At 39.8% G+C, this 72,089-nt stretch overlaps 1 protein-coding gene across 1 annotated transcript; it reads right to left on the bottom strand.

Annotated features, from left to right (window-relative positions):
• Positions 1-1,269: 1,269 nt before the first annotated feature.
• On the bottom strand, positions 1,270-50,185 carry LOC126365985 (uncharacterized; the record flags this gene model as incomplete). The annotated part of the gene is made up of 8 exons (XM_050008798.1): positions 1,270-1,616; positions 1,713-1,949; positions 4,937-5,186; positions 27,432-28,782; positions 37,628-37,754; positions 42,162-42,298; positions 49,615-49,761; positions 50,034-50,185. Coding segments are annotated over 8 exons (2,466 nt in total), but the record flags the coding sequence as incomplete, so codon positions are not given.
• Between the last annotated feature and the right edge of the window lie 21,904 nt (positions 50,186-72,089).

Consider the following 72,089-nt stretch of genomic DNA (forward strand, 5'->3'; position numbering starts at 1 on the left):
TTTTTACTCTAATCATAACAAGACAATAGCAATTAACCTTGTCATATCTCAGATCATTACATTAACAATGATAATTCCCTTTTTTTTTGCCTTGGTGTATGGAGAAGAGCAACTTATGTCAGTCATTATGAACATCAAGATGTCTCATATTAAAATATCATGTTATACAACAATTACCTAGTTGACACTTGATGTTAATTTATCAAACCCATGTGTAAATGGGTGAGAAACACGTTTTAGTACTTACCTTAGGGAATTACATTTTAAGAATCACCAATGGACAAATGCATATGCAAAATTATCCCAGCTTATGAACAAATTAGTTCCTTCCTCAGGAAGGAAAGAGGGATCGGTTGGGAAGGTTCAAAACAAAGATCAGGTCACTCGGACTCCAGAATGAGGAGGACTCACCTGTTGTGAGGAAACTGTCAGCACTTGGGGAAAGGTAGGGCACTACATCTGCAACATTCTGATAGTTAACAAGTGACTGGCATTTATCTGGTGATTGCAGTAATACAGGCAAAGGGAGAATTAAATGGTTGGATTGTAAACTGAATTCTGTTCCCTTGATTATGGAACATGTATTTTTGTCATTATGAATTACTTATACATACAGGAGCTTTATCGGCCATACATTTACTTAACAGTCAGCGGTTCACCAGTTTTGTGGGTAGGAAAAACTTGAGCTGATTGCTGTTTCAAACTTTGTTTTATGCCAATACATCTGAACTGAAATATCATTGTCATCAATATACAATGTAGTGTATGAGAACAATATAATTAATTGGCAACATTGAAGAAATGTCTGCCAATATCTTCCTATATTTTACATCTTAAAACTCTGGTCCCTGGTTATTTTTTTCTGAACATTCCGCACTGAACAGTGGACAACTAACCAGGTGTTGCTTGCATTTTCAGCATTATTACCATGTTGTGTGAATTCAGCTTTTCACAAAACATATGAGCAATCAGATGATGATATAAAAGACAAGGCATATTAATGTGATTCATTCTAGTAGTGTGTCCTCCCTTCACCCATATGGGGTCATTTTAGGAATTTAAACCTGCAGTACAAAAGACCACAGTAAGGACAATAGCTGCATCAGATTCCATCCCTTAAGCTTCAACAACTCTGCAGTATATATCCAATTCTATATTTATTTTAAATATTTGAAGCTTGTTTATACTGGAATCATGTAACATTTGTTCCAAACAAAAATGTATCAAAATTGTTTTCTGTCAGGTGTAACAATCAGAAGATGATGCTACTCAAGTTCCAAAATATTTAGTGAGAGCTTCTTACAAAATATCATTGCAGTGAACAGTTTTCATTGATTAATGGCACTTAACAGGTATCATTACCTGCCTCTCAGTAAGGAACATCACTGCATAAATTAACAATATTATAATTATGTAACTATGAACTTCGTTTTGTTACATTCTATACAACAGTGCCACAACTCTGAAGAATAACTATTCAGTAAAAACATGTACATGAATTTAGCTTTCGTATTAAAATATTATACAAAAATATTTTCTGTTATTTGTCACTTAGTTTGCAGAAAATGTTCCTTCCCATATTTCATCTCTCTGTTTTGCTGCTAACCGTTTCTTCTCTGTAACAAGAAAAAGAATCTTCCTGTTAGCATTATCTATAATATATGTGTGCTTACATTATATAAATTTCAAGATACAGCACTCATATTCATTACCTCTGGCCTCCCTTAAAAGTCGTCTTTCAGCTTCACGCTCTTCTCTTGTAACATTTACTTTGACACCCAAGGCTCCAGTAACCAGACGTCGAGCCAGTGCAGCACACGTTTCTGGCCTTACTTTGTAAGGCTGAAGGAATTCTGCTGATCGCCGTGCCTTCATTCGTGATTCATGGCTTGCCTCTCTCAGTGGACGAGTTTTAACAAAGGGATGTTCTGCTGCCAAAACTTCAGCAGCTGTGAAAATTACAGCAAACTTAAAATAGTAACGGAACACAGGGCGATCACAGAAAGTGACATTACAAAGGTAGAATAAAGAAACAACTTTTAAGACATAACTGCCTTTTTCACTTCAAATAAAGAAAAAATAATTAGTTTAATTCTGGCAAGTGATGCTGTGTATCCAAAGGACATAAAAGTTCTTGTCCTAGACAGATTAACATTGTTTGAAACAATGATTAAAATGAAAGTTGATCTCTGATAAGTATTTAATTTTAAAGGGTTTAACATTACCAAATGTGATGTAATAGTAGCGTTCACTGTCAACTCAGTTTGGAAGGGGCGGTGGCAGAAATTTCCAACAAGGACAACCTAGGCAACACATACTGGGCAGTTTTACTCAAACTTTCACTACCAGAGCTGGTGTAGATAGTTAACTATTAACCAGACAGGTAACATACTTTACAGAAATGAGGTTCAGACTGTGCACTGCACGATTTGCATTGTTAGTAGTGTTTGTGCCTCAGTGTGCATTACAATTGCAGATAAACAACGAGGAGCTGGATAAGGTGAAGAGGGCTTTCCTCGCAAAACTGCTGTATCAAAACAACAGCAATATTACTGTTGCTCTTCATGAGTATCATGCATTGAAGGAATACATATTGGTCCTCTTTCTGCAATGAGTTTGAAGAACAGGATTAGGAAGTTTGAATAAACCGGCAATTTAGGAATCGCACCTGGGGGGGGGGGGGGGGGGGGGGGGGGGGGGGAATCCAACAGCCAATTGTGTCACAAATTGTTGAAGAAGTTTCTGTTGCCACTGCTGAGAGTGCTGGATGCAATTTGTGATCATCAGGCAGTGCATGAGCTATGTCATGACAGCTGAACATCCCATGGACCACCATTTAAAATAAAAAGTGCCGCAAACAACTCTGGAAGACCAATTACCTCAGTAGTTTGGTCCCTTAGGAATTCACACACACGCGCACACGCGCGCACACAAAAAACTGTGGAATGGCATCTCTAGTGCATTTCCAGGCAGTCTTAGATGCTGGTGGTCATCACACGAGTAATGATTCTAACATGGAATGTAAACATGAGCATCTCTAGTGCATTTCCAGGCAGTCTTAGATGCTGGTGGTCATCACATGAGTAATGATTCTAACATGGAATGTAAACATGAGCTGTAATTAACAAATGTTACCCTCTCATCTGAAAGTTAAAATGTGAACATTTCTATGGTTGATTCATTATTTCTCTTCCACCTGTCCTTACAAAGGTTTCCAACAAGTTTCATCGTCCTACAATTATTTGTTTTTCATGGGGGCTTCCTCAAGTAGTGAAAGTTTAATTACAACAACCTTGTGCATTAGTTGTGGGATAATGGACAGGGATTGTAGGAGTTACAGGTTAAATAGATTAGGTGGTGACACAACATGCTGGAGAATGGCTATTGCAAACTAACCTGTGAGTGATAATTTTCTTGAGTAGTTTTAGTTACATACACTAAAAAGTTTTTCACTGCACTGAGCAAATGCCGCGATTGAAATTACAATTTTTAGGTTCCATAGAGTCAAATGTTTAAGAAGAGTGAACTCTGATAATCTGCAAGCTGCTGACAAATATGTGGGTGGCTCTGATTTTGGTACATTGAAAAATATGCTTAGAAAAGTTCTAGCAAAATGTAAACAAAATGGAGTAAAAGAGACAGCTCACTAGATAGTAGAAGTGTTAGGTCATCAACACGCACAATAAAAATGATGAAAACTTTGCTAGCTTTGGGACAAATCAGGCCATGTGCATGCCACCCCCCCCCCCCCCGACACACACACACACACACACACACACACACACACACACACACACACACACACACACACACACACGCGGCAGCAGCGGTGGCAGCAGCAGCAGCAGCACTGTGTATGTTTGTAGATTGTTAAATGGTCCATTAGAAAGTTCTTGCTAGAAAGATTTTCAACCTTTTCTGTGTTCTTGTTGGTGACTGAACATTCTATACAAAGATTTGACTCCTTTACTCCAAATGACAAAATGTGAAAAATGGAGCACTCTAAAGAAGTGGCATATGTGCTTCCAAAAGACTGCAAGAAGGATGGTGGCAGGAGAGTAGTACAATTGTATATTTTAAGAGCGTAATTTTTTTTATTCAGCCACTGTGAGACTTTCCAAAGGAAAATATAGTGGACTTTCAAAGGAAAATATAGTGGCAGTAGAAATAGCTAAACAATTTTATTTAAAAAACGAAGAAATGTTTATTGCTACAACAGTCTTTCAAACAATCCAAAATCAACTGGCAATTAACAACTTATTAAAAACAGTATGGTGGATCTCTCATTGATGCATCTGCCTTTGTGGATATTTCTATCAACGGAAGCATCCATGCATGTCTCCAATTACTCACTCTAATTCATGACACCATAGATCTCCAACTAATTGTGAAGGAGAATTGGAATGAAGAGAGCAACGCAATAGCAATTTGAAGCTGTGATTTGATCTGTGAGGCATGTTCAATTACCCATTGTAGATTTTCAGTAATGAGACAAACCATGTCATTTTCCTAACAACTGGCACTATTTTGCAAGTAGTAAAACTGGTGAGGTCATTTGGACAGGCAGACTATCATACAATCCCATAACAGTGTAGCTATTGTTGACTCAAAAACAAAACATTATATATCAGAATATTCTGGTGGCTGCTGATGAATCCCCCCCCCCCCCCCAAAAAAATCATCTTAACCACTGCTATAGACAGGCATCAACACTATAAATATGGTACCCAAAGACTTGTCAAGGAGATATTAGTAATATCATTATTTTCTCTGTTTTGAAATTTTAGATCGACGGGTTTTGAGTACCAGTGAATTAATAACGAAATTGAGACAGGGGAAAATATCAAGATGGTGGCTATTTCTCATACATATAACATTTTGATAGACAGTTTAATCAAGGAACAAACTGTAGTGGTAGCCAATTGCCACTACTTACCAACAAATGCGCTGCTAAAAATTCCTAGTGCATGTGTATTATCCACCCACTTAATTTCAAAGCCACCATTTTTATAAGGAGAAAATATGGTGACAAGATCTTCCGTTTTAAATGCTGCTGGAAAATTATATATTTCAATAACATGAGAAAATTCATCACCAGGATCAAGAATAATTTCTGGCTTATTTTGGTAACCATTGTAATCAGACTTGGGCTTTTCAATTTTCACTGAGCCAACAGCATTTGTAATCTGTGGATCAAAAACAAAAGTAAGTATGTCACTTTTGTCAGAAAATTTAGAATTGTTAGTTTATAACTAAGCATTGTAAAAATAGTCAAAGAAATTGAAAATACAACAAATACAGCACTAAAAACACTAATCTTAACACGTCTTACCTAATGTTACTACCCCTTAGAAAATGCTCTAAACATGTGAGGAGGTTTAAAGTCATATAATGATAAAGTGTTTGAGCTTCTTACATGGTGAATACAAGGCTCAAAATAACTAAAAAAGAAGTATAAAATAAAGTCTGTAGAGGTGCATGTATGAGTGTGCGGGAGGGGTGGGTGAGGGTGGGTTTGGAGTTAACCGCACTTAACGGCTAGGTTATCAGCAGGGGAGTGAAACTCTTATGTGGGACTGCCCATAACATGATGTTTGTTTGCTGCCGGGCCACTTGGAGTGCTACAAGTTTATCAGTCAGTCATCTTGCTTTCCTATTTTCTTAGAACTGGTTTCACCACATTGTACTTCTGATTACAACTTCTTGTGTGTATTGCTCTCTTTTTGAACTGCTTTGTAAATATGTCACTCATATACTAATTGTGTTCTGCTTGCATTCGTAATATTGGGCGTGGGAAATGATTCCATATAAAACAGGAGCTGCTTTTGTTGCATTGTGTTCTGTGTATCTGTGTGTATTTGCTACTGCTTACATGCCTGTGTATCAACTGCTTAATTTAAATGCACTGTAAGTACACTGATTTTGTTCATCTTTAATTCTGTTTGCATCTACTTTTCATACTTCCTCGCAATTAATGGAAAACTCCATGTTAGCAGGTTTTGTCAGTATTGGTATTCAACTTTGTTAGATCCTGTCATAGATGCCAATGATTTTACATGTTATTAACAAGTACTATAAACAGTACATTTTAAAAGAAGTGAATGAAAATTTGGGTGGGACCCGTTAAATGTGAGAGTACAAAAACTGGATGAGAAGAGATGTAACATAGAATATGAATAATACACTTACAATGCAATTAAATTGAGCAGCTCAGATACAGATTTGTTAACAGTAACAAATAGACCCGAGTCCACAGAATACCATGAGACAAAACCAGCTTCTGTTTAGTGTGGAACAAAAACAAATATGGAATCATTTATCCCACCCAATATTATGGATGTAAGCACAAATTTAGCAGAATATGGAGCAAAATATCTACAATGCAATTCAAAGAGTGCAATACACATGCAATACACACAAGGAGCTTGTAATTAGGAACATTATTTCCACTTGATAACAGGCACAGGGTCAAAATTTCAATATTAGGTTTTACAGCTTAACACACTTTCCCACCAGACTCACCCATTTAAGCATAAGTGAAAAATATTATCATCTAGTACTCTTATGACACAGCCCAAGAATATAGATAGTTGTGCCTTATTTTCCCGAATTTAATGTCTACTGCCAACCCACTTTGAGCATTGTCAGTCCCTGTTTCCTTACCCTAACATGGGTCTTGCAGTACTATTATTCTGTAGTTCTATGGTCATCAGCACCCTTACACATATTAAAGGAAATGAATGTAGATAAAATAACTGACACAGTTGTCACACAGTGTGGAGGAAACCTATAAACACCATTCATTCACTCGCTCCCACCTCCTTCGCATCGATCCACACACTCAGTCTCTCTCACAAGCTAACAGAAAACAGAGATAGGAGAAAGAGGCTATATATGGGATTAAAACATAAGTAAAATGATAGAGGAGCTAAAAGTAAGACACAGGGAAATGTGACCAGATGACCACTTACGAAAAACATATATGAGCCTGTCATCTTGTTAATACATTAAGAACATCTCAAAATTTTAGGAAACAAGTTGGACATATCACAGATTCATAAAACTTTAACCGAATTCATTTGAATATCACTTAAAATAGACGCCAGACTTGTCAGCAAATCTGCCACTGTCTTCAGATTCTGAAAATAAAACACAGTATAATAAAATGTGATCTGTAGTCATTTGCACCACTGGAGGGTCCTCTGCCCAAGCAAGAAGCCACATGTCATAGGGCTGTGGCCTAGGGAAAACAAGTGGAGGACCTCGTCCTGTTTGCATGGCTGGAAGGAGACACACCATAGCCGCATTGTGGACTTTATTAGATGGAGCTTATTGTCTGCACTTCCAGCCATACATCTTCCCATCGATGCACGACTCTACATCAACAGTGAGACAATAGCCTGCAGGGGGATGGTACACTGAACTAAGTGAAGATTACAACACGCCTCTTTGGCTGTTACATCCACCCTTTCATTCCCCACAAAATCCATGTTTCCCCCATGGAGAAAGACACCTACTTCACCAGACTTTGTAATTGGAGAAGGGCATCATGAATATCCTGGACTACTACGTGGGCTGCATACCAGCAGTGCAGAGACTCAAGGCACTCAGGGAGTCTGAACAGATGAAGAATGTAGCAGGCATGGCACAAATCATCTGCTCCAGTGCCCTCAGGATTGTAGATAACCTGGCATTGAATACAGTGAACTCTGGAGGAAACCTCGAGGATACAACTGGGGAACACAACAGAGCTGTCAATGGAATCCCTATTTAGACCCAATCCTGAACATAGCCACATAGCTCTAGTGATAATTTGAAATTTCAAAATATCACACTTAAAACACAACCAGGAGCGCAGTCCCTCCTGTACGGCATGAAATTTAAAATTACTCTGGGCGACAATCAGTTAAAACTCCAGATTTGAACCTGTATGTGCCTGACACCAAGAGACTTCAACACAAGTCGCAAGTCGCCCAAATAGCCTCACTGCCCATGGAAGACTGGTAAGGAGGCGCTCCGTAGCTGGATGAGGAATGGTGTAATTGCTGGTGAAATGGGAGTGGAGAGCACTGCACACATACGACACAAAATGGGGAATTGCCGTTGGATGGTAAGAGGCGGTTCATCAGCCTCAGCACAGAGACTGGGTACGGGGTTGGGCCTTTAAGCACCCATGGACAGCCTGATCCCTTCATTGTTAACAGCGTCAATTATTTTCAGGTAAGGAAGCCTTGCTGACCTGTACACAGTGCACACATAATTCAGTCAAAATCACACAAGTACCCTACAAAACTAGAACAGATTTGCCCTCTCCACTCCCCAAGCTGTGGCTAAGACACTTCAAAATGCCCAGTGTCCTCTGGGCCCTTGCCTTCAGGTGTTGACAGTTTGGAATCAAAATTGAGGTCCAAAAACCACAGAGCACCATTAAAAAAGAAGAATGGTGTTCTACAAACACAATTCCAGTAAATTAAAAATGCAATGAGAGAGTGATTAAAATGAGCATGCAAGCATGCACGTACACACACACACACACACACACACACACACACACACACACACACACACACACACACACACACTTCTTTGCAGAAATGTAAAACCAGTCTTTGGAGCCCACTCCTCCAACCTCTTTAGTACAAGCTACGACTGATGAGTTGCTGCTCTGAGGAACACCATCCGCCTGCTTAAACTATTCAAGAAGTCACTAACTTGGTACCGAAAACAGCGCTTTGATAAAGACCAAATGAAAATGGGGCGATGGCCATGGAAGACCTACTGGTGTCGCTGCCATAGAATATTCTGTCTCCAAGTAGTGTCATATGCCTTAGTGATGCCAAAGAATATACACATACAATGTTGTTTGCGTAGGAAAGGCGGCAGCATAGCTGCCCCCACCAGCAGAGTCAGGTTGTCAACAGTGGATCAACATCCAATGAATCCACAGAGGCCACCTTCAGAACTCCTGGGTCTACAACATCCAGACCAAAGAATGCATAGCTATTCACTCCAAGGCCTTTCCTACACAGTTCGTTAAGGCAACGCTGCAGTCGCTACTGGAACACATTTGGTCCTTTCCTGCTGTATCGGATTTGGTCATGACTAGGCGCAATAACACAAGCCACAGACAGTGCTGACTCCTGCTCCCACATGGAGAATGGGCAGTTGTAGAACTTTGAACTGTTGGACTTGAAAGTCCAACTCACCCCTTTCCATGGTGGCAGAACAATGGATCCTGGCTGGCAGTGACAGCACTGATCACACACTTTTACTTGATCCCTGAGCAGAAGGTTTGGGAGGAGCAGAAGCTTGCGATCAGCTCATTGCCATTGGCTGCTGGGATGAGCCTGTCTTCTTTTACCAGATCCAGGAGCTTATAGCATATAAAAGAAATGAATGGATAATGGATTAATGTGCCACAGAAATGATATGATAATTTGTGGCAAGTGGCTGGAACGACAAGGTACACTCTCTTCACTTAGATTTGTAAATAAATTTTACAATCATTACACAAAACACAACATACAGTTCTACACTATTAATATCTTTACTATGGCTACTTACTGTTGGAGGTGCACAATACTGTTGGGTAGATAAAGTTGGCAATGAGCATAAATATTTTGAAGCAGCATGAAGTCAGCAGAATTCCACCGATCATAGAGAGGATAAGCTAAAATGCTCTGCTGTCTGGCCGATGTCTCCAGGAGTTTTTTGGAGACACCAGTTTCAACAACGCCACTATAGGTAACCAACTGCCTATATCGGAAATCCTCCAGACAGCTTCCCATGCTGTAGTTGTCAAGCAGAACAGTTGATGGAGTCCAGGAGAAATTGTCATGACCTTTTCTTGTTCTCCTTGAGGATGCATCAAGTGTTGGCCCTGCTAAGTGAGTCTGTGAGGTTTTCTGATGTTCTGATGTTGGGCAGCCAGATTACTGAACAGCACTCGTCAGTCCACCAAAGGACAGACAGTCTATATGACATGTCAGCAGCCTGGTGTACTACTCGCGTGATGTGGTCCACCCAATCTTGGGTGCTGTCAGAAAGTTCAAATACAGACAGCTGGTTGAACACAGTCCATTGGCTCTGCTGATCATCCATCGTGGCTGTATATTTTCAGGTAGAGCTTCATCCAGCAGGTGAAGTGGTCAATGGAACGAAAGTCATCTGTGACTTCCCACTGAGTCCACAAGGGCTAGAGAGCTAAAAGAGAAGTTGATGGATGAGAATGACCCAGTAGCACAGAAATGGGTGGGAGTTGTTGAGGATGTCATGAGGCTCTCCAAAACTTGACCCCTGGGGCAAGTACAGGTGGAACCCCACAATACATGATGGCCACTGAAGTCTTCCAGTAGCAGAAACTGTCGGGTAAGATCCATGAGAGCCTCAGAGTCTATTACATCTTCGGAGGTAAGAACAGTGTTCAAGTAAGCAGTGATCCTCTGATACACATGAATTTCAATTGCACCTGCTTGTAGGTCTGTAGCTAGGAGGAGAATAGCAGAGTAGTGTGTGTTATCTACTAACACAGTGACTCTTTCCCTGGCCCTATCCCAGTTGGGTCACCCTTGCAATTGAAGGTACAGTCCTGTAGTACAAGGGGTACCAGATGCCTTAAAATGTATTTCCACAAGCACAGAAGCACAGGGGGTGATCTTGTGCTAGGAGTTTCAATTCTTCCACATAGCGTGAACCCATTGATGTTCCACTATAGTATAGGAGCCATTTATCACAGGGGTAGCACTTTCACCCGATCTTTCTGATGGAGGGGTGGGGGGGTGGGGGAGCCCACAGTGGGTGGAGGTTTGGTCTCAGCGCAAGATGAGTGCCCCAGTCCGACATCAAGGTCCATCGGATCTGAAGATTAATCACGAGAGATTCAGAGTAACATCGACATAGTCAGACTACTTACTTCCCGCCACTGTCAGTGGCAGATTATTTGCCTCTGACTTCATTTTTTTGCTTGGGAATGCTTGAAAGACACAACTACTGAAATGGTGGGATTGGCAACATTGCATTGCAACATCAACCTTCTGATGTTCTGAGGGGAGGTATGAGTTTCTAAGTAACTGCTGCAACACAAGTTCATTGATTAACACAGGTACTAGTGCTGACACTAGTGACCTCTATTGGTGTTAAGAATTGGCTGTTTAAGAACAGAAGCAAAGTAGTGAACGTGGGGGAGGGGGCAGCATGGCCTTTTACACCTTTCTGGCCTCCTCATACAGGATGTGCTTTGTTCTTGTACCTTCCGTTCTTCAAGATTTACGCTGCAATCCCTACACCAGACAGGGTGATCCCTGGAGTAGTTCAAATGAGATGGACAAGCGACTCCTTCATGGGCTGTCTTACCACATTTGATGCAAACAAGTGGCTTCTCCTTTATGCCCAAGAGTACTATGCCCAAAGCACACAATGGGTACAGCACAAACTGCCACACACCTGCGAAACCTGCCTTGATGTGCTCTGGAAGTTTCATGCTGTTAAAAGTGAGTATAAATGAGTATGACTTAACCCTGATTGCCATCTACCCTTTTCATTACATTTTGGGTAAAAAATGTCTTCTTGGGCCCATTCGGGTTTATGTTCATCTTTGGGAAGATGAACCAGATCCCTGCACCAAACACTTCTACGGTCATTCAAGGTGATAAGGTGCTCAGTCTTGCTGGCAAATCCCCCAACACTTTTGGTGTTCTGCATGTTTCGTCACTTTTTGGGAACTTGAGATTTCGACCAAGTGTCCCATTTCGCAACCGCTTAAGAGATTTCAATTCATCTGCAATCCCCTCTACATCCCTTCGAATTTGAAAAGGCAAGACATTTTCAACCTGCCATCTTTGCTTTTAACTAATAAACACATTCTAACTAATAAGCATGTATTTTGTTACTATGTACACCAGAGTTCTAAAACATTCCTGAGTCTGGATGAACCACTAGATAAGACCTCTTATTAGATTTGGTGTTAATCCACCAGTTCTGAGGGGGATGGAGGAAGAGGAGAGGGGGGGGAGCAAATATCGAGTGTTTCACCTCAGCCTCACAAGCAGCTAGGGCTGTAAGGGTCCACCCAGACAGAGCTCCAATTGCCTGAGTAAGAATTATACAACTGACATGCAGCAGTTTCCTCAGAGGCTACCTGCTTATGATTGTTCTACCTCAACAGCCCTACATCTCCTAGCAAGCAGCACACCTCGAAATCCAGGTACTTTTTTTATATAGGTTTTTACCCTCCTTGCAATCTCGGTGGCCAAGCCAAGATCCCTATTCCCTGTGACACACACACCGTTCCACCATCAAACCACACATTGGTTGCTGAAGCATGCCCAGTATTTACTGTAACAGAGGACTAACGGCACTTACCAGTCCCCAGCTCAGGAGCATCAATGTTGCCCAACCCCTACCCAGCAAATGAATGCTGAGACCCTGAGGATTTTGTAGAAGTGCTGCATCCAATGTCTACAGGAAAAGATAAGGGCTGGGGTTCTAAAATCTAGCAAAGATGCAAAAACCCAACCACAACTATAATTACAAGTATAGTATTCACAGCTTGGTGATAAACCGAATCACACTGTCTGTACACCATTCGAGCTGGAGGGAGGGGAGGGAGCGGCGGCAGCAGTAGGTGGGGGGAGGGGAGGGCACAAGGAAGGGGATGTGGTCAACTAATAAATGTATCATGTTTGCTTACAAACTGATTTCAATAAAACAATCGCATCAGACTGGAACTGGTTCAACGGACTGTATTATGTACATCCATCGTGTATTGCCCAAGTTTCCATGACAGAAGGTACTGATATGGCTTCAACGTGAGAGAATTTGTTACCTTTCATAACAGAATTTGATAGTTACAGACAGTTAATATTAGCAGTTTCTTATAATGTAGAAATAAAGAAACCGCTGCTGTTCAAATGAGAGGTTTTGCTGCCTGCAGGCATCTGAATATTGTACATTTCTCTGAAACCTTTCTCCTCCAGAATTCCACACCAATCCAAAAACTAACCTTAACAATGTACTATCCTGTAAAAGAAAACAATGAGTGTGTACTCTGAGTATTACGTCGTGGTAATGTTATCAACTTAGCATTTTCTGTAGTAAGTGCTTTGCTATGTGAAAATCAGCAGGGCAGTGTCAATAAAACATAACATGAACAAAGATCATGAATGGTTCACGAGCTTAGCTTGAAAGGTGTCCAAATACATATCGCAAAATATTAAAAAGGAGGATCTAACAGGTAAAATATTTTGTAGACTATTTGGTATGCATCAGATGCACAAATTTGTTGTAGGATCAGATAATCAACCACTTCAGTTGTGAATAGTTTTACAGGTTCAAAACAATGACCGCTCTTGCGTAATTATAAGCCCATCTTCAACTGCACAAGAGTGGTGGTGTGTGTGGCCGCAGCACACTCTGCGGGCAGGTGACTGCCACATGTGAAGATAGCTTCACATGCAGTGGTCACATGCCCACAGCCTGGTGTTCACAACGTACAGCGGCCAAGCACCGAAGGGCTTTTAACTGGTCATGTTTTTGAACCAGTAAAACTATTTACGCTGGAGCAGTTACTTATCTGATTTCAATAAGAAGCTCAGCTGCAGATGTCCTACCTCCCAATTCTTATACAAATTTATTATCATAGCAATATGGATGTAGGCTGCAGAAGTTACACCATGATGAAGAGCTCTGCAAAGGATACAGTAGTACGATGAGCTGTTCTGGTCTGAAGATGAAGACAATCATGATGACGATGAAGACTACTACTACTACTATTACTATGCAGACACTATAATGTGGTTGTTTTGCTCTATGGTTGCTTAACATACTGCTAGCAGTCGAGCCTGTATCACCGCTCTTACAGCTCTACCAACTGTTATCAAATGCCTTGTGTATATTATACTATGTTTTGTGTTGTGCGTTACTTGTTCTCTCATTTTGAAGTGAGTGAAGACACTACTCTAGTTTTATCATGGGGTTCGAGTACGGCTCCTGTGACCCCTAAAAGGAAAGGGTCGTTTGTAATAAGAAGTGGTGCTCATAAAATGCTGTGCAACGTGCTGGAGTGTTGTGAGGTGAAAAATAAGTGCAAAAAGCTCTTACACCCTTTCACTCAGGCCCTTATAGGAGCTGCCAGTTAGACTGGCAAAGTTTACGGACCCTGGACAGGAACAGGAAATTTAGCAGTTCTCATTGTGGTGAATCACGTCAGACTTCTGAGAAGAAAAGGTCAGTTTCAGTTCTAATTTGTACTGTACAAGTATCTAGTTGTTATATTCATCAATGCTTCCACCTAGGCACCTTCAGGTTGAATTATTTTACTTTTATTTTGTTTCTCTCTGAAGAGATACAATAATATTGATGAAGTTCATGACTTCCATAAATTAGTAACAAGAAATTCATCACACAGTTCTACAAGATAAAGAAAATATTACCCATCATGTCAGAACGTCTTTTGCTGCTGCACGAGATGATATACTGGTGATGGGACATTCTCCCTTAAAGTACCTAAGCCGACTGGACTGTGTGTAGGTCCATATTTAACAAAAGAAATTGTTACCATAATGTGGTGATAGTGCTCTGGCCGTCACATTTCCTTGTGCTAATCAAGACCATTAGACATTTTTTATCTCTGAGAGTCATGGATCAATAGCAACCCAAACTTGTGCCACACCAGACACACTGCACCATGCACAAATGCATGCCGCTGAGCAGCGCAGAATGGTGCTTAGCAGTGCAGAATGGAGCTTAGTACTCGTAGGTGCATAGCAATGTTTTGATGCACATGCGTGCAGTTCAACAACAATGGAAAATGAGAAATGCCATCCCAACAGAGAAACAAAACATTTCCTCTGATGTGCTGACACTACACAAAACTTATTCTTTGTTGTGCAGAGGGGACACTTCCTAGCTTAACAACTGCACTGGCCACTGATGGCAGAAATCAAAAGATGTCATGGGTGTTATGGCAAGGAGATGTGCCTCCAGAAGAATGACAATGGCAAGTGTTCGATCAAAAACTGTATTTGTCAGGCAAGAGAAGCTAAATATCTAGGTGAAATGGACACAAGGAGATTATCATGGGCAAATTATTTCTCGTAATTTCCAGAAAGTATACTTGAAGATGGTGCTCCTGAATCTGCTGCCCAATTTTTTTGTCACTGTCATGGACTCTTGTTGTAGGCAGGTGGACATAATACCTCAATATATTACCCAAGGCTGTTTATAATCGACTGGGGGGGGGATAGGAGAGAGGGAGGTGAAGAGGGAGGGAAGGGAGGGGGGAAGGGAGGGGGGAAGGAGAGGAGGATAAAACACAATGAAAACGTTAAAAAGGCTGGCCTATATGCTCTAGCAAAGGCAGGCAAACGTAATGAAAAGAATCATGCTGTCGATGATATGCATAAGAGTGTAGATCACACTGTGCTTCATCTGCCACTATAGAAGTGTGACCTGAATGCGGAATTGGCATGGAGAAGATTAAACATTATATACGGGAAGCACTATTTCTGATGAGACGTCTGCAATAAACCCCCAGACAGCATCTTTCATTCTATTACTGCAAATGACTGGGAAGAGTGTTGTAGAAAAAAAGCAAGAGGTGGAGCATATTAAAGGAGGTGCGACAGTGTCATAAAAGTAGCATTTGGTGACACGATGATAAATGCTAATGACTAATGATCTTACAACGACACGGTGGAATAGAGGTTTCATCTCGCACAGGCACGGCCTGAACGAACTGTCCTGTACTGACACAGTCAAAAGTGATTAATGCAAGTCATCAAACATTTTTCATGCAACCTGTAAACAGTTAATTGATCATCTTGACTGTCAAATATCTGTAATTGGTCTTCTACCAAACATTTAGTTTGCCTATAATTTCATATTGTTCATGATAACTAATATGTGCATTTTTAGCAATGTATATCTTTGCCAAACATGTCTAGTAATACAACAGTTGTAGTTTCCATTAAACAACACATTTTGGTTTTCATTATCACCATCCATGAGACCTGCTATCGTAGAAGCAAGTAAAAGGGGTGTTGGCAGGTTGCCTTGCGAGAGGAGAGTGGGGCAGATAGTGACAACGAGCTTTAGACTACCATAGATACTACACATAATTCAAACAATTTTGTTGGGATGATGATGATGATGATGATGATGATAATAATAAATTTGTAATTGTAATCACTAGGTATTTAGTTGAATTTACATATCACGTAATCGAAATTTAGCGAATTTCTTTTAGTACTCATGTGAATAACTTCACACTTTTCTTTATTCAGGATCAACTACCACTTTTCGCACCATACAGATATCTTACCTAAACCATTTTCCAATTCGTTTTGGTCATCTGAAGACTTTACAAGATGGTAAATGACAGCATCATCTGCAAACAATCTAAGATGGCTACTGATATTGTCTCCTATGTCGTTAATATAGATCAGACACAATAGAGGGCCTATAACACTTTCTTGGGGAACTCCAGATATTACTTCTGTTTTACTCAATGACTTCCTGTCTATTACTACGAACTGTGACCTTTCTGACAGGAAATTGCGAATCCAGTCACACAACTGAGGCGATATTCTGTAGGCAAGCAGTTTGGTTAGAAAACACTTGTGAGGGACAGTGTTGAAAGCCTTCTGGAAATCTAAAAATATGGAATCAATTTGACAACCACTGTCAATAGCACTCATTAATTCACGAGTATAAAGAGCTAGTTGTGTTTCGCAAGAATGATATTTTCTGAATCCGTGCTGACTACGTGTCAATAAATCGTTTTCTTTGAGGCACTTCATAATGTTCGAACACAATATATGTTCCAAAACCCTACTGCCAATCGACATTAGTTATATGGGCCTCAGCGGATTACTTATATTTCCCTTTTTGTATATTAGTGTGACTTGAGCAATTTTCCAGTCTTTAGGTATGGATCTTTCTATGAGCGAGCAGTTGTATATAATAGCTAAATATGGAGCTATTGTATCAGCATACTCTGAGAGGAACCTGACTGGTATACAATCTGGACGAAGGCCTTGGCATTATTAAGTGATTTGAACTGCTTTGTTTCACTGAGGACATCTACTATGTTTCTCATCTTCGCAGTTGTTCTTGATTGGAATTCAGGAATATTTATTTCACCGTCTTTGGTGAAAGAGTTTCAGAAAACCGTGTTTAATAGCTCTGCTTTAGGGGAACTGTCATCAGTGACTTTCACTTTTGTTATCGCGCAGTGAAGGTATTAATTGTGTCTTGCCACTGGTGTAATTTACGTACGACCAGAATCTCTCTGGGTGTTCTGCCAGATTTCAAGACAGAGTTTCATTGTGGAAATTATTAAAAGCATCTCACATTTAAGTACACACTATATTTCGAACTTCTTCAAAACTTTGCCAGTCTTGGGGATTTTGTGTTCTTTTAAATTTGGCTTGCTTTTTTCGCTGCTTCTGCAACAGCGACCTGACCCGTTTTGTGTACCATGGGGTATCAGTACCATCACATATTAATTTATGTGGTATACATCTGTCAACTGCCATCGATAGTATCTCTGAAATCATTCCCCATCTTTTCTACGCTTATGTGATCAGATCGGAAGGAGTGGAGACTGTCTCTTAAAGAGGCGTTAAGAGGATTTTTATCAGCTTTTGCAAATAGATATACTTTGAGTTTCTTTTTGATGGTTGTGAGTGTTACAGCATTCAGCCTAGCAGCAACTGCCTTGTGGTTGCTAATCCCTGTATTCATCATGTAACTCCCTACTTGTCTAGGATTGTTTATTGATAAGAGGTCAAGTATACTTTTGCAATCATTTACGCTTCACGTGGTCTCATGAACTAATTGCTCAAAATAATTTTCTGAGAAAGCATTCAGTATTATTTCGGTTGACGTTTCATGCCTGCCGCCAGATTTAAATGTATAATTTTTCCAGCATATCGAGGTAGATTGAAGTTACCCCTGACTATAACTGTATGAGTGGGGTACCTATTTGAAATGAGATTCAAGTTTTCTTTGAACTGTTCAGCAATTATATCTTCTGAGTCATCGGGGGGCAGTAAAACAACCAAATTAATAGTTTAGTCCAACTGCCATCTATAACCTCTAACCATAATATTTCGCAGGAACTATCTACTTCAGTTTCACTACCAGGTGAACTACTTCTGACAGCAATAAATATTCACCACCAACTGTATTTTCTCTATACTTTTAGATCGTTTCAAAAAATTTCAGCTTAACTTATTTCCAGCTTTAGCCAGCTTTCTGTACCTATAACTATTTGAGCTTCAGTGCTTTCTATTAGGGCTTGGAACTCTGGTTCTTTCTTAACACAGCTACGACAGTTCGCAACTACAGCACCAAATCGTTTCTACATGTACCTTACTGTGTTTTACCTGCCCCCTTTTAGATGGACGATCTTTCTGTGGTTCCCTAGGACCCTCTAACCTAAAAAACCGCCCAGTCCCTTCCACACAGGCCCCACTACCTGTGTAGTTGCCTCTTGTGTGCAGTATATAATAATAATAATAATAATAATAATAATAATGTTGTTGCTGATATGCCAGTACTACAGGAACCAGAAAAGCACCCAAAGATATAGAAAAATTGAATCAATTGGAAAGTATTTCTTTTTTAATGATCGTTTTAGAGTCAATCGAAATATCATTGGCCCAATCAATGCTGGAGTCATCTACAGCGTATCAGTTCTTTTTTACTGACGTTAACGGCAAAAAATGCAGATAAAACTGATCTTTACAGCACACAGAAAAACCCAAACAAAACATTTAAATTTAATGATCATGCCATTCATAATTTTATAGGCATATGCTGCATTAGCTTTTTGGCTCCTCTTTCCACTGTTTGACAATATGAAGTCACCAGACCCTGAAAATTTATATCGTGACAAATCGGACAAAATTAGGCCTATCACTGTTCATGTGAATAGAAAATATCTCGACTGCACTGAGCAAGCATTTGTCAATTGATAAACAAATTTTTGTAACCAAAGCAAGGCACGACATGAAGATATATAAGAAAGACAAACCACATAAATAGAGATATAAACGTTTTGTTTTATGTTGGCAAATGGGGTTTTCACACAAAACTGAAATCTACAGTGGGAACAAAAATAATCCCAACTTCAGAATAGATAATGAACGAGATATTGGAGCACGAAAAACTTTGCAGTTTGCCTCTCAAAGGAAATTCCAAGGGACCAGAACTACAAGATCTATTTTGACTTATTATATCGATACGGACCTAGTTGGATATCTATTCAAGCTAGGGATTCAACGTGTAGGAACGGTACAAAAGAATATAATACTAAACTGTACATTCCAAAACGAAAATGTGGTGAAGAAACAAGTACGGTGAGTGTTCTAAGGAATACATTACTACCATTGAAAAAGTGGACATTTCCTCCATTTTGTCTGTTTCTTGTATACTTTTGGCAGCAAGATGGAAAAATCTGAATTGAAAAGGATTGACAGACAGGAGAGAGAACACAGAATAGCACCATGCCCTGTTGTTGTAAATGGCATATTTCCTTTGCAACTTGCATATTTCCTTTGCAACTTAAGTTTCATTTATTTTTTTCCTCATTAATTTTTTACTGCCGCAGTGTTATTCAGCAATAGCGGGAACCATTAATATTCTTTGTTTGCATTTCACTTCTTACCAGTCACAATTACAAAAACATTTGAGTGAAAACTTCAACAACAAAAAATTCCCAGAATTCTGTAAAATTCGCGGGCTTTTCACTGTCTTCTCCTGGATGAAAAACTTCCCAAGTTCTTCCTAGGTTTCCCAGTTGTCCAAGGGTATATACACCCTGTAATAGTATCATTTTCTATGCTGTACACAACTGAGAAGTACATTTCTGTTTCAAGCACCCTTTCACTACAACGTATTTTATTTTCTATTTTTGTCACTGTCTTATTTATGCATCTGATAACCCGCAATGAAAATCGCAAACACATCAGCATCCAGCCCTCCTTCTCCTTCACGCCAAACGTAACATACAATTGACCAAATAACAACATTTGGATTGGGTTGCAGATACTAGTTGTATTGCTTCTATATCCGTAATAAATATACAACACTTTCCTACTTCAGCTGCCTTTTCATCATTTGAATTTTTCTGCCTTGTCCTCTCTTTCTTCATCTTCTCTGAAATATTATGCAACATTAAGAAACTGGTACAGTGTATATCCACCTTTCGCAGCAATGCAGGCTGCTATTCTCCCATGGAGATGATCGTAGAGATGCTGGATGTAGTCCTGTGGAACGTCTTGCCATGCCATTTCCACCTGGCGCCTCAGTTGGACCAGCGTTCGTGCTGGACGTGCAGACCGCGTGAGACGACGCTTCATCCAGTCCCAAACATGCTCAATGGGGGACAGATCCGGAGGTCTTGCTGGCCAGAGTAGTTGACTTACACCTTCTAGAGCACGTTGGGTGGCACGGGACACATGCGCACGTGCATTGTCCTGTTGGAACAGCAAGTTCCCTTGCCGATCTAGGAATGGTAGAACGATGGGTTCGATGACGGTTTGGATGTACCGTGCACTATTCAGTGTCCCCTTCACGATCACCAGAGGTGTACGGCCAGGCTAGGAGATCGCTCCCCACACCATGATGCCGGGTGTTGGCCCTGTGTGCCTCAGTCGTATGCAGTCCTGATTGTGGCGCTCACCTGCACGGCGCCAAACACGCATACGACCATCATTGGCACCAAGGCAGAAGCGACTCTCATCGCTGAAGACGACACGTCTCCATTCGTCCCTCCATTCACGCCTGTCGCGACACCACTGGAGGCGGGCTGCACGATGTTGGGGCGTGAGCGGAAGACGGCCTAACGGTGTGCGGGACCATAGCCCAGCTTCATGGAGACGGTTGCGAATGGTCCTCGCCGATACCCCAGGAGCAACAGTGTCCCTAATTTGCTGGGAAGTGGCGGTGCGGTCCCCTACGGCACTGCGTAGGATCCTACGGTCTTGGCGTGCATCTGTGCGTCGCTGCGGTCCGGTCCCAGGTCGACGGGCACGTGCACCTTCCGCCGACCACTGGCGACAACATCGATGTACTGTGGAGACGCCCCACGTGTTGAGCAATTCGGCGGTACGTCCACCCGGCCTCCCGCATGCCCACTATATGCCCTCGCTCAAAGTCCGTCAACTGCACGTACGGTTCACGTCCACGCTGTCGCGGCATGCTACCAGTGTTAAAGACTGCGATGGAGCTCCGTATGCCACGGCAAACTGGCTGACACTGACGGCGGCGGTGCACAAATGCTGCGCAGCTAGTGCCATTCGACGGCCAACACCGCTTGTACAGCCCTCTCGCAGTGTCCGGAGCAAGTATGGTGGGTCTCACACACCGGTGTCAATGTGTTCTTTTTTCCATTTCCAGGAGTGTAATTCCCTAGCATCACCCGGCTTAATTCGACTACATTCCATTATCCTCGATTTGCTTTTGTTGATGTTCATCTTATATCCTCCTTTCAAGAGACTGTCCATTCCGTCCAACTGCTCTTCCAAGTCCTTTGCTGTCTCTGACAGAATTACAATGTCATCGGCGAACCTCAACGTTTTTATTTCTTCTCCATGGATTTTAATACCTACTCCGAATTTTTCTTTTGTTTCCTTTACTGCTTGCTCAATATACAGATTGAATAACATCGGGGAGAGGCTACAACCCTGTCTCACTCCCTTCCCAACCACTGCTTCCCTTTCATGTCCCTCGACTCTTATAACTGCCATCTGGTTTCTGTACAAATTGTATATAGCCTTTCCCTCCCTGTATTTTACCCCTGCCACCTTCAGAATTTGAAACAGAGTATTCCAGTCAACATTTTCAAAAGCTATTCCAGTCAACATTTTCAAAAGCTTTCTGTAAGTCTACAAATGCTAGAAACGTAGGTTTGCCGTTCCTTAATCTATCTTCTAAAATAAGTCATATGGTCAGTACGCTCCCAGGTGTTCCAATATCTCTACAGAACCCAAACTGATCTTATCCGAGGTCGGCTTCTACCAGTTTTTCCATTTGTCTGTAAAGAATTCGCGTTACTATTTTGCAACGGTGACTTATTAAACTGATATTTCGGTTACTTTCACATCTGTTAACACCTGATTTCTTTGGGATTGTAATTATTATAATCTTCTTGAAGTCTGGGGGTATTTCGCCTGTCTCATATATCTTGCTCAGCAGATGGTAGAGCTTTGTCAGGAATGGGTCTCCATAGGCTGTCAGTAGTTTTAATGGAATGTTGTCTACTCCCAGGACCTTGTTTCGACTCAAGGTCTCTCAGTGCTCTGTCAAACTCTTCACGCAGTATCGTATCTCCCATTTCAGCTTCATCTACATCCTCTTCCCTTTCCATAATATTGTCCTCAAGAACATCGCCCTTGTATAGACCCTCTATATACTCCTTCCACCTTTCTGCTTTCCCTTCTGTGCTTTGGTTTCCATCTGAGCTCTTGATATTCATGCAAGTGGTTCTCTTTTCTCCAAAGGTCGCTTTAATTTTCCTGTAAGCGTTATCTATCTTACCCCTAGTGAGATAAGCCTCTACATCCTTACATTTGTCCTCTAGCCATCCCTGCTTAGCCATTTTGCACTTCCTGCCAATCTCTTTTCTGATATGTTTGTATTCCTTTTTGCCTGCTTCTTTCACGGCATTTTTATATTTTCTACTTTCATCAATTAAATTAAATCTCTCTTCTGTTACCCAAGGATGGATTTCTGCTAGACCTTGTCTTTTTACTTATTTGATCCTCTGCGGCCTTCACTATTCCATCTCTCAAAGCTACCCACTCTTCTTCTTCTTCTACTGTATTTCTTTCCCCCACTCCTGTCAATTGTTCCCTTATGCTCTCCCTGAAACCCTGTTCAACCTCTGGTTTAGTCAGTTTATCCAGGTCCCATGTCCTTAAATTCCCACCTTTTTGCAGTTTCTTCAGTTTTAATCTACAGTGCATAACCAATAGATTGTGGTCAGAGTCCACAACTGCCCCTGGAAATGTATTAGAATTTAAAACCTGGTTCCTGAATCCCTGTCTTATCATTATATTCCTAAATCTCTGTCTTATCCTTATATAATCTATGTGATACCTTCTAGTATATCCAGGCTTCTTCCATGTATACGACCTTCTTTCATGATTCTTGAACCAAGTGTTAGCTATGATTAAGTTATGCTCTGTGCAAAATTCTACTAGGCGGCTTCCTCTTTCATTTCTTACCCCCAATCCATATTCACCTATTACGTTTCCTTCTCTCCCTTTTCCTACTATCGAATTTCAGTCACCCATGACTATTAAATTTTCGTCTCCCTTCGCTATCTGAATAATTTCTTTTATCTCATCATACATTTTATCAATTTCTTTGTCACCTGCTGAGCTAGTTGGCATATAACTGTGGTAGGTGTGGGCTTCGTATCTATCTTGGCCACAATAATGCGTTCACTATGCTGTTTGTACTAGTTTACCTGCACTCCTATTTTTTTTTTTTTTTTTTTTAAATTCATTATTAAACCCACTCCTACATTATCCCTATTTGATTTTGTATTTATAACCCTGTATTCACCTGACCTAAAGTCTTGTCCCTCCTGCCACCGAACTTCACGAAGTTCCACTATATCTAACTTCAATCTATCCATTTCCCCTTTTTAAATTTTACAATATACCTGCCCGATAAAGGGATCTGACATTCCACACTCCGATCCGTAGAACACCAGTTTTCTTTCTCCTGATAACAACATCCTCTTGAATATTCCCCCCCCCCCCCCCCCCCCCCGGAGATCCGAATGGGGATCAATTTTACCTCCGAAATATTTTACCCAAGAGGATGCCATCATTATTTTACCATACAGTAAAGCTGCATGCCCTCGGGAAAAATTACGGCTGTAGTTTTCCCTTACTGTCAGCCGTTCACAGTACCAGCAAAGCAAGGCCTTTAAGGTTAGTGTTACATGGCCAGATCAGTCAATCATCCAGACTGTTGCCCCTGCAACTACTGAAAAGGCTGCTGCCCCTCTTCAGGAACCACACGTTTGTCTGGCCTCTCAATAGATACCCCTCCATTTTGGTTGCACCTACGGTACGGCTACCTGTATCGCTGAGGCATGCAAGTCTCCCCACCAACGACAAGGTCCATGGTTCATGGGGGGGGGGGGGGGGGGGGGGGGAAGGGGGGGGGGGGACCATATTCGATCAGAAAGTTTTAAATATTTTACTATATTTCTCCTCAGATACTGAAGAACATGTTCTCTTCTTCCTTGATTTGCAACAGAATTCTGATTATCATAGTGGTCCACTTTCCCTAGGTCCTTTCGTTATTCCAATTCGGTCTCCTTTTTTCTTATCAACAGCACTTCTATATTCTCTCTCTTTTGGGATCAACTTTCTTCCTCTGCTTTCTGGAGTTAAGTACAGATCATGTACTTCTGAAACATAAGATTCCTCTGCTGTGTAGTTTCATAACTTGTACCAAATCTATAAAAACCTTGCCTTCTAAACTATTTACATTTAAGTTAGTAGATACTGGAAGTTCATTTGCTGGTGGAAAGGATGCTGGCTGTACACCTGGAATGTCTGAGCATGAAAATATGCCAGATATGACATCATTATATTCTGAACTACTTACATTAAAGATTCTAAAACTGACATCTCATTTGTTGGTGACAATGATGCTGGCAGTGCAGTTGGAACTTCTGAGCAGGAAATGTCATAACTATACAGCCACCTTCAACATTCTAGCTGCCCTTGATTTGGAGTTATTCACTTGCCTTTGAGTTTCCTCCAACTTCAAGAGCCAATATCTAGAGAAACCTCCAGAAAATTTGATGACTGGAAGTACAATTTATACAATAACGGCTTCTGGACCAGACTGTACAATTATTATACACAGCAGCATGGTATTACTATGATCTACACAGAGAAGTGTCTACAAAATTAAAGTTAAGATTTGGTACAACAAAACAAAATAAGATTGAGAAAAAATAACACAATTCAAATTTAAGTTAGCCCTGTTTTTGTTTGCGAACTCTGTTTTATAGTTAGCATACTTTTTCTTGTGTTCTTACTGAAAATAGCGTACTTCACTATTTGTGCGGTTATCATTTTTGGGTGGTCTATTTAATCTTCTGCACACATTAGATAATAATCTGCAGAATTATTAATTTACTACATATTATTTACTACACTACAACACTGTTAAATTACACAAAGAATGTTGCACAGTCACCAACAAACTCTTAATAATTATTATATTGGCACTATGAAAGAAGTGTAGGAAATATCCAAGCAGAAGGTTTTGAAACTTTGCAATACAAGGGTAATCCTAAAAGTAAGGTCTCCTATTTTTTTCTAAGTACATAGACCTATTTATTTCTACAATGGTTTACATCAGTTTACAGCTTGAACATTTAGCTATTTTTCGACATAATCACCATTTCTGTCGGTGCATTTTTGTTTTTTGTATGCCCATGTCATACCAGCTTGCCGCCCTGCTGTTCAGAAAATTATGAACCTCTTCTTTCACCTCGTCGTCGGGGCTGAATCACTTTCCGGCCAAATGTTCTTTTAACCCAGGGAACAGGTGATAGTCACTGGGCACCAAGTCAGGACTATAGGGTGGGAAGGTGATTATGTTCCACTGAAACTGTTGCAGGAGATCAATGGTTTGCTGAGCGATGAGTGCGTGAGCATTGCCGTGGGGAACGTGCAAGCCTTTGCTCAACATTCCTCTTCTCCAGTTCTGAATTGCCCGTTTGAGTTTTTTCAGAATCTCACAGCAAGTGTCAGCATTAATTGTGGTACAGCAAGTGTCAGCATTAATTGTGGTCCCAGTGACTCAGCTCCGATGACGACGTGAAAGAAGACGTTCATAACTTTCTGAACAGAATGGCGGCGAGTTGGTATGACATGGGCATACAATAACTGCCACAGCGTCTACAAAAATGCATCGACAGAAATGGTGATTATGTCGAAAAATAGTAAAATGTTCAAGCTGTAAACTGATGTAAACCATTGTAAAAATAAACAGGTCTATGTACTTATAAAAAAAATAGGTGACCTTACTTTTAGGATTACCCTCGTAGAAGAGCTAAGCATACCTACATGGGCTCTTCCATCTTATCTGAGTTACATTTCTTACCTTGTAGAAACAACCAATTCAAAATTCACAATTTTTGAGTTACGAGCTTTTGCAATCTTAACAACAGTATGCTTTGGCATTTGAGGATTCATTGTCCATACACATCCCTACCAACCTCCAAAAACAAAAAACCAGGAGACTGAGTTTTACAAACCAAGAGGTAAAAATAATAAAAAACCATGGCTTATTTTCAGTATAATCCCAAGAAAATTGATGTTAGTCTTTTTTCTAGACATCACAAAGCCATATAATGAATAAAAAAAGACAAATGAAAGAACTAGCACTACCTGAAATGTTGATTCCATATCCTTATTTGTAGCATAGCCCAGGTAATCGTCATTAGGTTGCGATGTTCTTGGTTTAAAATTTAAAAAATGTGTTTGCATAAATCAGTCTCCGCCATATTGTTTTATGACATACACATAAAATTTGTGCAAAAATAAAGCATTTCAGGCATTCCGGACATGATTTTTACTGATCACAAAAATGTTGAGTAATAAGTGTCTTCATTTCAGCACAATGACAACAAACAAATATGCCCAAACAGAGTACAACATTAAATGATATGAGTATACATTCTACAAAACGCGCAGGATGTACAGATTATGGATGACTTCCCGATTTTTAGAAACTCTGATTAAAAACAACTAAAGAGTGAAGGACTTCCGACCATGGGGGGGGGGGGGGGGGGGAGACTGGAAATAAATGTATTAGGTTTGATGATAATTAGCTAAAAATCAGGAGAAATAATGGAATAATTGTGAGGTGCAGGAAAGTGGAAAGTTGTGAATTTGGAATGTATGCGTTCATGATCACTGATGACATTTGTGATTAATAGATAATTCTATCATGCTTTCATTACAGAAATCACATACTGATGCCACTTCACTAAACGACCGTGGCTGACTTTGAAAGGAGCTTCTAGTATTTAGTGACTGTATAGTGAAAATGGTAAAGGTAAAAGATTTGACAACTTCGGATACCCCCACCACATACAAACACATGAAAGGTGAAATCACCTGCTAAAGTTAGGACATATGTGTACCAACAATATGGAAACCACACCCAGGAATGAAAATGAATGAATGAATACACAGTAACTTGCAGTCTACATACAAATTACTTCCTTTGTATCTTTCCACTTGTACAAACCGCTATTTTAATGCGCTGTCCAACACAGGTTCAATACAAAATATTATCAATCTGTGTTTAGAATGCAGCATATATAGTAATCTGCATAAATATTTTAAAGTAACCTTAAGTTATAAATATTTAGTAAATCTCACCTCCTCAATGAGTTTAGGATCCAGACAGTCACCATTGTCATCAAACATCATTTCCCACGTGCATTCATCAGGATTCAGTCTCACTTGTGTACGATCTGTTGACACGGAGTTGTCAGCTGAAGGTGTAATTTGCTCAATTTGTTTTTCTTGAGTTGTGGGTCCAGACGTATTTCCAACACTGTTGTTACTACCTGATCCCTTTGGATCAAGTGATATACTTGGTTCAAGCAAACTGTCACTGTTGTCTGAAATAATTAGTACATCAGATAAGTCACTGCCCTCTGACACATGAGCATTCTTATCTACATCCTCCACACTGTCCTTTGCAATACTGGCATTCTTGTCTTCTACCTGTTCTTGAGGCACTTTCTGGAAGAATGAATTTTGTTCACTTGTATTGCTACTTGTTTCCAAAGTTGGTTTATGTGAAATGTCTTCCACTACACCCAAGTCTCTACTTTCTTGCCCCAGACTACAATCTTTCATATCTTCTTCTTCTTCTTCTTCTTCTACTGATCTCTCCCCTACATCTACTATACTCTCTTCAACACTGTCTACATTTTTTGGTGGGTCTAAATTAGGGGGACATATACCAACTTCAGAATTTTCATTTATGGTGTCTACACAGTTTGAAATATTACAGTCGCACAGTCTTAACGTCCTATTACAAGTTTTACAACAGTCTTCCACTTCTTCATGAAAGTCAGTCACAGTTTTAGCACTTTTCAGTACTGGTTCACTTACATTTTCAGCACATAAACCAGATGGGAAATCTGTTCTGCATCCACTGATCTCACATTCATGTTGTTCTCTTTGCACTTCATCACAATGGCAACAATCTTCTGCTAAACTGCTGGTGTGAGTTACAGGGACCGCACATCTACTAAGAATTTCAGCAACGCACTCTACTCTTTCCTCGTTTTGACTCTGGTCCGAAATTACTTCTACACCAACTTCCCCACAAATGACTCGATCCCTTCGTTCACTACTTCTATTTAGAGCACTTCTATCAGCAGCAGTGGATGGTATATCAATATTTGTTTCATAAAAATTATCCACATTTTTATCATTGTTCTTGCTATTAGAAGTAATACTTAGGTCCTTTCTTTCATCACTGGCAGGTTGCAACTGCTGGCGGCACAAAGATTTATCATCAAGTTGTTTAGTTTTAGATGGTGTCCGACGAGAATCCCTGTTATCACCAGATTTCTTTATGCTTGAAGGCTTTTTGTTTTCAGCTGGTGTGGAACGTAATGCAGCTGGTGACCTTTCATTATGTTCTGGAGTTGCAAGAATTCGTTTTGCTCGAGGTACATAAACCTGAATATCTGGCCTACGTTGCTTCGCCGGCCTGGAAATAAGACTGAAGTGTTAATGACAATGCAATTAACATCAGTCATAGACTAAAAAAATGTTAATTTAATTGTCTACTCTACTGAAGTACAAAATGCTGAATGAACTGTAGTAAATTAAAATGCCAGTCTCAGTAGGTACCAAATCAAAGAGGTGATAACTGCCAAAACGGAAAATTAGGGAAATATTTCAGATTCCTTTAAAAATGCGTTTGGTGGCTTATTAAATTAGGATAAATGATTTTACCATCAAATGTGCTGTACTGTAAATAAAATTTTCATTAATGATATAAAACAGATTAATTACTCCTTTTATCAGTCCTGACTAAAAATGGATGAGAGATTTATTTGCAAGTAATAGTATAGAGAGAGACATTTATGTTGTCATACACATCAAATACATGAACACTAAGAAACAACGAACTGGGAAACTATATTTTCAGTATTTTTCTAACAGTACAGTAGTTACAAAAAACTACCAAAAAACATGAAATTACCTTTTCACATTAAGGCAAGGAATCATGTTTCTTGCTCTCAGCTAGACCAGATTCTCAAATCACAATATGAGTAACTTTTTTTTGCTTACTCTTTATTTTGATGTACTCTTTCTGTATTTCTTTACTGGCTCCAGAAAATCTGCCCTCCTCAAATTCAAATTAAGGATTTCTGTTCTGTGAACTGGGCTGCTTTATAGCTCTTTATTTTGATGTACTCTTTCTGTATTTCTTTACTGGCTCCAGAAAATCTGCCCTCCTCAAATTCAAATTAAGGATTTCTGTGATTCAAACTATCAGTAATGGAGATTGCAAGCTCACAAAACATTCTGAGCTTCCAAGACAGATGTATGGCCACTGGGCTAGTAATTAAATATTGATGTACAATACTGTGAAAATAATATTGTTTTTGTTCCATCCTGTTTAATACTGGTTTGCGCCCATACCTTTTTCTGTGAAATAGCTACTTATCATTCTCTTTTGTAAGACAGCTAAAGCAATTGTGTCTGTTGTAAACTATACCTGGCTCAGAACAACAAAGTGACTGACATCTAGCTGTTCACAGGGCTGCTATCATAGCCAACAGCCAATCAGAGAATGTACTTGGTTACACCTGCTGTTTCATTCACCATTGTCAAATCTCTCTGCTTCTGCAGGTAGTGGCTATTGCAGCCAGTTGCAGACAACACTCACAGCCAGTAACAAACAGTTGTGGTCCGTTTCAGTGTGTGCTTTGTTTCTCTGTGTGGCGAGTTTATTTTGCGTTACAGAACATCTGAAGCTTGTAGCGGAATTGTGCAAACAAGTGTGATTGCTAAACGGAAAGTTCAGTGATTCATTCACGTATTGTGTGGTTACACACGAGTTTGTACGGGTGTGGGAATATTTCTAGAAAGAGAGAGAAAATAGTGCAACTTTATTGCCTCTAACGAAGTTAGTCTATAAAACTACAGATGCCTTGAAGATACACAAAAATATAGTCATCAAAATTTATAAGGAGAAACACTGTGCAGAAGAGGAAGAGCCTGGTTCATCCAAACTGCAGACACCCGAAAAGAAGAGGACGACAGAACCACGTGTAACAAACTTGGAGCCTTTTAACAAAATGCTGTTTGTAACCAAAAAGAACTTCCAATTATAAAAAACCTGTGCGTTACTGTTCACGAGGCAATTCAGTGGCAGCAAAATATCTTTGGTAATGGTTGTCAGCGCCCCCGGTTTTCGGTATAAAAAAATTAATGTACGTAAAATTATAATGGAGAGGTGACAATGTAGTGTGGTGGTGTCGATTTTTACGAACTATCGTTAAATGCAATGTGGCTCAATGAAACCTGGATAAATGCTGGTCATTCTGTTAGAAAATGCTGGACAGATGATAGCATATGTGGAAATTCTGCTGTTCCAGTGGAAAATGGCATAAGAATGGTCTTGCATGCTGGAACTGCATCTGGTTTGGTACCTACTTGTCTCCTCATTTACAAATCAAGGAAATCAAACGACTAGCTGGAGGAGGTGAACCACAATAAGTTTTCTTAAGTGGTTCAACATACCACTGTCACTTTAATGCCATCGAAATGATTTGAGCATAAATTAAAAATTACATGCCAACAAATAACAGAAGCTTTACTGTGGTAGAAATTCCAAGACTATTAGAGGAAGCAGTGGCACAAACAATGCCAGAGAAATGTTTTACATCACGCAGAAACCACTGTTAAAGAAACATGGAAAAGTGAAATGACTGCCGAGAGTAATATAGAAAATGTAATTCCAGTGGCTCGTCCACGGACCATAGCTCCAATAAAGACAGTGTCAAGGAAGTGATTCTGAACAAAGTGGCATTTACCCTTTGCCTTCATTGATGTTTATTTTTTTGTCTGTATTTCTTATTTTTGACTGAATGGTGTGTAGTCCAGTTGCACTGTAAATCTCATCTCATAATTAAGGAATTAAGGACTAATGACACTCTGCATGAACACTACAATGATTGTTAAGGACTCAAGCGGTTTTTATTATTACAATCGTCTTAGTTATTGTAATTACATGAACGATTCAGATCGATTTTAACACCCCTTGTGAATTGAATATGACAAATGAATGTGAGTCACTCTGAGTATTGTAGAAACGGTGCACTTGCTGTTGCTTCTGTTGAGATATAAAAATAACAAGAACACAGAATCATTTTATACATGGGAGTACGTTTGTTAAGCCACAAGGATATAATGAACCCGTAAAGTGAACTCATTACCGCACATTAAAAGGTGGCGTGACAAGATAGTCCAGTGAAGAACTGCACAGCTGTTACTGCTACAGGCACTGGCAAACTGATATCATCGCCTCCTTCCACACTCAACTGTGCCTTGCTGTCAATCACTCTGTTATTCTGATCCAGGCATATTTGTAACTGACATGTGAAAGTCACACACATTCTAAGATTAGGATCACACCACCATCATTTCGCTACTGGATAAATATCTCCTTTGTAGTTACTCATGCACTACAGTCTTTGGCTACACACATCAATGTCACTCCTGGATTTTGTTCTAATGTTGTGTATGTACTTTCCATTAAGTTGTATGTCATTTTTCACCCTCTTTGAATCTGGCATAGAACTTCTTTGGTCTATCTACCATTCATTTGCCTGGCTATGTGTCATTGTAATAATGCTCACAATTATTTTTTCAACACCAGTTTGTTCTCTTATCCACATGCTGCTCACAATACGCACCTCTCCATTGCTTACTGGGCAATCCTCAATTTTCGCATCCTGTTTCACATTAAAAGTCCATGTCCCAAGTCAAAACTATTAATACAGAAGATGCCAGAATCTTCATTTTATCCAAGAGAGAGAGAGAGAGAGAGAGAGAGAGAGAGAGAGAGAGAGAGAGAGAGGAGAGAGAGAGAGAGAGAAGGAGTTTATTGAGCAAGCACTGTACCAGTAATGGAGCTTCGTGTGTAACGGAGCAGAAAGAATTGATGGTATCACAGGGTTAATACGTTGAGACCAAAGCATTGATTTCATGTCCTAGGTGTGGAAAATGTGTGACTACAGTTGCTGGCCACTAACGAGATGTCTTCACTTCAATTCCTGTATGGAGCTCTCGATATCCACCTTATCATCCTTTTTGCTGCACTTTCAACATACCTTAGCACATACATAATTCAGCACAGACCATAATTTAAAATAATATCCCCTTAAAGAAAGATACTATATGCACACTAAGAAGACTCTTGACAAGGTCACTAACAGGAGTTGCAGCATTGAAACGGGCCAAATGATGCTGACCAATACTGACCACTTTCTGGTCACTGCCTAATTAAGAAACAGATAAATACTGTGTATAGATGTGTATTATCTACCATTTGCAAATAAATAAAATGCGGAGGTAACAATTGCTGTAATGTTATCTATAACTGAGAATGAAATGAAATTATTAACTGAAATCAAACAATGGACAATCCAGGATGGAATGTAACAATTTATTTTTATTTTTATTTCTCTCCTTTCCGCTACTTACCCCCTCCCCCCTCCACACCTTCTCACCTGCCCTACGTCTAAACTGCAACACCTCACTGTCCGCCTCTCCCACCACACTATCCCTCCCCCTCCCCCTCCCCGCCCCAGCCTCCTCCTTATCCCACCCAGTCGCCACTCCCACCATGCACTGGTGCTGCCGCTAGCAGTGTAGTTTCAGCTCTCTGAGACTGCAGATGTGTGTGCAAGTTGCACTTGCGCGAGTGTGTGTGTGCGCACGCGTGTGTGTATGTGTGTCTACTGCTGACAAAGGCCTTAGGCCTTGATGGCCGAAAGCTATGATTGTGTGAATCTTTTTATTGTGCCTATCACGACTCAGCACCTCCACTGTATTATTAGGTACCATATTTACTCGAAACTAAGCTGCACTCGAATCTAAGTCGCACCTGAAAAATGAGACTTGAAATCAGGGGGGGGGGGGGGGGGGGGGGGGGGGGGGGGGGGGGGGGGGGGAAGGATTCGCGAATCTAAGCCACACCTGAAATTTAAAGACTCGAAATTCAAGGGGAGAGAAAAGTTTTAAACCGCACCTCCAAATCCAAACAAAGTTGGTGCATTGTAACATGAGACAATTTATGTCGAATGGATGAAGATGCAGCTACCCTTCCTTTTTCACGTGCTTCATCTGGTTTGAATCGATTGCTCTTATCTGATAAGTGCCACTCTCTTTGTCATAGGTGTGAAAATGCATTATTGTACTGTGTTATGCATTGTTTGTCGCTTTAATGAGTGTTTACGACCTGTTGCCACTCGTGGCATGGCTTGCCTTTGTGTGCACTACCGCTTACAATAAAAAATCCAGAGAGAGAGAGAGAGAGAGAGAGAGAGAGAGAGAGGAATTGTCTCATTAGCCAAACAATGGCAATGGCAAGAGACTGCTATTTGTTGTTACTTCACTGCTGCTTTCTTTGATAGTGACCAACAAGAACCAAATAATAGACTGCGTATGACAGATGATGTTCTGAACGAGAGTTGGCAAAAATTTCTCTCACCTTAGATTTAAAAATCTAGTCAGTTGCCATGCTTAATTTCTGACTGTATCACTATTCAGCATAAGAATAATACAAATATAAAAATGACATGATATGCATATTCCTCTGCGTTTGCTGTTCTCTCACTCTAGTTTCATAGTTTATTAGGCAGACAGGATTTAAATGAGATAGCAGCATACACGAAAGAATACATGGTGTAATGTTTACATTCATTTTATTCTTATGGTGGAGTGAATACCGCATGTGATTCACGATTCATAAAAGTTCCTATTAACAACCACCTCTTGTCACAGGTAGGAAAAAATTCAGAATGTAGAGTTGGCCATATTGACATATATCCCAAACTGTCTTGCCAGTCGTATTTTCATAGTAGATTTTTAGTGATGACTTCAAATGCAGAGTGTATTTGTTGGTGTCTTCAGTCTGTAGACTGGATTGATGCAGCTCTCCACGCTTTTCTATCCTGTGCAACGGAGAGTAGCAACACTTACAGAATAAGAATAAAAATAACTTAGAAATTAAATGCTGAAATTTAAAACAAAATTTTATTATGTTTGTAATACATCTTACACAAAATGTTTAAAATATAAGTCATGATTCTGAATCAATATCACTCGATTCTTTTTGCTCATTTCTTCATACAGAGCATCGTCCTCCATACCATCTAGTGCATTGGATATAGAACATTTTTTAAATGCTTGTTGCGCAGTCTGATTTGGAATACACTTCCATGCATCATAAATCCAACGGCTCACTTGCGACAAACTTGGGCGTTTTACATGCCCTGTTAGTGTCAGTTGTCGCTTTTCGAAAGCCAGTCTGTGTACAGGCGTTTAAGCTTGTCCTTAAATGGTTTATTCAAACAGACATCAAAGTAGTTGTAGAATTGACATCATCCCACCTGAAATTACTGCCAAGTCTGTTTTGCTTTCCTCTAATTTTCGTTTTACTGCAGGTGTTGTATGGCCTGCGTATGCATCTAATAACAACAGACTGCATAAACAAAGCATTGTGCCAGGACAACGATTCCACACACGCCTAATCCATTCCAGCACTATGTCCTTCGAAAACCACCCAGTTTCGTTTGCTTGTACAATTACAGTTTTTGGAAACACTTCAGATCTCGGTAAAGTCTTTTGCTTGAAAACTATGAATGGGGTAATTTATGTCCATCTGCAGTGCAAGCAAGCATGACGGACACCCGGTGTTTTTCACCCCATGATGTAAGAACACTTATGTCTTTCTTTCCTTTGGCATCAACCGTATAATTTGATGGCATGTCAAAATATATGGGAGTTTGGTCGGCCTTTCCTATCTGACCAAGGAAGTACTGCTTTTCTGTGCACCGCCAAATTATGGAGCACTGAAATTCCACAAGTTTTTCTTCATAATTTTTCGGTGCTTCTGTGCAACTGAAGTTTGCCTCTAAAGTGAAAAACACCAGCGCTTCATTAACAGATAAATCCAGCTGTGACTAGCCTTAAAATTTTTGATTTTTTGCTCTCTAGCAATTTCACGTGCCTTAATTTTTAAAATTTCGGCGTTCACAGATAGGAATTTCTTATACTGTTCCTTAACAAATTAATTTAAAATCACATCTATTGCATGATATCGGCCACACTTTGGCCCACTAAATGCTTTCCTGCTACTTGAACATTAAAATAATTTGTCTCTGCAGTCGCCATCACATGACGCTGCTCTCATCAATCCGAAAAACTCCCCTCTTGAATTTGGTACTATAATGAAAGCGCTTCACTATGGTCCACTAACACCAACAAGCACTTAACAAAATTCCACGAAGCTATGTGAAATCTTAATGAGCCCCAGCGTATCAACTCATGCAACAATCGTAAAGCCTTGTGCAATGTTGGTATTTTTGTGTAAAGACATTTATTTCTGTTGCTACAAATATTTGGAAGGATGCTACATTCTAAGATGAACAACACGGAATTTCTATTTACTTCGTTGCATAATGCTTGAAAATGCAATGGTCGAAATCGGGGCTCAGAAAAAAGATCGTCTTCTACCTTTTTTCTTTTTAATTTATTTACTGACACAGAGGTTTTGGCGCCAGTATTTATATTTGTACCTGCAAAGCATGTCTGTAGCACTACATATATTCGACGGCAGAAGTTAGTTGTGGCGTCACCTATCAGCATTTCTCAGAACTTCCACTTACTTTGCAATCAATTTTAAGCCACTGGCAGTTTTTTGGAATACAAAAACAAAACAAAAAGAACTGCACCATAGAATCGAGTAAATACGGTATATTAAACACAGATGTGACTATGAAAGTTGGTAGCAATTGCACATCACAACATATCTTTTTCCAATTTCTAGTGATTCTCCTACTTCCCTCCACTACCTTGCTGAGTCTTTTGAGTGTGTCTATGGAAAATGTATTTATATTCCAAACAAACATAACAAATGTTACATAAAAATATTACCAGAACACTGCATTCAAAGACAGACTCAAGAAAGATGAATTCAAGTATAACATTTATGATAATCTCAATGACTACAAGAATTCACTTTTTGTTCACAGTAACATAACAATAATTTTGAAAATGTCAGTGGGAAAAATATGAATAACCAGGATATTCCTTAATGCATGTAAATACCAGTGATATGCATGATGTACAAAACTGGTGCTGGAAAAACACGTGAGGGGGGGGGTGGGGTGGGGGGGGGTGGTGGAAAGTACCATCTTACAGTGACAGTAGCATTATCAGATGAGGCAATAGCTTCATTACAATGTACAATGATGATGTACCATAGTTTCCAAGTAAGAAAGTGTTCAAAAATAAAGTTACAACATTGCAGTCCACAAATTTGTACAAGACAAGGATTGTTGCTGTTTTACTCATGAATGTTGAAATGTTTGGTTCTTTGATTACCGAAACATTCTGGGAACTGGTTTGTTGAATAATATCTGTATCAAGTCACAGTGGTGCTCCAACACATAAGCCCAAGATGAAGACCCAACAAGAGGGATTTGTTTCACAATCACACATCATCACGAGTAAAAAATAAATAAATAAATAAACAATCTACTTAGCCAAATTTAAATGAGAGAGAGAGAGAGAGAGAGAGAGAGAGAGAGAGAGAGAGAGAGAAACTCCTCCCTTATAACCCTGATGATGTCGCAAGAGACCTGCAGCTTTTCCCTGATGGTATGGGACAAGTATTTTGTACATGTGCTAGAACAGCGTTTCAGAAGGAGAAGGTAAGAATGATACTGTAATGAACTTTCTTTCCAGTGTTCTTCACTAGAACCAACTTTTTCCCAGTGTTCTTAGCTACAACCTAAGTAAAATAACAGGTATGGCTGAATACAACTTCTATCACATGAAAAATGACTATTACATCATCTTGTATTCACAAAGAATATATACTTGTGTATGATCACCCATACAGGCTACCAAAAGAGAATAATCTGTTGCTTAGAAACAATTTCAAATTTTGCTTGTATTATTCAATGTGCTTGGGCATGGCTTCTACTCTATAGAGTTCATCATGACCTAAGTATGCTGCATTCTTCTTACTTACATACTTTCTTTCAATAAAAACACATTGACCAGACATTATCCAACACAAATTTCAGTCTTATTTATTACAATTTTTTCTTATGCCTTCTGAATTATCTAACTGACAAAGTATAAAAAATATTCCTGTAATATTGTTAGAAAGAATTACCTGCCATTTTCATTAAATATTTTAAATTTGAGGTCTGTAACAACTATCGATACACTCTTGCTATATGATCTATATTTTGTTAACAGGAAACAAACTATGTGGAGCCACCTATCATTAGTGCACGGCATACCTGAGTCTCTCTGCCTTTTGAACAGGAACAATCTCTGGACTAGAATCACAGCTAGAGACCTCCAAGGCTTCATTCCGTTTGCGCAAAGCAGGTGGGCGGTATATGTTTAAAGGTGCACTGGACCTCACTGAAATTTATAAAGTTAAACAGGTACTACACAGCCAGACAACTGATGTATCTTATGATTTCTTTTGTTTACACAAAAAAAGCTTAACATATTTTATGGACTATAAAATGCAACTTAACTTTTAAGATATTTTTTAAAAAAGCAAATTTTTTTATCATTAGACTGAAAAGACGGATTTAAAAGAAAATCTTAGTTTATGAAATTGAAACGACCTTTAAAATCCCTGAAAATCATCATCCAAACCTCCTTCGTCACCATTGTCCCCTTCACTGACATCGAGAGTATTAGTTATGCTGCACTTCTTGAAATAGTTCACTATGTCTTCTTTCACTCTAGACGACTATTTCATCCACTGACATACTGGTTTGATCGTAGGTTGTTTTAAAGCTCCCTTCAGTGTGAATTCAAATTTGTTTCAAACATCACCCATTTGTTCCATTCCTCTCTCATTTACATTTTAAATGGTTTATTTATTGAGACATAAAGAAGTTGCAATTGTGAAGTAAGTCCTCCCGGAATAAAAGCAAGCTCTGCATTTCACTGTCTCTAGTTTCTCTTTCACAGAAATCTTCCAATGACTACTGACTGATCTAGCACATGAGAACTCTTCTTCAATAGAACACCTTTCATTCTCTTCCACACTCATACCAGCCTCATCCATCCGATCCTTGTCATGTACATGAACAACTCCACCTGGCGGTATCTCAGGAGGTTTTGGCATTGTTTTGCACTCGAAAATAATCACTGGATTATGTTTAGTACCGTCAGCACAACATGAAAGGACAACAGTATAGTGCATTTTTCATGTCCAGTTACAATTTAACACCTTTCATGGCAACAGTTGTGTTACTCGGCACATTAAAAATAAGAGGAGTTTTGACCATATTCGCTACTTATCTTAGTTCCGCACTGGTTTTCTTTCAATGTTGTCTAATGAAGCAATGGAAAGCTAATATTTTCCTCTTCATACTCTTGTGGCATTTTCTGAGATATTTTGGTTTGCACACAAAGTCCATAACACTTCATAAACATGTTAGCACCAACCAACTCCATTCTTCAAAGTCTGTTTAAGTACCACTGTAGCACTAGCTTACAAGCGCACATTTTAATCACTTCTGTATTAATTCCAATGCCATTTTAACAGCGTCCTTGAATCGATTTCAATACCTTTTAATTTTGGCCATTTTGCATTCAGTTCTCTATTTGCACATTTAGTCTTCCTCATTTTTTTCAGTTCTTCTTTACTAGCCTACCAATTGCAAATGATCTTTTCCTGCTGGCGGAGGGCCAAAATACCACTCAACTGAACTGTTTCCATGTTGTTCTGCATGTGCCATTACTTTCAATTTATAGCCTACATCATATGAATACCTTTCATTTTCTTCCATTATGAACCTAATTACTAACAAAAATATTGTACTATTACCTATAATACAAATCATTTTCAATTCAAGTTCACTGGCACAGTACACTGCAACGACACATCATAGCCTAGACTATATTAGGGGTTTGTGATGGCAGGGTGGGAGGGAGACAGTGTTAGCAAGCTCAAACATTGGATATTTTTATATTAATTTCAAGTATAAGAGATACCTGAATTTTGGAGGCAATTTTTAAAGAAAAAAAGTGTGTCTTATAGTCCATAAAATACACTAAATGAGGCAGTTTAGAATTTGGAATTAATGGGATATATTTTAATTCAGCCAAAGATTCAGTGGATACAACAAGCTACTACAATCGATAATAGCTAACCTTTTTTTTTTTTAAAAAAAAAAAGGGGGGGGATAATAAAATCTGCTCACTAATCTCAATATAAGGAAGGCCAAAACAATTTATGTCAATAATATATGCAGTATATTTTATAGCTTGTAGTTATCATACGAATTACAGTACAAAGAGAGAGTGGCAGCACAAGAGAAATATCAAGGAAGGTGAATTCAGAACTCATAGCAATGCAATAACAACTAATTATGACAACAAGTACTACATTATTAGATATCACAAACGCCAGTCTCTGGAGGCAAAAAATAGGCACCACCTCTTACACACACTTCAGTAACATGTTAATGAGCAGTAACACGCTAATGAGCATATAAAGTGTAAAAATAGATAAAATTTCTGCAATACACAGGACATGTCGTTACTCTACTGTTATTTATTGTTTCAGAGTTGAACAATACAAATTGCCAGCTGTAAAATACGTGCCATGAAACACCCAAGAACCCAACCACATACGCAGCACTTACTGGTCATAGCAATTACTTCTGTGTTACATTTCAGATTGTTTCCTACTCTGTAGAAATTATAAGTCGCAACGGAAAATATGTTGTGCCACCGTGTGACTGGATGTCTGATTTACTGTTTTTGGCCTCTTTGACAGCTATTTTAGTGCATTTGCATGAAATTTTCGCAAACAACTGGTTAAAATGCCTTATTGAGTCTGGTACAATGTAAAATAATAAAATTAAGTTCAGAAGAATGATCTTGCACAGCAGAAGTGTCAATGGGGAGTGTGGGAGGGGGCTGAAGTAAAATAATGCCACATGAAATGCAGTGTGGTGCACTAAGACTGAAGTCACCAACAACACATACCAGTGGACCCATTTACTAGTAGGCAGTGCCCTATTCTCAGCAACTGTTTTAATTTACTACCCTGTACTTTCAATCATTAATTTTCCACTGACACACTTTATACAGCTTATATTTTGAATAACAGTAAGTCAACAATTTTCACAGGGAACTGTTAACTACCTGAGGCCACATTTTCTGAGAACACACCTTACCTGGCTATATGACCTTCATACGAAAAGCGGAGTTATATGTATTAATATTCAAAGCAGCTTTATTCTCTGCTGGATGGTGGAATGCGCAATCATTTACAGATAATTGTAAACTGTTACAAGAATGTTTAAAGTCGTCATGATAACTTAACAGACATCCAGTTCGTACTTCAACAGGGGGGTAGAGTCAGGTGCTTAAAAACTGCCCAGAAACTTTAGTTACATGTAAGCAATTCACGTGACTAGCGGCAGTATGTTAACCCATTTCTGCCTAGCGTAACATACATGTCACCGAACCGCCTGTCGTTGTTTTCTCTTGTTGGCAACAATGCCTGCATTTGGAGTGGCTATTGTTGTATGGCTTTCAGATAAGGAGGTTTTGTTGTTCATGTTTAGGTAGGCTTCAGTCAGTTGCAAGCATTAAGTGGTCAGTGACTGGTGCTTCAAGTATGGAAGACTTTTTCGAATGAAATTATGTCTTCGAATAAGAAGTAAGTATCATTTTTTATCGCAAATTATAATACAATTTGTTTAAGTTATGGCTAATGTAATTGGAGAATACAACAAAAATATGGGAGGAACTGACTGAATGGATGAAAACTTAGTGTTGTATAGAGTGAGTGTCAAAAGAAAGAAATGGAGGTGGCCAATTTTTATATGGCTTCTAGATATCTCTGTACATAATGGGTGCCTTCTTCCTAGAACGACTGGTATAATTATGCCTCAGCTGCACTTTTGGCACTACATTATGAAATGTTACCTGACTTCCAATGCAGCAGTACCAAGAGGTCCTGGACTGCACGATATTAGATATGATGAAACAAATCATCTGGTAGCCATGGCGTCACAGAAAAAAAGAAGACGCTGTACAGTGGAAAACTGCAAAGGACCCAAAGAACAATGTGCTGCAAATGTGACCTTGGTTTGTATATTGAATGTTTTGTGCCATATCACAGAAAGTGAGTACTGCGCCTGAACTTTATGTAAATCACATACAGCGTATTGTTTTACTTGCTGTCATATATTCTGCCTAAAATTTATGTTCTGGCTAGCGTGACATGTATGTTACGCCATTTTTTGTTTCAATTATTGATTTTTTGTTTTGCTTGTTGGATAGCTTTCCTTTGATAATAATAAACACATAAATATCTTATTTGTAGAAATAGCAGAAAAAAAATAATTCAGGCTGAAATGGGTTAATATCGTGCACCAAACCAGTGATGTGTCACACAGATAGACCCAGAAGAAAAACCGAATTTTGTTTTCTGAAGTATGCTCAAAAATGTTTGTTACGATAGCCGAAACTGCAGGGGCCATTGTCATGGCATCTGCAACTTTGTAGATGTCCATTTACAGGGGCATGCTGTTAACAGGCTTTCACTCAAAATGAAACACAGCACTGAGATTAATGTATCCATGAGGGTACACTGGTAAATAAATAAAACTACTACAATAAGGCTCAAACGGACAGAAACATACCATAAAAGTATATTATACACTCAACAAATTCCTCATAACTATACATGATTTTTAAAGTAGCCTACTTTTGACTGTAAAACTTTGTTATGTACTTATGTAACAACTACTTGACATTTTTTCTCATCAATAATATGTATATCAAACTGACCTTTCTTGGTGGCAGAAGTGAGTATAGGAGCACCTTCATCACTATTTGTCAAGTGTTGTCGGTCTACAACCATTCTTCCTGTATAATTGGGCAGACCTGTCACCGTAGGTTTATCTGAGGCATTTCTTTCTAGCTTCCTAAATGCAAACAGAATTAAATGATATATAAAGTTTATTGATTTATGGTCTGAAAATCAATGATGCTACAATATCTTATATTTTTAAAAATGAATTTTGTCATGAGTAGTAACTGAATTAAGTTCTTGTCTACTGTGCTGAAAGGAATGCAATTCTACTCCATGGACTTGAGCACTACAAAGTTGCTATGTTAACTAACTTACACAGACAAAATGTGTCAATATTCTGAATTACATGCTGAACATGATTTCTTGTAAGGCACAAAGGAAGACTAGGATTTAATGTACAGGTGATAACACAGTTGTCCGAGATCTAACACAAGTTCAGTTTGGACTCAGAGGATATCGGCAGCAGACTTAAAATCAAAAATAATTAATTTTCAATTTTTGAAACTACAATGTAACTAGACAGATAAAAAAAATCCACTTGCTAAGCGGAGGCTGTAGCAAGAGCAACACAATGGCCCTCAAGAAGTGCCGACTTCTTATGCCTCTTTCTTGTGGGAATGGACCAAAGAACAGGTGTACCAAACAAACCCACACACTCTGAATGAATTAGAGGAGAAGATCACACTTGACCTCAGAAATTTACTTCTAACTTTTCTGTAAAAATTAATTTATAGCATTCCTATAAGTTTACATTGTTTTGTCAACAACACATGAGAATGTATGCAATTGTAGTGTACTACATATATTCTCTCAGTAATGAGAAATGACAACTTCTTCCACATGCAAATATTCATTAATAAAAAAGTTATGGACATTTAAAACAACAGTGTGACTGCTCACCCACCTTGTGCATAGGTTAAGGAAACCTGAAGACTTTCGAAGCCTTCTTTGGCAGAAGGATTGAAGGGGAGGGAAGAGGGATGAAGACGTTTCGAGCCTTTCCTTCTTACCCCATCTGGTAGGTCTCCCCTGACCCAAAGTTCTGGACGACTTTTCCAAACCCTCCCAATTTCCTAAACCTCACCAGTCTTACTTCATCCCTCTTCCTTCCCCCTAAAACCAGAGGAGTAGCCATTGGCTCTGAAAACTCTGTGAGTAGATTTTTTATCTATCCAGTTACATTAGACTTAATATTCTGAAAGAAACCAACCCACAAACAAAATATGAATTGCCAGGAAACTGATCTTTGCTGACCCCAAATTGTTATGTGAGAATGAAAAAAAAGATGAGACAGAATAATATTTTTTTTTTAAATTCTCAAGAAATTGGCTATTGTTCTGTTGACTCAGATAAACAACAGAGAAAAGAGTGTCATTCCATTAAAAGCAAAAACCAAGCTCACCAAAATAAAAAAAAATATCCTTGATTATTGTGGGCAAATTTGTTGCAGTGGAGTCCAAACTTGGATACTCTCCATAAAATACACATGGGAACACAGTAATTCCATTGTAATTTGGGATGCAAACCTAGATATCTGTTTATAAGAAAGCAAGATCTTGACCAATAGTTTCAGAAAACAGGTTTCTACAGAATGCTGCCATAATTTATTTTTGTAATTTTTTACTTATATAGTACTTTATTACTAAAAAGTAAAATTTAACTGTTGGGCTTTAAATGCACAAATGCCTATTAATGCATTCAAAACACTGTATATTCCATTGTCCCTTTCTGTAACAGTAAAACAATTAAGTTTATATTATTTAAAAAATACTAATAATATCTTCACTGCACATATGTTTCATTAGAAAGAAATACTAGGGGAAATCACACAATAGACAAACAATCAGAAAGATTGTAAGCTACTTTTTTGTAACTTGTCCTGTTAAATCACAGCTTGAGACTGGTTCAAAGGCACATAGTAGATGTTTAATTATGCCTACTATTAATCAACTTCAAGTTGCTACTTTAATAAAACTAAAACAATAAATTCAAAACCTTTTTACATTAAGTACTATTTGATATTTATCAGGCAATTTATTAGTTCTACAATTAGAAATAGGTCTATTGTTCTTAAAGTAATACTGTTCTATTTAAAATCAGCCTCAAACATCAATCAATTTCAACAGCTTCATTCTGCATTTCATGCAGCACCAGACACTCTTCCTGTATATTGTGTGGATGCCCCACCCCTGTACAACAAGCTGAGTGCATTCCATCAAAAAGTCAATTACGCACTTCACAGAATAGTTTCTCACAGTAGGCACTAATGAACAAGAAGTGAAATTCATTAGAAAGAAAAGTGCAAGCAACAAATTTACATTTAGAGCTGATAGTGACAATACCACCATCAGCTTTGACCAGTGACATCATCAAGATGGCAACACCACTATTTCGCCCTTATACAGTGTGGAAACCATGACGTCAGACATTAATAGTGCAAACAGACAAAAACAATGCAAAATATATTCAACTGGAGAAAAAGCAACTAACAGAACATCTGTCGTAATTAGCGTTGGTAGTTAGGGGTTTTTGGGCAGGGGAAAACCAAACATTCAACAATCTTAATATTATGGGCATACCAAAATAAAAACCTGGGCAAAAATCCAAAATTATCAAAAATCCACAATACCCCAATACAAGAAACTTAAGACAAAGTGAACTCTGTGGTAGCAACATAGTAATGAATCTGCAAAAGGAAAAACTTGTAGCAGAAATTTCACTTGATCTATATGGTGAAAACATAACTTAACTAAAACAGTGAAAACACACTCCAAATCCCAATCACAATCTTAATTACCTGCAACTAACAACATAACCCAGAAATTCATTAGAAAAGTCAGGAATGAGCAGCAAAGACTTCTCGAACCAAGAACACCTATGAACAGATTGACATGACACACAACCACATGTCCCTGTTCTGCGAAGCAACAACTTTCGCTAATTTTGTAATTTCAACACAAATATGTAACCTCATATATTCAGCCATCAACCAACACAACTGCAAAACTTACTAGCTGTCACCATACTGTTGTGCACACATTCTAGCCATTACAGCATACAGCTGGTTGCTGCTAAGCTTTGTAGTCTTATCCACAACAAACAAACAAACAAACTCTTCAAGAATGAAGCCAAAAACCATCTGTAGCCAATGGCAACTGACATTAAAATAATATGTAAATCTATAAGTCAATAACAGCCGCTGCGTGCAACAGCCTCTCAATGGAGGGTAACCTGATTAAAATAATTCACTAAATTATAACCAAACACTTAGTTCAGGTATGAATCCTGACAAATGGCACTTCACTCACAAACATCATTCAAAAACAATTTTGTTATATACACATCCAACACCAGAAATCATCACCACATACTTCAAAATGCCCTCTTAACACAAGGCCTGTTGCAAATACACCACACAACCATTACATCACTTAAAACAACACAGTTATTAAGTAGTCAAAGCTGATGATCTGTTCCACACTTTTTGATTGACCCTAATCCATGGGTACCAAGAAGTGATATTCTACAAATTCTTGATATGTCTTTTTTTTATTTATTTTTGTTAGTATGTCCTATTTTGTTATTTGTTTGTATATGAAATCAGTACTCTACAAAGAAAATAGATTAAAAATAGCTTGTCCTGTTAGCCCTATTCCATCACAATGTTTGTCCCATTCCATCACTTGAAGAAATAATTTTACTATTAAACTAACAGAAGGAAATAAAGAAATTGTTTTAATACAGATTGGGCTACTAACTACAGGCACAAAAAATTTCAAAATCCAAATGGGTGTAAATTCACAGACTTTTTATACTATATTACCAGAGATGGATTTTATATTCTGCCCTAGTCCTGTTCTGCTAAACGTCTATTTTACTTATTTACACAATACTAAATAGCATTTATATACTTTTATTTTACTAAAATTATATTTAGGCTGATACCATTTTATGGCCACAGAAAGATAGCATCTATTCAGTATAAATTAAATTTTAGATCATAAACCATGTTAAAATGTTACACACATGTCTCAGTCCATGCTCCACATAATGGTCACAGAAAAGAACTCTTGAGACAAAACTCACACAAGCTGACTGGCACATATGAGTCCAATGTTTGTTATCATGAACAAGCCACTGTGAAATCATTTAAAATAATGATCACGATCTTCAGGGAACTTAGAATCTGAAGATTTTCTCTATAAAAGTAATTCATAAGAGTATTATAGGAGACATCTTCAAATAATGACGTTTCCTCCATGTCCGACATACAAGGTCAACAATGACTGCACACTGCCAGGTTTGTCTAATGACTGTATGATATGGCCTTAAAATGCAAAAACCAAATTTCGTATACTGTGGTTTGCTCACAGAATATCTTGGATGTACAAGAAAACAAATGGGTCAAAATGGAGTAGAAGATGTATAATGATGATGAAATGAAGGTTGGCAGGACATGTAGGCAGATGACTGGCTTGTACACAGACCTGATAAGTACTCTGCTGGACTTTGTGACATAAAATAAGGCCAAGAAGAGGACCTAATATGTTGGACATGTGGCATTAGAAAAGATGCAGGAATAGCGCAGTTGGATGTAGCTGAATGCTTGTGATGATGCCGGGAATGGATGTCAGATTGCTTATGATAACAGTAAATACAAATAGGACTTTATGACTTTTTGATGTCATATATAATTAGGTGGCCTGTCAAAGAACATATAAAAGTGGTCAGCTTAATTCTCCAAAGTAATATCACTTTGTCTGCAATTGAGACAGGTTTATTACAATAGCAAAAAAATTCAGTTACATTAATGGGATAATATACAGAACTGTCAACGACAAGGTGACTTGGAGACCTTAAAATTATTCCAAGTTTATGTACGGTAAGTGTGCATAATAGGCTATGCAGTAAAGCAGTATTCTGAGATTTCTCTCTTTTAGGCTTACAACAAAATATTTAAAAAAAATATGATTTTTAATTTTTATCATTCATAGAAAACTGTATTAAAATGAATGAATGTTAGCAACAACTGTTTCTGTTGTAATTAATAAATAGCTGAACCATTCACAAAGCAGGGTTTTCATGTCATAATAAGGTGTATATTATGTTGTATTTATTGCATTCAGCCTTTGGTGTATGAAAGCTTTACCAGTATATTAGAAAATGAAAACCTGAACCAAATACACCACAGTCACACTTAGAAAAAGCAAAAGAAGAAGTCTATAGGATGCACACTGTAGTGCACATTTTGTCTTTTCCAAAAACACATGGCCAGTAAATGATGCAAGCAATGAAGCACAATAATTAAAAGTTATGTAAACAATAAGATAGCGGAATAGCAAAACAAATGATAGACCATGCCATGTGAATGGAAGTTGGTAGCTTATCATTAGTTACAGTATTCAACAATATCATTTGTAAAAAGACAAAAAATTTTAGGTTGATTAAAGAAGAGAGAGACCAAATACGCAAACCAGGCATATTAAGCATACAAAAGAGAAGACAACTGACAAATTCTTACTGCAGATTGAACAATATAATGACATAACATATTCTATGAGCTGAAGAGAGAGTGTGTCTAAATTATGATTGAAAGGGGTGCAGTTTTCATTTAGGAATACATAATATCTGCCTGTACTATGATTATTACAAAACAATGAACTTTGGAAAGGAGTTAAGAGCAGAAACAATATTGTTCTCATCTGCCTGTACATCACGGCAATGTATAAAGAAACCACATGTTATCATTTGCTTAACACATCTAATATAATTCTCCAAACTGTAAATGCCAGAAAATACTGGTGCATTGTAGCACATGCCAATTTACTGTTGAATATTTTATTCTATATGGGCCTATACAAACTTCAAACGGTTCAAATGGCTCTGAGCACTACGGGACTTAACTTCTGAGGTCATCAGTCCCCTAGAACTTAGAACTACTTAAACCTAACTAACCTACGGATGTCACAAACATCCATGCCCAAAGTAGGATTCCAACCTGCGACCGTAGCGGTCACGCGATTCCAGACTGTAGTGCCTAGAGCCACTCGGCCGGCTACAAACTTCAGTTAGAGAAAAGTGGTGCCTGCCCCTTGCAATTTTCATAGCTTGTGTACAATTTATGTTGACCTACATAATATAAACTAAAATACAATTCACATGTTTGCCTATTATCTAATATAGCATTCTTAATTTCCCTTTCAGTTTCAGATTTTGTAACGAAAAGTTCATTAAATGTTTGGTGAATTTATACATTGGGCTATGACACAGGTCAATCTATTATGTCTGCACAAACTGAGACCCTGAGCAGCAGCTGATGAGAGCTACCATAGAGGTATTTCCCATGTACAGCTGATATAAGAAACTAACTAACATCAGCCACTGCGCTGAGTTTAATCTCAACCTGACAAGGTAGTAACAGAAACTATTTCACATTCACTTTCGTTGGTTGTGCCAACTCTCAACCTAGAGATTGGTTTATGCAGTAGCCAAGTCCTTCCCCCCAGCCAAGATTTCAAGGTGAGGGTGGAAGGGGTTGTCGCTCTCTCACACACTAAATAAAATTTAACATCCCTGAAGACTGACCCAGGTAATGCATTCAAATGCAACAATAATCACACACGTAAGATTAATGACAAGGCAAAATATGTTTCTGAAATCTATATGCCACATAGAATCAGAAAGATAATCTACTTACCAACACACATACCTCTATGTACATACTCAATGTTCATTTTGTTAAAAAAGCAAATCAAAAGAGAATGGTTTGCCTGTAATACACTGCAGAAGCTACTATTATTTAATACATACATCAAGATTTCTTACCAAGCCCAACTAATGGTGTTAACCTGGACCAGCCAATTCCAACAAGGAAGATCCTGGTGGGATGTCAACTGAAATAATATAGTTGTTGTTGTTCTGCAAATAACTTGCCAAGAAACAATCTCTTGTCAATGACAATGACAATTTAAACAATACTAATTCTCTACACATTTTTTTAATTGGATGCTACAATATCAGGTCCCTGATGGAATCACATCTAGTCAGTATTCACCAGGTTAACAATTTAAGTAAAAGATGCATGCAAATTTGGTAGAACTACAGTAAACAAAAGGGTTAACTACTCTTATTTTAGAGAAAATTTTTTGCTTCAAGTGAAACTACACAATCACTGGAATGAATGCTTATAGAACACACCATAATAAAACTGCTCTGTTTCCCAAGATAGTCCATAAGCGAAATACAAGCACCATTTTAAAGTATCAAGAAAGAGAAAATTCTGACTAGAACATTTATTTCATTCATTTCTAGATACAACTGTAGCTTGGTACAGGGGGGTTAGCTGCACATCTACCAATATAAAATACAAAAGAATAAGAAGAAAAGTCAGCGACCAACCTGGATGAAAATGTTTACATCGCGGTTTACCTGATTAAATGTTCCTGGAAGCACACCACAGTTCTTCTTGCCAAGCCTTGTCCAACTGAGAAGGTTTTCAGGTTGGTGTACGTTTCTTCGCACAATTTGTGGATTAAAAATCGCCTGTAGTTACTGACCGGCGGGAAAATCAGCACGCTGAAAGAGAATCGAGAGCAAAAGTGGTTCAACGCTTGACGTAAGTACTGCAGCGGGCTTCGCTTGCACTATGAGTCTTTCACTTTCTCTTTCGTGCAAGGCGCTACGGCTCTTCCTGCTCCCCACTATTTTATCCCCTCCAGGTAAACTTCTCCCCTCCCTGTCACTCGCTGTTTTTGTTTCAGAAGAGAAGCAATCAAAATGTAAAAACCAAACAAAAGATCATTTTAGGCAAATACACTCGCCGACAATAGTGCTCACAGAAGACATACCTTCGCTGATTTTTGTGTGTCGTAACGAAGTGCTGCAGATCTGTTGTGACATTATGAACGAATTCGTTATCTTGTAGACTGAGATATCTACCACCCACTGTGTTATCCAGCTTGGCAAACGAAGTTTTAACTACTCTTAACCACCAAAAACATCAAGCCACTAGCATCCTGAACCACTCACGCAACCACGACCACTGACGTCACACAGTTGACAAATGAAAAGCGCCTCAGCAGTTTGCGACATTTACGGCGACCAGCGATCCGGCGGAGTGGCGCGGAGTTTCATTGATCACGTGTCGTAAACATGTTATTGTTGGTGTGTTTGTTGATGTATAAACACATAACTCTTGCTGGAAAATGGTCTTTGAGTAAACCGACGCACAATAAAGAATACACTGAACAGTAGTTCAAGGTGTTACATAATATCATTTCTACTATTTATAAAAGTTTTGGAACATAATCAACAAAGAGGATTTTATATTATTAACAAACGATAGTTGTAGCCCATAAACGTTTAATTTATAGTTTACTGCTTTACTGCCGATGGCGTTCCTTACAAACAGATTTAACCATCGTTGGTATATCGATGGGCGGAAGTGTGTTTGATTAGCGAATTTGTTTAATTGAAATATTTACTTCGTTGTTGCGGCAGCAGTTAATGCCATATACAAAAATAAAACCAGAAACTTATTTGATATTTGGCAAATTGCAACTTTTCTGAGAAATAGAGTACCATAACTGAAAAAATTAGACAAAGTGCTTAGTGATATATTAAAATGTTACTGTGTCTCATTCTAAGTAATGTGCTACGGAGCCTGCCTTCAGCAGTGACTCTAATAATTATTTTATTGAAATTGTTCAGAATGATTTCAGATTTACATTATACAGTACACGTAAAGAAATCACGATATATTTTTCGGCAGGCAGTCTCAGGTTTACCATAAGCAAACAATGGAACCATTTGTTCTGTAGCGTAATTGTTACGGCAATGTTTCTCGTGACACATTTTTGTAAAGTGAAAAAAGTGTACGACTGAACATGTGACGGTACTGAGACAGCGTTATTGGCCAATACCGACCCGTTGTTTTATAACGTGTATTGCCAAAGTGAGGGGTGGGGATCGTACTTAACGCCCACACTAAAAAAAATTAAAAAGCAAAATCCCTTATTTATTATTAACTTACGTTAGCAACATACTCTGTGATAAGATACTGGGGTGTAAATAGGGAGCAGAACCTGAAAATATGTCTTAGCACACGCACTCAGCCAAAACCAACACACCCTCTTTAGGAAAAAAAACCAAGGGCGGAATGGGCACTTTATGACTACTAGCAACAAAATTTTAAAAATACAAATGTCGACAATTACTGCTGTTGACATTTACTCAGGAAACACGTTTTAAAGAGATACTGATGTGTATGTTGGGGCCTAAGAGTGAAAATATTGAAAATGATATGTGCTGTGAACAGTTGTATCTGTTACTAACACTTACATTGTTCGGTTACGTTTACCTGAAAAATTCAAAGAATTTTTGGAATATGGTCGAAGACTTGATTAAAAAACAATAAATATTTTCTTCAAAATTTTAATATATAAAGTACCTATCTAGATTACTGTATTTCAAAAAGGTGGACATAAAATACCCTCCCTCCCCACACCTGCGCCTAGATTATTATATTTTCAAAAGTTTGGGCTAGTGGGTATAACGAGGACTTATAATATGGTGAAACTGCGTACTTTAAATGATAACGAGACGAAGGAGATTGGCTCCAGCTCGGTTTCCACGTACGAAAGCTGAAAAATTTACAATCAAAATGCGAAGTAAGGTTCGTCTGTGGAAATTACTTTCTTTCTACCTGCTTAATGTATGAGGGCCATATGGAAAGTAAGGTCCGATATCTCGCTAATTGGAAACGACAGTGAAAATGCGATGAAGCTTCTCACAGACATGTTGGGTAGTGTCTCTAGTATGCCTGTCGATCGTGTCACGTCGCTCTTTTCGGGACTGAGCTTATAGTGAGCATGTAAAGATTCCTAGAACAACAATGTCTTCCGTCAAGTACGGATGCACGCTGCGAGGTTTCGCCTGATTTTATGCAACCCCACATAACGTACCTGTCATGCATTTCCTTATTTATGACAATTCTCGGCCGCAGATAGCACAGACAAAGAGGACGCCCCTGCAATGTTGTAAGTGTGAAGTGTTTGATCGCCCCCCACACAAACTGGTTACATGAACCGCTGGCTTTGAGCTGCAAAGGCTAGACTGCATCGTTGATGCTCTTCTTGTTATCGTGCCGCTCACACATAATAACAGTTTGGCAGGAGCGGCAACCGGCGTGCTACACAGGTCCTTGCTGAGTCGTGTCGCATCAGAATCCGGATTCGCCGCAGGCCGGAGCTGCTGTTTGCACCTGCTGGCGTATTTCACTGCTGTGTGTCAGCAACGGCGGGAGGTAGCTGTGTCTTACCGCGCTATATATGGGAGCTGCTAATGACATTCCGGCCGCTGACACAATATGATAGCTAATACAGCAGCGGGGTACGAACACGGACTGATACTTCTACGATACCTGGGGCTCCTGCTGGAATTAGCGGCTTTTCGCAGGTAAAGGCACACTAAGAGGTCTAGCAGTGTAGCACAGCGAGCTGTAGCCTACGGCACGTCGTCAGACGAATGGAGAATGAGTGGATGCAGTTGCATGTCATTTGCCTGCAACCAATATGTATTCGGAGTCCACCCATTTACAGGGTGATTCACGAAGATATGCAAATATTTTATTATGTTATTCTACAAGTAAAACTAAAGAAAATATTTCAAACATCGGTCCGCAAATGTTTAGTTACTGAGTTACTGGTAATAAAAGCTATTGCCTGAAATTTAGCAACTTCGCTATTATGAAGCCATCACTAAACTCAACTAGGTTAAAGTAAGGCACGATTTCCATTTATTTTGTTGTTATCGGTCTGGTGAATCTAATAAAACATGCCTCAGACGTGTATCTGCAGCAGTTTTCCAGAACATGAAGAGAAGCAAAGTTTATTATACAAGTAAATTTGTTTTCTTTCCATTAAGAATGTAGAAACGTTTATGTCATTGTTGGCAACCGTTAGTGAGTTGTTTCAGTCGTTTCCTAACATTGAAACGAGTACGTTTTCTGGATTGTTCAGTGAAAGAACATATAACAACAGTGTATTTAAGTGAAGCCACTTAGTAGCTGTTGTAGCTTGTAAATTATTTATGAAATAGGTATGCCTTATTTTTCCAAAGTAAATTCTCTACAACTTCTGTTGAAAACTTTGTGCAATTATCTGGAATTTTTTTTTTAAAAAAAGAAACAAATTGGGCCAAGAAGTTAATAAATTAAAAATGTTAACGAAATTACGTCTCTCCTTCTCTGGATTTTGTGGAAAACTACTGTAGATACAGGCCTGGGACTTCTTGTATTAGATTCATCAGATCAATAACAACCAAATAAATGGAAATCGTGATTTACTTTAACCATGTACAATTTTGCGATGACTTCATTTTAGCGAAGTTACTAAATTTCAGACAAACTCTTTTATTAGCCGTAACTCCGTAACTAAACATTTGCTGACCTATTTTTATATGAACTTTTTTCTTTAATTTTACTTGTAGAATAATGTATTGAAATATTTATCTATCTTCGTGAATCACCTTGCATAATTTCGTTTTAAAAATCTCGCAAAGGTTCCATGGAAGAGATGTTGCCTTTGAGATAGTCTTGTCGGTCTTCATTAGCAAATATTTTACAAATTACAAGAGATATTTGGAGGACTTTGTGCCGTTTACAAGGAAAACCACGAGGAGTTAATCTCATTTCGTCCACCATCAACGTATTTACAAGACTGTAATGAGTGTGACATGTGTTAAACTACTTCACAGTCCACACAAATGTATGTATGTTCCACATCACCTCCTCAAGCAATAGACCGATTTAAATCAAACTTAGTATACACATCACTTATTGTCTGGAAAGAATCGCTGTGGGGTAAGAACCACCTACTTATCAAAGAGGTGAGGGTTAAAAATCACTGTAACACACGACGCGCGAATACTCGTACTTCATGCATCCAGTATTTGAGAATGAGAGTACTTACTTACTTGCAACAAGCGTTGCACATAATTTCATGTCTTTAAGAAAGTCTTACAAAATCTGAAAATTCTAGAAAATCTGGAAAGGCTCAGTCTTGATGTAGTAGGGTTCAGTGAAGTGAAAATGGAAAGAAGACAAAGATTTCTGGCCTGATGAGTATAGCGTAATATCAACAGCAGCGGAAAATGGTATAACGGTAATGGGAGTCATTATGAATAGGAGGGTACGGCAGAGAGTATGTTTCTGTGAACAGTTCAATGATAGAGTTGTTTTCATCTGAATCGACAGCAAACCAGCACCGACAACGATAGTTCATGCATACATGCCGACGTCGCAACCTGAAGATGAAGAGATAGAGAAAGTATATGAAGATATTGAAAGGGTAATACAGTATGTAAACGGAGACGAAAATATAATAGTCGTGGGGGATTGGAATGCAGTTGTAGGGGAAGGTGCAGGAGAAAAGGTTACAGGCGAATACGGGCTTGGAGAAAGGGATTAGAGAGAAAAAAGACTAATTAAGTTCGTTTATAAATTTCAGCTAGTCATTTTGGAATGCTCTGTTCTAGAACAACAAGAGAAGGAGGCATATTTTGGAAAGGCCAGGTGACACGGGAACATTTCCATTAGACTACATCATGGTCACACAGAGATTTCAAAATCAGATAATGGACTGCAAGGCGTATCCAGGAGCAGATATAGACTCAGTTCACTATGTAGTAGTGATGAAGAGTAGTCTGAAGTTTAAGAGGTTAGTCACGAAGAAGCAATACGCAAAAAAGTGGGATACGGAATTACTAAGGAATGACGAGATTCACTTGAAGTTTTCTAAGGTTGTAGATACAGCAATAAAGAACAGTCCCGTAGGTAGTACAGTTGAAGAGGAACGGACATCACTAAAAGGGGCAGGCACAGAAGTTGGAAAGAAAAACACGGGTACAAAGACAGTAAGTGCGAAGAAACCACGCGTAACACTAGAAATACTTCAGCTAATCGATGAAAGGAGGAAGTACAAAAATGTTTAGAGAATTTCAGGAATATAGAAATGCAAGTCGCTGAGGAATAAAATAAATAGGAAGTGCAGGGAAGCTAACACGAAATGCAAAATTAAGGCTTTCGTGGCCACTTGTTGACAAACTGCCTATTGGCTTCTGTCTCGGGTTCTTCGGCCGACGTTTATCTAATGATTTTTCTGACGTTTCGCCAGCACGAATGGCTGGCATTGTCAAAGCTTCACCCTCCATTGCCGGTGGTGAACTGGAGCTGAGCTCGCGGGCGAAGACTATATGTACCTGGCGCGCCAACGACGTTGGGTTGAGAGTACATTGAAGAAAGACGAAAGTGATGAGAAGTAGCAGAAATGAGAACAGCGAGAAACCTAACATCAGGACTGATGGTCATGAAGTAGATGAAATTAAGGAATTCTGCTACCGAAGCAGCAAAATAACCACTGACGAACGGAGCAAGGAGGACATCAATAGCAGACTCGCATTGCCAAAAAGGGCATTCCTGGCCGAGAGAAGTCTACTAGTATCAAACATTGAGGAAGAAGTTTCTGAGAATGTACGTTTGGAGCACAGCATTGTATGGATGTGAAACATGGACTTGCGGAAAACCAGAACAGAAGAGAATTGAAGCATTTGAGATGTGGTGCTACAGACGAATGTTTAAAATTAGGTGGACTGAATCGGAGAGTATGTGGAAAACACTTCAAGGAGGAAGGACAGGATGATAGGGCATCCTATAAGACATCATGGAATAACTTCCATGGTACTAGAGGAAACTGTAGAGGAGGACAGAGATTGGAATATATCCAGCAAGTGATTGAGGACGTAGGCTGCAAGTGCGACTCTGAAATAAAGAAGTTGGCACAGGAGAGAAATTCGTGGCGGACCGCTTCAAACCAGTCAGTAGATTGATGACAAAAAAAAAGAAAGTTTTCCTCTTTGACAATCCCCACAAAAAGATGGAAGGAAAAACGTTTATCGCTTATCACATTTTACGCTGTTCATACAGAAAAACTGCCACCTTAAGCATAGCGTTTTTATTTTTTACCTCTCTACTAGTAACCGTATTTGTGAAACAATTGCAGACATTATTCACATATGTCACTGAATGTACTGGCAAAATTATATCATTGTACGGCACACAGTGCACAAGATACAAAGTCATATACATTGAGCTACGTGAAAATGAAAATGCAGGGAAAAACTCGCTGGAGATACAGGTGAAAATGTGTACAAGTATGTATGAAACACATGAAAAATATTTGACATGTGCCTCCATGGGCAAAGAGAGAGTAAAATGCCCATCCTAAAACCCTGGAATGGTTTCAATCGAATTTGGTATATATATTGGTTACAATCTAGAAGGAAATACTGTGGCGGTAACAACCATCAGCCTCCTGTTGAAGTGGTGAACATGAATATAGAAGGAGGAGAAGGAGATGGACAGACAGAGAGGGGAAGGAGAAGATGGGCAAAGATAGGAGGGAGATAGAGACGGATTGAGCGAGGAGGAGGAGAAAATGGACAGAGAGAATGGAGAGCAGGATGTGGACACAGAGAGGAAATAAGAGGAGATGGACGGAGGGCGGGAAGAGATGGCAAAGAGAGGGAATAGGAGGACATGGACAGAGAAAGGAAAGAAGGGGGGACAGGCAAAGGAGGGACGAGAAGATGGGCAGGAAGAGGGGGTAAGAGGAGATGGAGGTAGAAACGGATTGAGTGGGGGGGGGGGGGGGGACGAGAAAATGGACAAAGAAAATGGAGAGCAGGAGGTGGACAGAGAGCGGAAAGAAGAGGAGATGGACAGGGACAGAGGGCAGAAGAGATGGCATAGAGAGGGAAGAGGAGATGGACTGAGAAAGGAAAGAAGAGGAGGTGGACAGGCAAAGGAGGGATGAGAAGATGGGGTGGAATTATAGAAGGTTGGTATAAATACATATACGGGCAACATCGGGTGCTCAGCTAGTACTTACATAATTTCCAATTGTTGTCACGTTATCTTCTTCACTGTAATGTCTGTCTGTAGGCCACACAAATCGAAACGGTTTTAAATTGCCGTCTATTTCAAATCTTTTAATATCTTTGTAGAAGTTCGTCAGCCTTAATTGCGGACTTCTTTCTTGTTTTCCCATCGAAATTTAAAACCAATTGGTCAAACTGGTGGCCGTTGTACTCTGCTTCTTCTCCAGGATTTTCTTTACTAATGATTAAACATTTGGATGAACTTTAGATATTAATGTTTTTCTCCTTCGGTACCATCCTTGAGCGACATTGGCGGCTTCCTCTGCAATTCCACATATCTCTTGGCGTAAGCTTCGTATCGATGCATTGGTTCAGTAACAGTTACAAAAGTCTTGAAGCTTTTGGTTTTCAGATGTGCTCTCCTGAACAAAAAGCCAACCATCATCCAACATTTCCAGTTGATGATAAGCACCACACATGCTGAACACATTCTTATTTAATGGTGTATTTGTTTGTTTTCGTTATACATAGGAACAAATCCGCAACACTGAACCTGTGTCGACAATCATTGATTAAAAAAATTGCACACTGTAATTTCTGTTTTAGGAAACAAATTTCTATCTGTGTGGATGATAGCAATTTCGAAGTTCATAACAGAGATGCGGGGTTCCATCCAAACACGTTGGTTTTAATATTTAAAAAGATAGATTATATGTTTCTCGCTTTTTTGTGTGTGAAAACATTGAGAGCTGGAATAGTGTTTGTTTCCTCCGAAGAACTTCTAAGATCGGCGTGAAGTATAAACAACTGTCCAATCCTTGATCGTTCTATCCTCAAAGAATGATTCACAGCTCGTAAACGTGATTTTCCCTTTTCGCTGGCAGACACCAATATTCTCTCGTTCGGTGACCAGTTGCCATATGCAAACAAAAAATTGCTGCCATCACAGATCATTAAATTATTTTCTGGAAAGAATATTACTACAGAATCGGTCGGATCTTCCGTAGGTCCCACGTATTGTATCCTAATGCTATGCACCTAGTGTTTCGCACTTCTGTCTGATGAGAGGGACAGGCAAAGGAGGGACGAGAAGATGGGCAGGGAGAGGGGATAAGAGGAGATGAAGGTAGAGGCGGATTGAGCGGGGGGACGAGAAAATGGACAGAGAGAAGGGAGAGCAGGAGGTGGACAGAGAGCGGAAAGAAGAGGAGATGGACAGAGGGAGACCAAGAGATGAATACACCAAGCAGATTCAAAAGGATGTAGGTTGCAGTAGGTACTGGGAGATGAAGAAGCCTGCACAGGATAGAGTAGCATGGAAAGCTGCATCAAAACCAGTCTCAGGACTGAAGACCACAACAACAACAACATGTGATGATATCGATGTTAATGAGCTGTGGCCTCGACTGAAGAGCTGCTGTACTTCGTCAACATAAACTGATGAAACTATAGTAGTATTTGTTTCTTTTGGAAGCTTTTTTGTGCTTACAAAATGGTTTCGTATTTCATTTACTGCTTCACCTGGAATACAAGCAAGGCTACCTTCGCATAAAGCTGTCTTATTTTTAGTGAATAGCGTTCCTTTGCATTCGTTCTTTATAACGTTTACACAACGCTAGTAAACTACATCTTCTTTTTTGGTATAGTCCACTGCATACTGAATCCGTTGTAAATTAAAGAAAGCTTTCCTTTGATGGTCACAGTGAACTCCATCATCATAGCATCTAGAATTCGGAACGGTACTTGCCGGCCAGAGATCAACTGCATTACCGAACTCTGGGAGAAAACCAAGTTCCACAGCCGTCTGTCCATAAACTGGTGTGCAGACTGGTTTCTTAGTACAGAAAATGACATTCCCCAGTGATACGTCGCAGGTAGCCATGGGCAGATGGGGCCTGCTACCTGAAGTGTCCTGGTCTCCACAGACGTGACACAAAACGGAAATGAAATGATCGTATAGCACTGATGGCCGAAAAACCCCACCTGGGGTAGTTCAGCAACCGAGTTGCAAGTCTCTTCAGGTGAAGCCAGAGCGGCTGACCTGCGTGTCACTGATGATGAAATGATGGGGTCCTCTGTGAGGTAATCAGACGCGCTGTCCGCTCAGGTAAGGAGACGAACAGAAATGTCAGGAACTCGGCACGCACTGCAGTCGCTGCGGCCAGTTGCCCTTGCCTGTGTGAGGTCTCTTGCTTCTGAATGCCCCGGCCATCTGCTACTGCCGCATTCTATCTGACCAGGCCTTTAAGGAAAATGTAGTATGTGCGGCGCAGAGCGACGTACCGCGAAGGAATTATTCGAATGGAACGGAAGTCGGTGTATGTGACGTACACGTGCAGACAAACAAATGATTACAATTTCACATGATTACAACTGGGTAGTGTGTTCAACAGAAAGAGCATCACAAACTGAGCAAGCAATCACACGTTGACTCACTTCTGGTCCTCATGCAAGCCATATCTGGACCTTAGGAGTTAGTCGGCTTGGCACTGACTCATAGAGTTGTTGGATGTCCTTCTAGGGACACTGTGCCAAATCTGCCCAATTGGCGTGTTAGGTCGTCAAAATCCCGAGCTGGTTGGAGGGCTCTACCCATGATGCCTCAAACGTGATCAGTTTGGGAGAGATCCAGCGACCCTGCTGGCCAAGATAGAGTTTGGCAAGCAGGACAAGCAACAGAAACTACCGCCGCGTGAGGGCGGGTATTATCCTGCTGAAGTTTAAACCCAGGATGGCTTGCCACGAAGGGCAACAAAAAGGGGCGAAGCATATCGTAGAGGTACCGCTGTGCTGTAAGCGTACCGCAGATGACAACCAGAGGGGCCCTTCTATGAAAAGAAATGGCACCTTAGACCATCGCTCCTGGTTTTTAGACCGTATGGCGGACGACTATCAGGCTGGTATCCCACAACTGCCCAGGGTATCTCCAGCCACGTCTTCTCTGGTCATCGGGACCTGGAATCTTATCGACTAGAGTAGAATTGTCTTCAGTGATGAGTTCCGCTTTGAAATGAGCCTCCATGATAGGCGATTTGATTTCTTAGAGTTATTATTCTTACTGCCGAACACAGCCTCTGCAACACATTTCTCAGAATATTATATTATAACTTTAATATATCACTAAAAAGTTTCGTCTATCTTACTTTTTAGATTTGTGTTAATGATTAGTTTAGGCGTGATGCTATATTTCTTAGAAAGCTTTGGATCAAATTTTTTTTTTTTTTATGTACGATGTTAATAACCACCACAAGACTTGCTAAAATAATTGCGAAAATAGTGTGACTGAGGTTGGCCTTGTAATTCATGTTAATCACTGGAAATCGAAAAAAATGGGGCCGCTGTATGTATCAGAAGATCCGTTGAAATGAAATCATCATATGGCATTGTTGGCCAGGAGACCCGATTCGAGGGAGTTCGGCCGCCGTATTGCAAGTCCTCTTTAGTTGACGCCACTTCGGCAACTTGCGAGTCAATGATCCGTATTGCAAGTCCTCTTTAGTTGACGCCACTTCGGCGACTTGCGAGTCAATTATGATGAAAATGATGATGAAGGACACACAAGACCCAGTTCTCTGCCGGGAATCGAATGACGAAAATGATGATGAAGGACACATAACACCCAGTCCCTTGCCGGGAATCGAACCCGGGCCCCCTACGTGGTAGGTGGTAACGCTACCGCTACGCTACGGAGGCAGACAGAAGAAGACCCGTTGACGCAGTAATATACACTACCAAAGAACGTGAAGCAGCAAGAAGGAGAGGGGGAAACGAAATTACCCACACAGTTGACAGGGTACGAGGTGCTCTTTCAGTGATTACGATATCAAGTCAAACTTACAAAGAACTTAGTAATGTCAGTCCACTACCAGTATGACGTAGTTCTCCCCCCCCCCCCCCCCCACTCCTCCCTTGTCCAACAAGTGTTTTAACTGGTTCTTGATTGTATTGAGATGGGAGTTGATATGGTCCTACACATGTTCTATCGGAGCAGATCTGCGGGTCTTGCTGGTGCACACCATGATGCCAAGAGTAACACCGCGGTGTCTCTCCAGAACAATGGAAGAATGAAGAATGAGATCTCCTTCGCTCTCATTCTTGCCAACAATGGTCAACCGCGGTATTGCAAAATCACTAATCATTGTTGAACACAATGCGACGCCTTTCATCAGCAGTTCATGCTTGCGGTCGCGGCACAGCCCCAAACGCAGCCGTTTGTGTTGTGATGCTAACGGCATCCCACGCATGGGACAGTAATTCCCTAATGCGACTACTGATAGTTTCCAAGCAATGGTGCAGGTCGACACAGAACTTTGCAGGCAGTCCATTGTTTATTGTCGAATGCGGACGCAGACGTGGTCGACATGACAACGAGTACGCCTGCCCTCATGCACCCATGCAGTCCAGCACTGGGCCACTGTCTCATACGAATGCTGTAAAAACCTGCATATTGCACGATTCAACCAGCTGGCCAAACGGAGGTTCAAAATGTGATCCCTTTCGTACGCAGGTGCTGATAACGCTGTCTCAAACGAGTACGCAGCATATCTGTGTCCTTCACAGTGATTACTCAACATTTGACGCTATTCATACCCCTAACATATCGTACCAGTTGTGGTAACACACTAAACACAAACACTAATGCACTCTCTTGGCGGTTCTACACGGAACTGCAACTCTAACCGTTTCCACCAATGGTGTATATGTGTGCGAAGTTACATTGACATGCGACCGTATCCTGTGGTGCTTCAGTCTTTTTATCAGGCAGTTTATATTAGCGTAGAAACAGCTTCGACGCTAGATAAACTTAGTCACATGATTTATATAGCAAAAATTAAGAATTCAACACTCAGAGCCGCAGTACACAGGCTCAAAGCTCTTTGTTGATCCTAAGCACAAAGAGAAATTGGTGAATTCATCTTACGGTCATTAAACTTTGTTGATCCTAACCACAACGAGGAACTAGTGAATTCATCTTACGGTAATTAGCATGACTGTGATGGTGGCCTTTACTCTTCGTGTTGTTGTTGTTGTGGTCTTCAGTCCTGAGACTGGTTTGATGCAGCTCTCCATGCTACTCTATCCTGTGCAAGCTGCTTCATCTCCCAGTACCTACTGCAACCTACATCCTTCTGAATCTGCTTAGTGTATTCATCTCTTGGTCTCCCTCTACGATTTTTACCCTCCACACTGCCCACCAATACTAAATTGGTGATCCCTTGATGCCTCAGAACATGTCCTACCAACCGATCCCTTCTTCTAGTCAAGTTGTGCCACAAACTTCTCTTCTCCCCAATCCTGTTCAATACTTCCTCATTAGTTATGTGATCTACACATCTAATCTTCAGCATTCTTCTGTAGCACCACATTTCGAAAGCTTCTATTCTCTTCTTGTCCAAACTATTTATCGTCCATGTTTCACTTCCATACATGGCTACACTCCATACAAATACTTTCAGAAATGACTTCCTGACACTTAAATCTATACTCGATTTTAACAAATTTCTCTTCTTCAGAAACGCTTTCCTTCCCATTGCCAGTCTACATTTTATATCCTCTCTACTTCGACCATCATCAGTTATTTTGCTCCCTAAATAGCAAAACTCCTTTACTACTTTAAGTGTCTCATTTCCTAATCTAATTCCCTCAGCATCACCCGACTTAATTCGACTACATTCCATTATCCTCGTTTTTCTTTTGTTGGTGTTCATCTTATATTCTCCTTTCAAGACACTATCCATTCCATTCAACTGCTGTTCCAAGTCCTTTGCTGTCTCTTACAGAATTACGATGTCATCGGCGAACCTCAGAGTTTTTATTTCTTCTCCATGGATTTTAACCCCCCCCCCTCCCCCCATGAACCATGGACCTTGACGTTGGTGGGGAGGCTTGCGTGCCTCAGCGATACAGATAGCCGTACCGTAGGTACAACCACAACGGAGGGGTCTCTGTTGAGAGGCCAGACAAACGTGTGGTTCCTGAAGAGGGGCAGCAGCCTTTTCAGTAGTTGCAAGGGCAACAGTCTGGATGATTGACTGATCTGGCCTTGTAACAATAACCAAAACGGCCTTGCTGTGCTGGTACTGCGAACGGCTGAAACCAAGGGGAAACTACGGCCGTAATTTTTCCCGAGGTCATGCAGCTTTACTGTATGATTAAATGATGATGGCGTCCTCTTGGGTAAAATATTCCGGAGGTAAAATAGTCCCCCATTCGGATCTCCGGGCGGGGACTACTCAAGAGGATGCCGTTTTCAGGAGAAAGAAAGCGGGCGTTCTACGGATCGGAGTGTGGAATGTCAGATCCCTTAATCGGGCAGGTAGGTTAGAAAATTTAAATAGGGAAATGGATAGGTTAAAGTTAGATATAGTGGGAATTAGTGAAGTTCGGTGGCAGGACGAAAAAGACTTCTGGTCAGGTGACTACAGGGTTATAAACACAAAAGCAAATAGTGGTAATGCAGGAGTAGATTTAATAATGAATAGGAAAATAGGAATGCGGGTAAGCTACTACAAATAGGATAGTGAACGCATTATTGTGGCCAAGATAGATACGAAGCCCACACCTACTACAGTATTACAAGTTTATATGCCAACTAGCTCTGCAGATGACGAAGAAATTGAAGAAATGTATGATGAAATAAAAGAAATTATTCACATAGTGAAGGGAGACGAAAATTTAATAGTCATGGGTGATTGGAATTCAAGTGTAGGAGAAGGGGGAGTAGGAAACGTAGGAGGTGAATATGGATTGGGGTTAAGAAATGAAAGAATGGTAGAATTTTGCACAGAGCACAACTTAATCATAGCTAACACTTGGTTTCAAAATCATGAAAGGAGGTTGTATACATGGAAGAACCCTGGAGATACTAAAAGGTATCAGATACATTATATAATGGTAAGACAGAGATTTAGGAACCAGGTTTTAAATTTTAAGACATTTCCAGGGGCAGATGTGGACTCTGACCACAATCTATTGGTTATGAACTGTAGATTAAAACTGAAGAAACTGCAAAAAGGTGGGAATTTAAGGAGATGGGACCTGGATAAACTGAAAGAACCAGAAGTTGTACAAGGGAGAGCATAAGGGAACAATTGACAGGAATGGGGGAAAGAAATACAGTAGAAGAAGAATGGGTAGCTTTGAGGGATGAAGTAGTGAAGGCAGCAGAGGATCAAGTAGGTAAAAAGACGAGGGCTAGTAGAAATCCTTGGGTAACAGAAGAAATATTGAATTTAATTGATGAAAGGAGAAAATATAAAAATTCAGTAAATGAAGCAGGCAAAAAGGAATACAAACGTCTCAACAATGAGATCGACAGGAAGCGCAAATGGCTTATTAGGGATGGCTAGAGGACAAATGTAAGGATATAGAGGCTTATATCACTAGGGGTAAGATAGATACAGCCTACAGAAAAATTAAAGAGACCTTTGGAGAAAAGAGAACAACTTGTATGAATATCAAGAGTTTAGATGGAAGCTCAGTTCTTAGCAAAGAAGGGGAAGCAGAAAGGTGGAAGGAGTATATAGAGGGTCTATACAAGGGCGATGTACTTCTGGACAATATTATGGAAATGGAAGAGGATGTAGATGAAGATGAAATGTGAGATACGATACTGCGTGAAGAGTTTGACAGTGCACTGAAAGACCTGAGTCGAAACAAGGCCTCCGGAGTAGACAACATTCCATTGGAACTACTGACTGCCTTGGGAGAGCCAGTCCTGACAAAACTCTACCATCTGGTGAGCAAGATGTATGACACAGGCGAAATACCGGCAGACTTCAAGGAGAATATAATAATTCCAATCCCAAAGAAATCAGGTGTTGACAGATGTGAAAATTACCGAACATTCAGTTTAATAGGCCACAGCTGCAAATACTAACTCGAATTCTTTACAGACGAATGGAAAAACTAGTAGAATCCGACCTCGTGGAAGATCAGTTTGGATTCCGTAGAAATACTGGAACACATGAGGCAATACTGACCTTACGACTTATCTTAGAAGAAAGATTAAGGAAAGGCAAACCTACTTTTCTAGCATTTGTAGACTTAGAGAAAGCTTTTGACAATGTTGACTGGAATACCCTCTTTCAAATTCTAAAGGTGGCAGGAGTAGAATACAGGGAGCGAAAGGCTATTTACAATTTGTACATAAACCAGATGGCAGTTATAAGAGTCGAGGGACATGAAAGGGAAGCAGTGGTTGGGAAGGGAGTAAGACAGGGTTGCAGCCTCTCCCCGATGTTATTCAATCTGTATATTGAGCAAGCAGTAAAGGAAACAAAAGAAAAGTTCGGAGTAGGTATTAAAATCCATGGAGAAGAAATAAAAACTTTGAGGTTCGCCGATGACATTGTAATTCTGTCAGAGGCAGCAAAGGACTTGGAAGAGCAGTTGAACGGAATGGATAGTGTCTTGAAAGGAGGATATAAGATTAACATCAACAAAAGCAAAACGAGAATAATGGAATGTAGTCGAATTAAATCGGGTGATGCTGAGGGAATTAGATTAGGAAATGAGACTCTTAAAGTAATAAAGGAGTTTTGCTATTTGGGGAGCAAAATAACTGATGATGTTCGAAGTAGAGAGGATATAAAATGTAGACTGGCAATGGCAAGGAAAGCGTTTCTGAAGAAGAGAAATTTGTTAACATCGAGTATAGGTTTAAGTGTCAGGAAGTCATTTCTGAAAGTATTTGTATGGAGTGTAGCCATGTATGGAAGTGAAACATGGACGATAAATAGTTTGGACAAGAAGAGAATAGAAGCTTTCGAAATGAGGTGCTATAGAAGAATGCTGAAGATTAGATTGGTGGATCACATAACTAATGAGGAAATATTGAATAGGATTGGGGAGAAGAGGAGTTTGTGGCACAACTTGACCAGAAGAAGGGATCGGTTGGTAGGACATGTTCTGAGGCATCAAGGGATCACCAATTTAGTATTAGAAGGCAGCGTGGAGGGTAAAAATCGTAGAGGGAGACCAAGAGGTGAATACACTAAGCAGATTCAGAAGGATGTAGGTTGCAGTAGGTACTGGGAAATGAAGAAACTTGCACAGGATAGTGTAGCATGGAGAGCTGCATCAAATCAGTCTCAGGACTGAAGACAACAACAACAACATGGATTTTAATACCTAATCCGAATTTTTCTTTTGTTTCCTTTACTGCTTGCTCAATATACAGATTGAATAACGTCGTGTTAACAAGGCTCATTTTCCAGTACCACGAACTTGAGGAAGGACGCTGATGACCACGCTATTTAGCGCCCATCAGGTTTATATCCATCCATTCACCCACCTGTCCACAATAATGAAAACATAAGGACGATACAGAAACAGACAGTTCATTCATTCGGACACCGTGCTGCGTAACAGTTATTGCAAGGAGAGGTTTCAGAGGTGTGGAGCCAGTCAAGTTATACATTAACAAACAGAAGCAGTCATTGCAGACTACTTGTGTTAACTATAGGCTACTAACAACTAATAACAATTAGTGATAACCGATTCACATTGTTAATTACGGTGATAAAAATTTTCAGTGTATTCCTGATCAGGATATTATGTATAATAGCAGAAAAGCAGATCTGCTGAATGAAAAATAAAGGCCACTGCAGCTTTATTGATTTCAGAGAACAGTATCAGTTACCTATGTAGTAGACAAGTTGAAACCCCTTCAATTTGAACTTTAGTGTCAACCAGAATTTATATTTATGATTTCAAATTTTCTGATACTTTATAAAAGCAGTGGTTAATAAGGTATACGTTTACTTTAATTTTAAATTATCTGAAGATTTACAAGTTCGTTCCATATGCATGCCGCCATGATGTTCAAGACTGTTGCATCAGAATGTCAACATCATTCCTGAAACAGACAGAAATACAGCGCCGTTTCCACCATTAAGCAAGACTAGGTGGCCGCATACGTCGGCAAAATTTTAGGGGTGACGAAGGGCGGAAAATAGTAACTTCAAATGAAACAGAGAAAAAGTTAACAAATGTATAGAAAAAGTGAATAAGAGGAAAAATTAAAATATCGAGTTTTCAAAAGCATGTGGAGTAGTTAAGTAACAAGTCTTTACTTACTTTGACGAAATTGGATGCTCAAAATGTTGAGATTTATTCCTCATTAAAACAGAAAGGAAATAACACCACGCTTATTTAGATGACCTAGTTTGATACCTAGGCACGTCTCCCGTCAGTATAGCCTAATTCATAAATTCAACGAAAAATTCATTCGTGCCAGAAGATAGATCCAATTACTAGTCCATTTTCTTGAATTAAATAAAATAAGTAGTTGATCTTGAATTTCGTTGCACTGATGTATTCAGTTGAGTTCTAGTTTAAAACACATTCTTCCTACTTCAATTACTTTGGGAAATTTCAAAAACTGAGGATAAAAAAATAGGAAGTGAAGGACATTTGTTGTTCTCAATCATTTTTAAAGGAATTGGGGACTTAGCTAGAAAACCGAGGACTGTCTCCAGAAATTGAGGCCGCCTGGTCACTTATAAGTATATTACGAGATTTGCAGTGTTGTGCCGCTGGTATGTGCGTGTGTGTGTGTGTGTGTGTGTGTGTGTGTGTGTGTGTGTGCGCGCGAGCGCGTGAGCGTGTGCCTTTGGAGCTTATGGGTGTTCAAAGGCGAGGTTATCAGCGCGCTTTCACTCATTAAAACAAATAAATGTGGATAAAATCTCTTAAAATAGGATATCTAAAAAATGACGCTCATTCACTCACTCCCACCTCATTCGCGTTGAGCCACATAATCACACTATCTCACACTACTGAAGGCAGCTGAGAAAACGGTGGAAGGTGCTACACCTGGGATGAAAACAGATGTAAAACCGTAGAAACACACAGGGTTATGAAGCTGACTGACCACTTACCAGGAAAAAAAATTATGGCCCAGTCACCCTGTTAACACATAATGAATTGTGTCTCTTGCATGTTGTTGTTGTTGTTGTTGGTGGTGGTGGTGGTGGGGGATATAGGGTATAGGGGAGTGCGATAGCAGTAGAAAATTGGGGGCATCATTTTTCAATTCTAGCAAAGGCCGCAAAGTTCCTAGCAACGACCCTGCAGAAACACAGTATTGGAAATTATTTTTACTTCCAATATTGTAGTTGTCAGTTACACAGCTTATCATAACCCCACTCTTATTATTTTAACTACAAATATCATTAAGAAGCGAATGTGTGACCACATGAGAGTAAGAAACCCGAGATCGTCAGAGAGACTCCTGCAAGCGGTCGGCTATCGAGTTTACACAGTACTTTTTCTACACCCTTAAGAAAAATAAATATTTTTGTTTTACCTTAGTTGCATTGTCCCACTAGGCTATTTCGTGAGGAATAATGGAGTAAGTCTATGCAAAATCCCCAGCAATCCCTGCTCCAAGTGCACAAAGTGAAGAAGATTCGAATGTTCAAAGGAAGCAGAACTGAGCATTTAGACTGACTTATCGGTGTGCTAGTACGACCTCAATGTGTTATCCATCTGGATGCCTTACGATTACACAGAGTTTCATTTAGTGTGTGCCAACAGATCTCTGCTTCTGGTAACCGTGAGCCATTTTTTGGCCTAAAATTGCATAGAAACTGATTTTGAAAGTGAAGTTGTTTGGTGTGAACCAGTTGTAAGCACGTAGGCAGTTCACTCTGCATTAAAGACTGTGCAACAGACTGCAGAACGGGAACTGTGAGCTTTAGGTTCAAAGTATTTCGGAGATGCTTCTGGAACGCACATTGGAATTACTGGAGGGAAGATGACGTTCTTTTCGAAGAGCACTATCGAGAAAATGTAGAGAACCGACATTGGAGGCTGACTGCAGAACGATTCCACTGCCGCCAACATACATTCCGCTTAAGAACCATGAATATAAAATTAGAGAGATTAAGGCTCGGGCGGAGACCTATTGATAATCTTTTCCTTCGCTCTGTTTGTGAGTGGAACAGGAATGGAAATAACTAGTAGTTCTGTAGGGTACCCTTCGCCACCCAACTTACGGTGGCTTGCGGAGTACTTAACGTAGATGTAGAAAGTACACGCGCTAGCTGTTTGTGGAAGGTTTCGCGAACATATGCCAAGGTCTCCTCTTGAACGACTTCGTAAAACAAAGTACACTTTGGCCAGCCGGGTTGCGGACCCATACGAGGCCGTTGCCTTGGATGTGGTCCAGACTGCCATGGCCAGCACAACAGAATACGGGAGATTAAAGAGTCGAAATACCGCTCCAACACAGCAATTCTACGATCGTCGTTACACATTAAGAAAAAAAGTAAGATTAGCAAAGAAGGCGAATGCAGCGTAGTTATGTTGGTACTACTTCCATTGTGTACAATGTTTTACTACTTTATACCATTAATCTATTTAGTAATGTCGCATTGCGTTTAGAGCCTACGTTCATCCACAGGCGGTCATTCAGACTACGTCACCATTTATTTACAGTTTCCATGTAAGGAGGTATAAAATAAATCAGGGAACTGCGCTGCTTTATACTTTTGATGCTTCGTAAAGTAAATTTTTTATTTGAGCTTATTCTAGTCCATTGTTACATTATTGGCTCTAAGCACTACGGGACTTAACATCTGAGGTCATCAGTCCCCTAGACTTAGAACTACTTAAACATAACTAACCTAAGGACATCACACGCATCCACGCCCGGGGCAGGATTCGAACCTGCGACAGTAGCAACAGCGCGGTTCCGGACTGAAGCGTCTAGAACCGCTCGGCCACAGCAGCCGGCATCGTTATATTATTCTAGAATCTCTATGATCACTTGGAGATACTACATGCATGTGTTATATTTTTAGTGGTCGAACCTCTTTCCTTACCCGCGTTTGCTTCCTAAAATGTAATAAGGAAATGTAACCCTACCTTGAGTAAACACAATTTTTCTTGTTTTACTACCCATACATGTTTCAGAGAAGTTTCTCCATCTTCAGCGGGTTTTATTCATTATATGTTGAACAACATACAAAGAACTGTCGCTGATGATTTTACTAATTTTTGAGATTATAGTGTTTACATTACTATAGGTATCGACAGAAATATTAGCATGGCCGGCCGTCGTGGCCGAGCGGTTCTAGGCGCTTCCGTCCGGAACAGCGCTGCTGTTACGGTCGCAGGTTCGAATCCTGTCTCAGGCATGGATGTGTGTGTGATGTCCTTAGGTTAGTTAGGTTTAAATAGTTCTAAGTCTAGGGGACTGATGACCTCAGATGTTAAGTCCCATAGCGCTCAGAGCCATTTGAACCATTTTTGAATATTAGCATGAAGAAGAAATGTTAGGTAGGTGCTTAAGTTCGTGGCGTTTTTGTTTCCATGATGGTATTCTGGTTGCTATGGGTTTATTTATCGACTGTCATTTTTTATTTATAGTTCATTGTTGCTATTTGAGTTTCCATATTGTCATTCTGTCATTTGGAGATAGCGATTTGAGCTGTGGACGTTAGAAAATTTAGTTCCAAGTGAAGAAATCGGAATCTTTCCGACATATTCTTCTGCTTGAGTTCAGTGGAAGAATGACAGCAGCGGAGGCAGCTGGAAACATTTGCGCCGTGTACGGGGATAATATCATCTTAAAGAGCAAGGCAAGAAAATGGTATTCTCATTTTAAGGAGGATCGTTATTACATTAGGGACTCTCCACATTCAGGAGGACCCTCGCGGTTTGATAAATAAAGGCACGTGACGAGGGCCTCCCGTCAGGTAGACCGCTCGCCTGGTGCAAATCTTTCGATTTGACGCCACTTCGGCGACTTGCGCGTGGATGGGGATGAATTGATGATGATTAGGACAACACAACACCCAGTCCCTGAACGGAGAAAATCTGCGACCCAGCCAGGAATCGAACCCGGGCCCTGAGGATTGACAGTCTGTCGCGCTGACCACTCAGCTACCGGGGGCGGTTTGATGAAGATCATTTCAAAAAATGGTTCAAATGGCTCTGAACACTACGGGACTTAGCTTCTGAGGTCATCAGTCCCCTAGAACTTAGAACTACTTAAACCTAACTAACCTAAGGACGTCACACACATCCATGCCCGAGGCAGGATTCGAACCTGTGACCGTAGCGGTCGCGCAGCTCCAGACAGTAGCGCCTAGAACCGCTCGGCCACTCCAGCCGGCGAAGATCATTTAAACGCATTAATCCACAATGATCCACGTTGGTGTACGTCATCAATTGGCTCGTGAACAGTACCGACCATTCTGACAGGAAGTGGTGTCTTTATGATAACATACGGAAAGGAATGATTGAGCCCAAACAAAGCAGCAGCTCCACATACAAAGACGTGCGCATCTGATGGAACAGTGGCGGTGTTGTGTACTACGAATTGCTTCCCCGAGGTGTAACCATGACTGCTGACAATTATTGTCAATAAGGGGGGGACGTCATGTACGACGCAGTTCATGCACAACGACCAGGAAAACTGCGTGAAGTCCTGCTACTCCACGATAACGCCCGTTCGCATTCTGCCAAGCTGACAAAATAAGCTATACAGGAGTTGGGTTGGAGCCGCGCAGAATTAGACGTGCGGTATTAGGCGTTGCCGTCTTGGACTGTGCGACTGGTCCCGGCGGAGGTTCGAGTCCTCCCTCGGGTATGGGTGTATGTGTTTGTCCTTAGGGTAATTTAGGTTAAGTAGTGTGTAAGCTTAGGGACTGGTGACCTTAGCAGTTAAGTCCCATGAGATTTCACACACATTTTATAATTTTTTGAGTTGGTTTGGAAGTCATTGCGTACCGCCAAATTCACCTAACCTTGCACTAACAGTTTTTTATCTTTTCTGCTCTCTGTTGAATAACCTTCAATTAACTTCCTTTCCGAATTAAAATGCACTCTGAACATGATTCAACGACAAGTGATTTCTACAATCGCGGTATGGAAAAGTTATTCTGTGTTGGCAGACTGTTGTAAGTATTGAAGCAAAATATGTTATTGATGACTGAAGTCTTTGTCATCTGTACTTA

Source organism: Schistocerca gregaria, chromosome 4 (genome assembly GCF_023897955.1).
Source record: "Schistocerca gregaria isolate iqSchGreg1 chromosome 4, iqSchGreg1.2, whole genome shotgun sequence".
Lineage (NCBI taxonomy): Eukaryota > Metazoa > Arthropoda > Insecta > Orthoptera > Acrididae > Schistocerca > Schistocerca gregaria.